Consider the following 60,948-nt stretch of genomic DNA (forward strand, 5'->3'; position numbering starts at 1 on the left):
CTCTGGTCTGGGGGCACCGGACTGTCCGGTGTACACCGGACAGTGTCCGGTGCACCACCGGACATGTCCGGTGCACCAGAGGACTCCAACTCCGAACTGCTCACCTTCGGGAAATTTCAGGGGCGACTCCGCTATAATTCACCGGACTGTCCGGTGTACACCGGACATGTCCGGTGCTCCGAGGAAGGGCGGCCTCCGGAACTCGCCAGCCTCGGGTTTTCACTTCTGCTGCTCCGCTAAAATTCACCGGACTGTCCGGTGCAACCTCGGGGCAACGGCTACTTCGCGCCAACGGTCACCTGCAGGCGCATTTAATGCGCGACAGAAGCGCGCAGTCGTCAGGCACGCGGGAGCAGGCGCACCGGACACTCTACAGTGCATGTCCGGTGCGCCACCGGACATCAAGTCGGGCCCAGAAGTCAGAACTCCAATGGTCAATTTCCAACGGCACTGATGACGTGGCGGGGGCACCGGACTGTCCGGTGTGCACCGGACTGTCCGGTGCGCCATCAAACAGACAGCCTCCCAACGGCCACTTTTGGTGGTTGGGGCTATAAATACCCCAACCACCCCACCATTCATTGCATCCAAGTTTTCCAGCTTCCAACCACTATACAAGAGCTAGCATTCATTGCAAAGCACACCAAAAGAGATCAAATCCTCTCCCAATCCCACACAAAGCACTAGTGATTAGAGAGAGTGATTTGTAGTGTTCATTTAAGCTCTTGCGCTTGGATCGCTTCTTTTCTTTCGCATTCTTTCTTGTGATCAAACACTCACTTGTAATTGAGGCAAGAGACACCAATTGTGTGGTGGTCCTTGCGGGAAGTTTGATTCCCAAGTGATTTGAGAAGAGAAGCTCATTCGGTCCGAGGGACCGTTTGAGAGAGGGAAGGGTTGAAAGAGACCCGGCCTTTGTGGCCTCCTCAACGGGGAGTAGGTTTGAGAGAACCGAACCTCGGTAAAACAAATCCGCGTGTCTTACCTCATTATTCGCTTGCGATTTGTTTTGCGCCCTCTTTCGCGGACTCGATTATTTTTCTAACGCTAACCCGGCTTGTAGTTGTGATTGTTTTTGAGAATTTCAGTTTCGCCCTATTCACCCCCCCTCTAGGCGACTATCAGGTCCTCAAAGATATATTTGACTGAGGATCAATATCGTGAGGTTAGTATTCAATTTGTTTTACCCTTTATATTTATTGTTGTGATTGATATAATATGTAACATTGTGTGTGTGCAGGTGATGGTTCCATGGATGGCGCCCGTGCCTGATGCGTACTATGCTTGGTGTCGATATTGGGCTTCCGAAGGCTTCCAGAAAGCGTCAGCGCATCACAGACAATGTCGAGGAACCAATCCTAACCACAAGTTTGGCGGTGATGACATGATACAAAAAGCTAAAAGAATGGTAAGTTTGATCTTTCTATGTCGATCAACAAATAATACGATTGCTTATGAATGTTTTTTGTTTATACAGGAAGCTACGAGTGGCCAAAAGCCTAGTGACATTGAGGTGTACCAGGAGGGCCACAAAGGACCAGACCCGAACAACCCTGACCAGCTCTGCAGCCAGACAGCCACGGATCGCTTGGTGAGTTTTGGCTCAAAAGTTCAAACGTTCAAAGTATATAAATTCCTGCATTTGTAAGGTTGTGAATGATGTATAGGCGGCATATGGGGAGGAGATGGTTCGTCGCCATGGCCCTGACTACGACTGGCGCCATGAACCGGTGGATCCCTCGGTGGTGTACGCAAGTGGTGGTGGCAAAGCGCATGGACGGTAAGCTCTAACTTATGAAATTATATGGTTGACACTAAATTGATTATGCAGTAATAACATTTTTTGAATCACTTATAGATACGCACTCTTCGACGGATTCATTGACTCGTCGTCGGTGAGATCTCAGAGGACGGGTTCATCTTCCCGTAGCTCATGCTCTCGTCGACCGAACGAGCAGGAGTTGGAGATTATGAGGATGCGTGAAGAGATGAGACAACAACGCGAATTTATGGAGGCTTGCAATGCTCATAATCAAGCGATGTATCAAGTGAGTACACATAATCCGAACTCTAAATTATTATATTTCAATACAACATCTTCAGTAGTAACACATATGTGTTTAACAGTTAATGCAGCAACAGGGCATGACATCAAATTTTCCACCACCACCACAATGGAGCCAATTTGCAAACACACCAGTTCCACCACCACAGTTCACCACCCCTCCGACACATATACCTGCACCTGGAGATAGGGTACGTTTGATAACTCTCTATTAATTTATACACTTGTATACTTTTTTATATTTGCATTTAACGTGTTGATATTTGCTAACTTGCATAGGTTACACCTGAAGCGGGTGGCAGTGGATCTGATCCAGCAGTAGGGACTGGATTTGTTGACTCGCTCTTCGCGTTCCCTCCTCCTGGTGGTGAAGGCGGCAGCGGTCAAAGCTCTAACCAGCCAAGTGGTGGTTATCTCTAAACACTTAAACTTATGTTTGAAATGTCGTACTCGTTGGTGGATGTTATGTTTCAATACTATGTCGTACTCGTTGTTTGATGTTGGTGGATGCTATGTTTGAATACTATGTCGTACACGTTGGTGGATGTTTTAATTATAAATGCAAGTGTTTATGTCTAAATGCATGTGTTTGTGGATGTCGTATCTCTATATGTGTTTGTAATGTGGCTGTTATATGTGATTTATATTATGTTTGATATATGTTATGTGTGCAGAAATAGTGACATAATTTAGTGCTGTTTTTCTAGCAGTATAGAGTAATTCCCGTCGGCCCAGTTAATTCCCGTCGGCTATGGTCGAACAGACGGGAATTAATTACTAACTCCCGTCGGCCCAGTTAATTCCCGTCGGCCACGCAGGGCCGACGGGAATTAATTAATAACTCCCATCGGCCTAGGGAACCGACGGGAATTAATATGTGACGCCGGTCGGCCAGCAAAACCGACGGGAATTAATTATTCCTGTCATCCGCCAACGGGGATAACCTTATCCCCGACAAGGGACGCCTGTCGGCCTGAAACCGACGGGAATAAGCACTAAACCGACGGGAATTACTTATTCCCGTCGGTTTAGGGCTTATTCCTGTCGGTTTCAGGCCGACGGGAATTAAGTGAATTCCTGTAGTGCTCGGCTCCGGCAGCGGCTCTAGTATCTCCGTCAACCTCCCGCCGTGCAGGCCCGGACGTGGGCGGCGGAATTGGTTTTCTGGGACAGAACCTTGTGTTCGCTGAGCTGGTCTTCCCACGTAGACAATCTACGTGATGTGAGTTATTCGTTGTCTCACTTTATTTACTGTTTAATTTTGTGCAATCTGCTAGTATTAAATACTTTGGTGTGATTGCACTGTTGTGGGCGGATTTGTGTGCTCGATGATGATAGTGGTGTAGTGAGACAACGTGACAGTCTGGGTTTTAGTGTATTATCATTTTCAGCATTGATATTATTTGTGCCTAATTAAATCTCTCTTTGTTGAGGCTGTTTACCTGTGTTAAATTCTGTTATTTTATTTAGTACACAGCTCCTTACTATTAGTATTTAGATTTGATTATTAGGCTTATTACATCTGATCTAAAACCCTGATTTGGTAAGATAGGGCTGTCACGTTAGTCGAGGATCTCTGATCACCTATTAGCGTTGGAGGGCTGTTTATTACAGCAACCCACTATTTTGAGAGCAATACTTTAAGAAAAACAACCATGTTTATTTGTTTAATCTGCCTACTTCATCTGCAAGCCATGTTTAATTATAAAATGGACCTGAGATGCTATTTTACATGTTTACATGTTCTAGAATTGCTACTGTTCATTGCTGCAATAATTATATATGGCATTTTGTCTGAGTTATATGCTTGTTTTATTCGGAATTAGAATATTTAATTTATTTAAATATGAAGGAAGCATGTCACTTATTTCTCTAATATTACAACAATCCAGAAAACCAATACGTATAATGGTCTACAGTTCTGATGTCATTAAGCCTGAAGCGTTCGACGGCGCAAGCTTTAAGCGCTGGCAGATTAAGACTCGCATGTGGCTCACTGACCTAAAATTATTTTGGGTAGTGACGTCGGCTATTCCACAGGCTGCATCAGATGATTCTGATGATGCAGCGAAGGCCGCCGCACTAGCGGAGAAGGCCAAGTGGGATGAAGCCAATGAGGCATGCTTGTCTCGTCTACTGAACGTCTTGTCGAACCGCTTATTTGACGTGTACTCTGGTTTTACCTCCGCTAAGGGTCTATGGACTGAACTTGAGAACGAGTTCTCTGAAGTTGACAATGGCAATGAGTCTTTCACAACGGAAAACTACCTCAACTATAAAATGGTTGAGGGAAGGTCTGTTATGGAGCAGCTACAGGAGATTCAACTCCTTGTTAGGGACTTGGTCCAATATGGCTGCGTCCTACCAGACAGTTTTCAGGTGAATGCAATACTGGCAAAGCTCCCGCCTTCTTGGCGAGACTTTGTGACTTCACGCCGCCACATGAAGAAGCAAATGACTCTCACTGAGTTGTCAGCTGCGATTAATGTGGAAGAGCGTGCAAGGTCCAGTAACAAGCCATCTCAGCAACTCTAGGCTCACGTTGTTGAGAAGGGTGGAGATAGAAAATTCCAGAAGAAGAAGAAGAACTCTCCACAGAAGAATATGAACCAACCTAAGTCCAAAAAGATGAAGAAGAAAAAGGAGGACTTTATGTGCTACGTTTGTGGTGTCTCCGGGCATACAGCTCGGAGGTGCAAACTTAGGAAGGGAAAAGGTCCTCCACCTCAACGCAAAGAAGGGAACGTGGTGGTTAACTCCACCCTAGGGTATGCACTTCAGGCCTTTATGGCAAGTCCATCAGATGATTGGTGGATGGATTCCGGTGCTACTGTTCATATTTGTGCTGATCGATCCATGTTCTCTTCATTCCAGGGATACAACAGCGCATCAGTCTTGATGGGAAATGGTGTTCCGGCAACAGTTCGAGGTACTGGACAGGTCTACCTGAAGTTAACTTCAGGAAAGACGCTCGTTCTGAAGGACGTACTCTATGTGCCATCGATGAGCCGGAACCTCATATCAGTGTCGCTGCTATGTCGACAGGGTCTCAAATTAGTGTTTGAGTCTAATAAAGTGGTCCTGTCTAAGTTTGGTACTTTTGTTGGAAAGTCATATGAGTCAGGTGGTTTGTTCCGTCTTTCTGTTTTGAATAATCATTCTTCTTACCATGTTAATGTGGTCTGTAATAACGATTCCATTAATAATATATGGCATTCCCGTTTGTGTCATGTGAATTTTGAGGCCATTAAGAGATTAAGTGACATGTCTTTAATTCCTGAATATAAACATGTTAAAGGTGTAAAATGTGGTATTTGTGTGCAAGCTAAGCAGCCTAGAAAACTGTTTCATACGGTTGAAGGCAGAAGTACCACTCCTTTAGAACTAATTCACTCAGATATCTGTGAGATGAATGGTATAATCACAAAAGGCGGTAAAAGATACTTTCTTACCTTGATAGATGATGCTACCAGGTTCTGTTATATTTACTTACTCAGAACTAAAGATGAGGCACTAGAACACTTTAAGATCTATAAGACTGAAGTTGAAAACCAGCTAGACAAGAAAATTAAAAGGTTACGGTCTGATAGAGGAGGTGAATACCTTTCCAACCTTTTTTATGAGTACTGCAAAGAGTGTGGAATCATTCATGAAACCACTGCTCCATATTCACCTCAGTCAAATGGGGTAGCTGAAAGGAAGAACCGAACAATGTGTGACTTAGCAAATGCTTTGTTGCAAAGGTTCGGGGATGCCTGACATCTGGTGGGGCGAGGCAGTACTCACGGTGTGCTATGTCCTGAACAGGGTGCCGCCTCGCAACCGTGAGGCCACGCCCTATGAAGGATTTAAAGGAAGGAAGCCAGATCTTTCGCATCTTCGAACTTGGGGCTGCCTTGCAAAGGTGAATGTCCCATTGCCGAAGAAGAGAAAGCTAGGCCCTAAGACCATAGACTGTGTCTTCCTGGGTTATGCACATAACAGTGCAGCTTATAGATTTCTAGTGGTCCACTCCGAGACAAGCGAAATCGTTGTAAATGTAGTAATGGAGTCTCGGGATGTGACATTCTTTGAGAGCATCTTCCCTATGCGGGATAAGGAAGTAGTAGCCCCAGATGGTCCATCTCGGACATATTCTCTGCCCTCGAGTGTCCATGACCAGACTCCAGATTTGGAGTTAAGGAGGAGTAAGAGACAAAGGACTGAAAAGTCTCTGGGTGATGATTATATTATCTATCTAGTGGATGAAGAATCACGCTCCCTCACAGAGGCATATACATCTCTGGATGCAGAGTACTGGAGGGAGGCTGTCCGTAGCGAGATGGATTCAATCATCTCGAACGGAACTTGGGAGATAACTGATCTCCCAGTTGGTTGCAAGCCTGTGGGCTGTAAATGGATCTTTAGGAGGAAGAGGAGACCCGATGGTACTATTGAAAAGTACAAGGCCTGTCTTGTGGCTAAGGGTTTTACTCAAAAGAAAGAGGAGGATTATTTTGATACTTATTCTCTGGTGGCTCGATTGCCCACAATCTGTGTGCTTTTAGCGCTGGCAGCTGCTTATAAACTTCTTGTTCATCAAATGGACGTAAAGACAACATTCCTAAATGGAGAGCTGGAAGAGGAAATTTATATGCAGCAACCAGAAGGATTTGTGGTTAAAGGACAAGAGAGCAAAGTGTGTCGCTTGATTAAATCCTTATATGGTCTGAAGCAAGCTCCCAGACAATGGCATGAGAAGTTTAATAATACTCTGACCACTGCCGGGTTTTGTGTAAACGAAGCCGACAAGTGTGTGTATTATCGCTTCTCTGGGGGCAAAGGTGTCATCATGTGTTTATACGTTGATGACATATTGATATTTGGGACCGATTTGGAGACTATCATGGAGACAAAATTATTCCTCTCCAAGAACTTTGATATGAAGGACTTGGGTGAAGCTGATGTTATACTGAACATCAAGCTGATAAAGGGTGAGGATGGGATTACTTTGTCACAATCACATTATGTAGAAAAGGTCCTGACTCGCTTTGGACATATGGACTGTAAACCAGTCACCACGCCCTATGATCCATCCTACACGCTCAGTAAATATGAAGGCGAGCCTGTGAACCAGCTACTATATTCGCAGATCATCGGATCTCTCATGTACCTGAGCAGTGCAACTAGACCAGATATCTCATATGCAGTATGCAGACTGGCTCGTTATTCGGCCAATCCAAGAGATAGACACTGGGTAGCCTTGTACAGAGTGCTTCGGTATTTGAAGGAAGCGATGAATCTTGGTATTAAATATACCGGATTTCCGTCAGTGCTTCAAGGATTCAGTGATGCAAACTGGATCTCTGACTCGGATCAAATGAAGTCTACAAGTGGCTATGTGTTCACTTTAGCTGGTGGGGCCGTGTCATGGAGATCGTCTAAACAATCAGTGTCGACACGTTCCACCAAGGAGGCTGAATTAGTTGCACTTGATTCAACAGCATTGGAGGCTGAATGGTTGAGAGACCTGCTGTCAGACCTTCCAATGCTAGCAAAGCCGATATCGGCTGTCCTAGTATACTGTGACAACACTTCTTTGTTGCTAAAAGTGAACAGTAGAAAGGACAACAAAAAATCCTCGAGGCATATCAGAAGACGACTTGATTCATGTCGGCATGCTAGAGAGACGGGTGTAATAACCGTAGATTACATCAAGTCTGAAAGGAACCTTGCTGATCCTTTCACCAAAGGACTGGCTCAAAAGCCAATCCAAGCAGCGTGCATTGGAATGGGACTCGTACCCTGTTAGCGGTTTCAACTGCGGATAACTGTCGTGTGTGACCGGAGATCCCGAGATCCAGGCTCCAGGAAACGAAGCACTGTGAAACCAAGAGCACAAACGATAAAGAGTCTCATGAGCTGCTGTGCTCTGTCTGTATGGCAGGTTGAGCGATATGCTCTTAATGAAGTCAACGCTACAAGCAGGGAAATTGTCCTACAGAATTTCCTTAACGATTTCACCTATATGAGCTGACTGTGGGGTCGCAGTCCAGGAGAGAATGGGGTTTTCTCTCTAGTGAGCTCATGAATAGATATTAAAGGGCATGACCGTAACGCCCTGCCCCGTAAGAGAATCAGATAATCTGCCTAGTACTATGTGCCTTTTGTGCAAAGATTCTCACACTAGGGTTTGTGGATCAAGGCGTAGTCCTCCGCTTACTCGTGCAGGGTTGGAGTACACTAGGATAGGCTTTGGTTCAAACCTAACAAGTACCTCTGCCAAAAAGTAGTATATAAACAGTACGGGAGCTCAATGACATTGATCAGAAAATAAGAGTGAAAATGGTGGGGATTGCTGTTGAATTTGGGGTTTTCCCCTTATATAAAAAAAGTGTGGCCAGCCAACCGGGCCACTACAAGGCCCGGAGGCCGAGCGGCCCAGCCAGCGGACAGCACGGCCTGGGCACTAGTTGCCTCGGTAAGAAACCGCAGAGACGGAAAGGAGCAGATGGCTGAGCGGAGGTGGGCGGCGGCGGCAACTGTAGCTCCGTTTTCTTCGCTTCCTCGTTGAACGACCGCAGCTCTCTACCCTCTTCTCGGTAACGGACTTTCCCTCGGCTCCTTAAGTGGATCCCCTTCCTCTGTTCTCTGTCTCTTAAGGAAACGCAGAGACAGAGGGCTCTACGGTTCCATCCTATCCACTGTTCCGGCGAGAAATCTTTCGATCTGCTCGATTCCGGGTGTCCTGGTCTCGTCCGTATCGTCGGTTGTGTGTTGTTCTCGGTGGTGGTGGTGTGGTGTTGTTGACGCCGTGCCTTGGTGCTGCTCGTTGATTCTCTGGTCTCTGTCCACCGTGGCCTGGTCTCTGGGCTCCCTGCTGCGCGGTGTTCGTCTTCTCGGGTTGGTGCCGTGGACGTCTCCCTCGGCTCCGGCAGCGGCTCTAGTATCTCCGTCAACCTCCCGCCGTGCAGGCCCGGACGTGGGCGGCGGAATTGGTTTTCTGGGACAGAACCTTGTGTTCGCTGAGCTGGTCTTCCCACGTAGACAGTCTATGTGATGTGAGTTATTCGTTGTCTCACTTTATTTACTGTTTAATTTTGTGCAATCTGCTAGTATTAAATACTTGGGTGTGATTGCACTGTTGTGGGCGGATTTGTGTGCTCGATGATGATAGCGGTGTAGTGAGACAACGTGACAGTCTGGGTTTTAGTGTATTATCATTTTCAGCATTGATATTATTTGTGCCTAATTAAATCTCTCTTTGTTGAGGTTGTTTACCTGTGTTAAATTCTGTTATTTTATTTAGTACACAGCTCCTTACTATTAGTATTTAGATTTGATTATTAGGCTTATTACATCTGATCTAAAACCCTGATTTGGTAAGATAGGGCTGTCACGTTAGTCGAGGATCTCTGATCACCTATTAGCGTTGGAGGGCTGTTTATTACAACAACCTGCTATTTTGAGAGCAATACTTTAAGAAAAACAATCATGTTTATTTGTTTAATCTGCTTACTTCATGTGCAAGCCATGTTTAATTATAAAATGGACCTGAGATGCTATTTTACATGTTTACATGTTCTAGAATTGCTACTGTTCATTGCTGCAATAATTATATATGGCATTTGTCTTGAGTTATATGCTTGTTTTATTCGGAATTAGAATATTTAATTTATTTAAATATGAAGAAAGCATGTCACTTATTTCTCTAATATTACAATTAGAATATTTAATTTATTTAAATATGAAGGAAGCATGTCACTTATTTCTCTAATATTACAACACGTATGAGTGGTCGTGACTATATCCATAACTTTGAGGTCTAGCTCTATGGGTGTAGGGCCCTTGCAACCCATCATCGATAATACGATGTACCGCCCCCTCACTATGAATGGAATGGTCTGTTGTCGAGCCAGCTCATCCGGAAGGCTAAGGTAATGCCCCACCTACCACGACACCATACTTTTACAGAATTTATGATTAACAGTTGTTTTACAGAATTTCCTCACGTCCGTTAGCTCGATTCAGCTTCGTAAAAAAATAATTTGACTCCTGAAAGAAACACACATGGCATTGGCAGGATGTTGACATCTGTAATTGTTTCTTCTCGTGCTACAAAAGAAACAGAGCGACCAGAGAATTTGACGCACATGCTGTATATTTTTATTTACAAGAAGAGCCTACACTGTGCAGGCTGTAGAGCATACAGCCGTGACTTTGCTAAGCTATTTGGATGCAGTCGTTCAAGACATGCACGCCGTTCTCGCTCATCTGCTGTACTTCCGAAGGTGATAAGATCCGGATGCATCTCACACAGTTGATGAACTCCCTGCCAAGAGGTACAAAGAAGACAGTGAGGTTACTCCGTGCAGGGAGCAATTCAGAAACCGACGCATGCACTACTACTACTATTTCGAAAACAAACAAAAAAAAAGTGCAGAGAAGGCTAATAGAGTACTTACTCCCATGGATCGTCTCCAACGAGAAGAACATCGTTCTCGTAGTCGACATAAACAAGCTTCCAATCTGAACTGCCAGGATGTTCCAGCTTCCCCTGGAGTCCAAACATGCACGCAATGGCTGACCTCAACTCATGGTAATCTCTGAACCGTGTAACGTCAATACATCTTCCAACTGATCCTAACTTCTGAACCTGCCATCAAGGAGAGCAAGACAGCATAAGCAAAAAAAATAAACACAAGGTTTCATTTCAAGAATCTTTAGTTTTAGCGTACCTTTGTATAGGTCCGGACCGGTGGTTTCATTTGCTTCGCACTTCTATCCGTGCCGTACTCTGCCGCCGCGTCCATACTGCATGAAGGTGTTCCCATGGAACTGGTGTGGATCTCTTGCAGAGGCAAGGGTTGGCATTCTCTTATGTTTGACAGTTTCGGGAACGCCCCTGCATCGAAGCTCCCCGTCGCCAGTGGCTGAGAGCATGACGAGCTGTTTATATGGATGGCTTCCATGTGAAGGCCACTCAAGGATGCGCTGTGGCTCTCCTCCGAGAAACTCATCTGCACATAGGAGTTGGATGTGCTCGGCAAGTTGCTGCCGGCATCCAATTGTTGCATCTCAGGCGACATAAATGCCAGTGTGTTTATATCCGGACTGCCGATGAACTCTTGAATGGAGCTAGGAAAGCACTCAGAAAGGCAAGATGTTTGAAACGCATCCAAGGCATCAGCGTTCATGGTGGAAGGTATACCTTCAGATGGATTAAAAATGTTATCCGACGCGGTAACTGATTGGATGCCATTGGAGTCTTGGTAATAGGAAGGTGGAATCATCCAGTCCAGACCCTCAAAGAACTGTGGGATACACCCTTGGTTTGGGAACGAACTGACGGACTTCCCTCCATCAGGTGACTTTGATGATTCTATCTTTGGTGGCGCAAGTAGTTCATGCTGTTCAACCTGCTGCTGAACTTGGAGCTCTCCAGCAAAATCACCATGTGTAAGTGCTCCAGATGATTCTTCGTTATTCCCACAGGTAGCTTGTTCGGCTTCACAGTCAGCCAGTCTTGGCTCTGAACCATGCTTCTTGTCGTCACAAATCTGAGAAGGTACTGAACAAAGCTCAGATTTATCTGAAATGGTTTTCTGATACGAGCTCTTCTTGCTCCTTCGAGTTTTTGTTCTAGGCTCACCCTTGCTGTTTTGATCCGAAATGCTTTGGCTTGAGTGTGAATCTGTGCTTCTTGGTGCTCTTGGTTTAACACTCATCTCCTGTGCAGGATTTGAATCACTAGCTGTCTGAACTTCACAGCTTACTCGATCACTTCTCTGAATACCAAGAGCATTCAACTGTGGCTGGGCTTCAGTCGAAGGCATGCTTTCTTGCTTCATTGAAGCAGTGGAAGCACCAAACGTCTTTGGAGGGAAATAGCTGTGCTTAGCATTTTGAATAATGCTGGAAAATGATGATTGTTGACAAGCGATTGGACTTCCGATGTTCTGGCCAGATTGATTGAGAAGCAGTAGAGCCAATTCTGAGCCCATCCCTGGCATGTGCTGCAAGTTACCGATAGGATTTCCTTGTGCCCTTGGAATTGATGACATATTTACAGATCCAATTTGTAGGCCCGGAACTGCAAGTGGAAAAGGCAGAACTTGTTTCAGCTTGCTGCTTGATGTTAAAGAAACCTACGGAATGGTAGAGAAGTACCTCCATAGCTAGGAAGACATTGCCGCTTCGAATTCAAAGGAGAAGAGAAAACCATGTTCTCTGGAGTTTCGATATCCCATATGCTAACTCTTTCAGGTCTTTCTCCATACCCATGTTCATCCCATTCTACCTGCAAGTTGCGCCACTTTGAGTTTGGCCATCGCATCGGGTCATAGTCGCTAATTCCCACAATAGCACCTGTGCATCTGCGATATAAAGCAGTTTGGTTTGGAATGGTTATGGCGCAGAAGTACTCATCATATGCTAAGCTCAAACACAAATTCTAACTTAAATGTTACAGTTTGCATTCAATTCAGAAACACTCTAGGCATGAAAATATCTGATTCTGATTTATTCTTTATGCAAAGCTTAGGACGAAGACACCCTCCAGTAATATTTTGTTTTTGAACCTTGAAAGCATGCTCATTTATATTAACACTAACATTAATTAGAGATGGTGCAGTAAAATTCAGAACATAGAACCAGAAATAGAAAATGCTGCCTACATACAAAGACCAAGTGCAGAGAATACAAACCTGCGCTTGCTTGACTCCTCCGTCTCAAACATCATCGCGAACCTCATTCCAACAGATGGTTGCAGATACGTGGCCTTATTGTACCTCGCAAGAGGAATCACAAATGGCGACGGGCTTGTCCTATAGTGATTTCAATAACAAATGTATGTAAATATGCCTACCAGAAAAGCACGCCAAATAATGGTTAGATAAATTACATACCGAGGATTGTAGTAAATAGTAAATGAGCCACCACTTGATGCTGCATGAGCTGCTGCAGCAAGAACGCCTATGTGCATACTGTCAGTAGACAGGACGGATGAAGACAAAGCCGGTTGTTGTCGGGTGGCCCTCCTAACACCGACAAGGAGCTGTGACTTCTCATCCCTGCACCAACATTTTTCTGTCATTGGTCGCTTTGCAGTGCAGAAAGTTTATTGTGTGGCAGATTATAACATTAACATGCTAATCTAATTTTAGACAAACTATAGTTATGGTGTCGCTGGAGTAGGCATCAGTCGTTGCTTTCACAATAGCATTGGGAAGTATTAGCACAGATTGGTTCATAGCTTGTAACAGCAGCATAGACATTGAAAAGAATGAAGTTTAAATTTAAATTGGTGACCAACTATTAAGAAAAGGCAGCAAGTAACATACAAAAATTTTATGGTAACCAGTTTTGCTTCATTACAACAAACATATCATGAAGTCAAGGAAAGATTCTATATGGTACAACCAGATTTTGCAACCCCTTGATATGACATCATTTGATAAACGTTATATAAAATAAAACAGATTTAGTTTCTCAGCAATGCCATATACCTTTGCTTAAGACAAAGGATAGACTGATATGTTTCTAAGTTCAAATGCTGACCTGATAAATAAGACAGAGTCTCCAGCTTTAAGCCGTTTCGCCCCAACAAAAAGGCTCCATCCAGTTGTTAGAAGATGTCGCTTTGGCTGGCCTGCAAGGAGCATCAAGGCAAGAGAGTCTTAGACAGTGGGACCAAAGGTATCCTGCAACTTCTTTATGCAATAACAAAGAAGAACAAAGTCAGACAGTGTCCGACCCTACCACGATAAATGTGACGGAACGTCCACATGTTATCATGCAAATCTCGGACGATAAGCTCCTGATTAGGAGGCTGCATTGAGTAATCCTGGGGGTTGAAAACACGGGTCTGAGCTGAAGCTGAAAAAAGAAGATAAATCAATTATGCAAAAGAGTAAAGACAAGAACCTCGTACCAGTTGCGGAAACAGCTTCTCGGCAGCTCTCCGCGGCACTGAGAAGCCGCCATGCGTACTTGTATCGCTCGCGGTTAGATTTTTGCAGAAGTATTCGGTGGGGTGCTTGCTTTTGGTATAGGCACCAAGAGTTGGAATTGGGAAGACGTCTGTTTCCTGGAATGGGCAGCAGGATTAAAAAGTTCATCAGCTTCTTCTGGATTCCTCCCCAATGCCATCTCTTACCGTTACTGGTGCTTCCTAAAGGCAGTGCACGTTACACTACAGCACTTTCTGTTGGTGCCTACTAGAGACAAAATTGGTGTGCACCAGTTGTATGAGACGTCTCAAAATTACATAGTACTTATTTTTTTCCAAGCAAAACTCTTAGACTTATACGCAATGCATCACTGCACTGCAGCACAGTTCACGTACCGAGTGTAACGGTTGCAGGGTCATCTGGCAGTAAATCTCATCAGTTTCTTTGTCGGCCTGTACAAGTCAAGCATTAGCTATTAGGATTGTCCAATGGAACTGAGCTAGTAGTACCATTTACACTTACATGCAAAGTGATGTTGTGGACTTGGCATAGCAGCTGCGGCGGGAGACTCGGGTAGTTTGGGATGCGAGAATTCGGTATCTTTTTAGTGGTAGCAGCAACCTGCAAAAGAACGGCTTCAGCACCGAAGAGCGGGCACTTCACAAGTTGTGGAGTTAAGCTGGTCAGCGGGCATTCCATGGATAAGGTAAATGGATTCAACAGCAAAGACAGAATGGTTCACCGCAGCAGTAAAAAAAAGACAGCTAAATAATACTGCGTCGATCGCAGTGTATTCAGAATCCCCGCTTCGGAAGAGAAAAAAAAAAGAATATTCAGAACCCATTCGAACTAACCTGCTCGCTGTGGCCCTGCGGGAAGTAGTAGACGAGGCTCCCGCGCTGCGGCAAGCACACTAGCGGCCCCGCGCACGCGTGCCACAGCTCGGAGTTGATCACCTTCTTCGCACCTGACGCCGGAAAGCGAGCACCGGGAAGAAAGAAAGAAAGAAAGGAAGAGCTCGCATCACGCCAAAACGGGGACGGGGCAATGCAGAATTCTGCAAGACCCAAGCAAAAGCTGCATGTACTACTACTCCTCACCCTGCGTTTCTCCCATGAGCTGCATTTCGTCGAGCAGCGCCGCCGCGTTCCTCAGGACACCCGACGTGGCCTTCTCCTGCGAGGAGGCCATCATCTCCGGGAGGCGCCGCGCCGCACGCACCAGACCGAAGCTGAAAAAGGGAAAACTCGAGCTTTTGTTGGTGCCAAGCTCCCGACGGATGCAATATCGGCTCCCAGCAGCTTATGCGCACTTTAGCATTGGTGGCTGAGGGGAAGTGAGAGCTCTACCACGCCTGCATGCCACTGTGAGAGAGGACGAGCGTGTTAAATGGCAAGCAAGCTGTTTCTGTTTGCGAGCAGCAGGCAAAGAGGAGGTTGGGAGGGGAGTAAAGGCCAGGTGAAGAAGACGGAACCCAAGCCCCCAACCCAAACGCATTTCCTAGTGGTATAGCGGTGGTAGTAGCTGCTAGTGGCTACTGCCTACTGCTGCTAGCAATGCATTCCAAGCGATGGTGTTGGGTGGGTTGGGGGTTTGGGTCCCCATGGCGACCAGTCGACCACGACCCCGCCTTTTTTCCCCCAAGAAAGCAGGCGGCTTTTGTGTCCTCCTCACGCCACGCGCAGTCGCAGGCAGAGCATGCCATGCCCTCCTACGGCTACGAGGCAGTAGGAGTAAAGCCCAACAGGGGCACAGGGACAGGGGGGCTACGAACGCGCAGAGTAGAACGCAAAGAATCTCGGTCGTCAGCTAGTAGGTCTAGCTGGTATGTGCGTGCTCGAATGAACTCCACGGGACGGGCGTGCACGCCACTTGGCGCCCGGCTCCTGATGCGCCGAGCTGCAATGCAAAGCCCCGTCGTTGCGACTTGCGAACCTGCAACGGCGACAGGCTCTTCTCTTTCCCCATGCGGTGAATGGCAGCGTGCGTGCATGCATGGTCTCTCATGAACGGCGGCAACGCTAGGCAGGCAAGTGGCAGAGGTTTGGGGCTTTGGATTACACGAGAGGCCGTGACTGACGCGTCACGAACCCGCTTTCTTCATTGTCGTCCGTGCCGTCGAATTCAAAACCAACAGATAAAAGGATGAGAAAGATAGGGAGACGACGAAAGTCAAGAAGCAACAAAGCAAGAGAGAGGGAGGGGGGGGGGGAGATTGAGCAATGCCAAGAACGGAAACCACACGTCGGCTTGTCTCCTCTCCAGGGACCGCCGCCACACGCAGGGCAGAACGATGCCAAGGCTTGGTGGTTGAAGGATGAAGAGCGAAGGCAACCACCAACCAGCGTCCAGCGGAGACGAGCAAGTGAAGCCAGCTCCACCAGAGTCCAGGCACCCCGATAAATAAAGCCAAGCGGCAAGTGCCAAGCGCTCTGCCGCTGGTAAAAGGCGACGTGGAAAGCGTGCAGAGAGGCGATCGAGCCCGTGGCAGCGGCGCACCGCACGCCAGGGCTGGCTGGCTGGGGAGCATGCACGCGGGACATGGATAGGAGACGCCGTGGTGTGGACCGTGGACTGACTGATGGTGGCGGCGTCTTGTGAACAGTGGACTCAGCAGCAGCAGCAGCAGCACCATGTCCGGTGCGTATGGCGTGGCGTAGCTAGACGGAGCGGGTGGGCAATGATACCCATGCACGCGCGCCCGGGGCGGGGGCGGGGCGGCCGTGCTCCGACTCCGAGTCCGAGCTCGACTTTCCTTTTGTCCGGTGCCTTTTTTTTTCTGCTTGGAGTTGTGTTCATCTTCATCATCGCGATCTCCCTCAGCAGTCTCTCTCCTCTGCGACCTTTGGGCGGGCTAAAGATGCCGGCCTTTCGAGGGGAGGCGATGCCATGATGCCTCATTTGCGCAGGCATATGCTTCGCTGCCGGCCGGCCAGCCGAGCGATCGTGTCTCGCTTTCTCGCCCTTCGTTCGGGCCGCTGCTTTGCGTCTCTGTCCCGTCTTGACCCATCTCCCACATGGCAGTCAGCTAGGCGCGGAGCAGCAGACCGGGGGAGAGAGAGCAGTGCGCGCGCGTACGTACGGCGGCGTGTCTACGCGTGCTGGCAAGCGCGACGCGCCACGCCACCGCCATCCCCCTCGCGTCGCCGTGCGGTGTGGATGGGATGGGACTAGTCTTGTATGGGGACGGAGAGGGAGGGAGTCGTCAGTTGGTCAGTGGCCAGGCAGGCGTGGGTGGATGTGGATCTGCTCGGGTAGGACGACGTCGATCCATCCATTCCTTCCGGGGGCCGACGTCGATCCATCACGTACGGGGGGTACGGGGTACCGGCAGGGATTCGGATTCGAACCTGGCGAACATGTGGTAGTCGTGGGCCCGTGGCCGTCTGCTGCACTAGTATCCCGTCCAACAGGCCGGACGTACGACGCCGACGCGTGCACTACCGTAGGAGTACGTACGTACATACTCCACGCCCATACATTACACTCCTGCTTGCTACGTACGTGTTTGGCCTCCAAAGTCTAGACCGCGCGAAACGGACCGGACCGGACCAGACCAATGAATGCCCCATTTGGATGATGGATCATAATGAGATTCGCGAGCTCAGCTCCTCTTTTTTGGCAGCGAGAGCTAGGGATAAAAAGTGGCTCACTTCCCATCTCCCAGTACAGGATCAGTATGAGACATGAGGAATCATCATCGCTGTACGTAATGCCGATGCCAAGACTCCAAGGCGCCTTTTACTTGACCTGGGCGTGCATCCTATACGGAGTCGGACCTCGAGTGCATGCGTTTTCAACGATGCCACGCCTTCCATTACGCGCGGGTGAAGAATACTCAAAAAAAAAAAAAAAAAAAAAGAGGAGACCCTTGTCCTGAACCATCTTTGGCCTCTGTTCGACCCTTGGACGAGTACGTAGTGTAAGTAGTGCACTGTTTGGCTGCCCTTGTCCTGCACGATGGCAAGACAATACAAGAAGATAAAAACACGGCCAGAGACAGAGACAGTCTCCTGATGTGTAGTCCAGCCGTGACGAGTCCGGCAGCAGGCAGCAGGCCACCTCGGGGCAGACCGAATCCCATTACGATCCCGTCTCGCTGCTCACGGCGCCATGTCTCGGGTCAGGCACGAGGAAGAAGGTCCACGGTCCTCCCCGTCCGTCCGTCCTGCGAGACCGCGAGAGCTGAGCGCGAGTACCACTCCTCCTCTGCCTTCCCTGTCCTCCCTGCACGGACGGCAGCACGCGACGACGCGCACGTACCAGTACCAGACCGCCGCCCGGTCGTCGCGTTGCGCGTCACCCGCGGCCGCGCCACGCCACGCCAAGGCGTGACGAGACGGCTCCTCCGCCCGCCCGTGCCCGTCCTCACTCGCGCTCGCGGGCAGGTGCACTGCAGGGGGTGCACTGGACACTGGCCAGTGGCCACTGGGACAGGGCAGAGCTCTCCTCGGACGCTGCCGCAAATGGGGCCAGCGCCCAGCGCGTTCTGGGTCGGCGGCTCGGCGCCCAGGACGATGGACATGGACGGCAGTGCTCCGGTCACGGTCAGGACTCAGAAGGGCCTGGTGGCCCGGGCTGAGTTGAGCTGAGCTGACGTGCCCCTGCCGGAGCGCAAGCAGCCAGGGTCCAGGGCAGGGCAGCCACAGGAGCGCGGGCTCCTCCAGATGGCAGTTCTTCGCCCCGGCGACGCTGCCTGGGCCCCCCGCTGCACGTCATGCCACGGCACGGACCACGGCCAGGGGAGGCGAGACGAGACGGGACGGGACGACGAGCCGGGGTGGGAGTGGGACCAGGTGGAGGGCGCAGCGGGCGGGTCAGAATCCCCGGAATGTCGAGACGAGACGGGGGGACAGGACGTCTCGCATGACGTCACCGGCCAGAGCCCAAGGCCCAAGGGGAGGGGGGACAAAAAAACGAGATTGTCCGTTTTATTACTACTACACTACTCCTATGGTTTTCTAGTACATTTTATTAACCAGCTGATCTGTCTCGTCTCGAAAGAATCGCGAGCCTGAAACTAGCACTTTGTTCATGGAGAAAATTCCTGGTATGCCATCAGATTTTATACTCATCCCTTGTGTGCCACTGAGTGGCATATAAGTATAATTTTTGGTGTCTATGACATGTGGGGCCAGTGGCATACAAGGGATGAGTATATCTTTATGGAGAAACCCCCGTGTACATTTTTTTTACTGTGAGCTTTTTTATCATTATGCGAGTAGAAGCCGTGTGGCACTGGTATGGCATGCAAGCTCGATGTGTACTGTGGATGGAGGCATCAGGCATGCATGGTTCGAGCTACACAGCGATTCTCCGTCTAGCACGCACGCTAGGTCGTCGTGCACTCATGCCGTGATGTGCGGTGCAGACTGGAGATGGAGCTGTGCATGCATGCGTAGTGCTGGGAATTGGGTCGGGTCAGGCTAGCCTGGCCCAAGTCTATCGTGCTTTGTGTCCAACGGGTTCAGGGCAGCAAAGTCCAAAAGATTTTTGGGTCGTATCGTGCTAGCCCGAAATGTAAAAACAGTGTTCCAGTCCGACCTTAAACCACGTCGTGCCTTCTTCGCATCATTTGACCCGTATATTTGATCAAATAAAATCAAAATATTACGACCATATAAAATTCATAGCTTACTAAATTAAAGATATTAAACAATTCTAGCATCATTTGACTACATAAACTCCAAATATAAAAAAATAAAGTCGATATCTTACTAAATTAAAGAAATTAAACAGATTGTGCTTAATTGGCCGTACGGCCCAAGCCCGGTCCATCTATGCAGGCCGTGTCGGGGGCACGACGGGCCGTAAATTGAGGCCCGGCCCAAGCCTGACCCATATTATTTCGTGCTGGGCCGTGTTTTGTGCTCCTATTTTCGTGCCGTGCTCGTGCTGGCCCGAAAAGTCTAGCCTATATTTCAAGCACTATGCATGCGTGCTCGATCATGGTGGTGGAGATGGATCACCGTCGCCGCCTTCTTTTTCCTTCGTGTAATACAGTGTGTGCTAGCGCCACACAGTAAGCACCACTTCTCTCTCCTCTATCAATTAACCCAAAAAAAAAGACCCGGTGCCACTGTTCCTTTTGTACCGAGCTGGTTGGCTGCCCGAAACGCGACTGTGTACGACGGAGAATCTCTAGCCACCCCTAATAATTGTGGTAATGGTAGAAAGGGAACTTTGGGAGCCGCCGCCGCTAATCATGAGCTTTAAGCGCAAGCCCCTGAGTGAGCTCCGAGTCTCCGACCATTTTGTCACCCCGGAAAGCCGCGCCAGCCAGGGGAATATACGCGTAGACAAGAATCTCGCACATGATTAGCTATACTGCTGCTGCCTTTGCGACGCCCTCTCGATCACTTTCGCTTGGGCCCCGTTTGTTTCGTTAGAATTGAATTCTATTCTAATAATTATAATTTAGACAAAACTAATTGAGTTAATATATTTATTTATGTAATGTATTTGTACGTTATCCTAAATCATATTAGATAGATAGTTATACACTACATTTATGTTATAGAGAAACAAGTAGAAGAGTGTGCTATAAATTGTACATTAGAAAAGTAACATGTAAATCTATAGAATTAATTTCCATCTCTCGCCTCCATGAATTTGAAATAGACTTATATATACACTTTGGAAAGTTGTGGAATGTCACATTCTAAAAAATATCCTATTGCATTAGTTAAATTCCAATTCCTTAAAATGAAGGGAAACAAACGGGCCCTTGGGGAATTTTGACACGGGTGCTGTGCTGTGCTGTACTCCGCGGCCATGCATATGCTGCCTACCATTCTACAGCAGTACGTAGTATAGTAGTAGTGCTCCTATCTACGGTGGAGACTACTACCATACGTCCATACCAGCAGCAGACCGTCGTAGACAGACAGGGGACATTGCAAGGCGTAGGCGCCGCCCGGAGTAGTTGAGCCCCAAATGCAAGGGAGGGGAAGAGCAGCGAGCGAGACGACGGGACGGGAAAGCAAAGCTGCAAAGGGAACGAACGGCATGGGAATTTGGGACGACGGGGGTGCATGGGCCAGGGGGACGGGATGCTGTATTGCTGTGCTGTGCAGTGCGGTGCGGTGCGCGCGCCTGGCGGCCTCGTAGTCCGCGCGCGGCCATGGCGACACCGCGAGAGCAGATCACTAGCAAGAGGCGGGGGACGGATGGGGCGCGCGGGCAGTAGTATACAATACTACTCCAATACATGGCGTCCGGTCCGGGCGCGAGCGCCGAGGAGCACGCGCGCTCCTGCTGCATACGCCGGGGGAAAGTCGAAGGTCGGAGGGACGGCCGCACCATCGATGGATCCATGGCCATCATGCTTGCTTCCGCCATTCCAAAGTCTCCCTCGTCTCGGATTCTCTCTCTCGGTGGCGTGGCGTGGCGTGGCATGGCATGGCAAGCCACGGATGGGACGCCCGCTTTTGGGGGTCCTTTTCTCCCTCGTGACCCGTCTGAACGACCTTCTCATCCTCATTCTCCCTCCGTGTGGTGTGGACCGTGGTTTTGCGGCCCGGCCAACCAGCCACGGGCAGCTCCACCTCCACCAGGGGTCAGGGAATGCCTCCTACGGGCTACGGGCCGGCCGCCCTCTCATTCCATGCATGGTCACTGGCTCACCGCTACGTGCTGTAGGTAACTTGGTACAGTTCTATACAGCTGATGTACTATTCTCTCCTCCTTTTGCCTTCCGGATGAATGAAAAAGTCTGAACCAAGACCTGCGTGCGCTCGTACCTGTCTGTCACCGTCACCTGTGTCTTTGCTGCCGGCTCGTGGAGCGTCACACTAGCGTAGCGGGCTTTGCAATGGGCCGCTCATGCCATGGCGGACCGTCAGAGCTTGGGTTTCATCTCTTAGTTCGCCAGCCAGCCCATTAGGCCTTATGGGTTCCAACTGTAGTCTGTAGACTGGCTCACTTCCAGTCTCCAGCTTTTCCTCCTACCCTTCCACTCTCAGACTGACTACAGCGGTTGACACTACCGCGCCCCCTCCCCTTGCATGTCGGCTGTAGGGGGCACCCTATGGCCGCAGCGGTGCCCCCTACAGCGCCCCCTACGTGTCGGTCCCCTTCTCTCTCCCCCCAGATCTAGCGTGTCACTGTTCATCACCCTAAACACTGTGCTGTGGGTCCACGAGTAATTGTTAGTAAATAAAAAATTGAAAGTTGGTATAGAAAAATGATATTTTATAGTGGTAGTAGGGTATAGGGGGAGTATTTAGGGGGAACCGCTGCGGGAGATGAAAAAATAGGGGAGAAAATAGGGGGGAAAAGTGATATAGGGGAAAAAAAATTAGAGGTAACGGTTGCGGATAGCCTCAGCCGCCCGCCGGAAACTGGATTCGTATTCGTCTCTCCACAGGATCACCTCTCCCTACGCCTCCTGCGTCAACTGCCAGCAGCCACCACTCACCTCTCCATCATTGCCTCCCTCCTCTTTGGTAGAAGATGGCCTAATCCCTATCCTCCAGCTCCGTTAATCCCTGTTAGGCATCAATCTTGCGGGAAAAAAGGGCAGACTCAGGGTCGAAGGCTCCCATGAGTAGGGTCTAGGCCTCTAGAGAAGGGACCGAGGCAAACAAAGGGTTCAAAGAAGCATAAACAAAAATGATGAGATGAACTATAGAGGCTAGTTTGGGAGCCACAAACCCGAAGATGATTGGAGAGGCTAAAATCCTCTTCTTATTTAATTTTGAATAAGAAGAGGATTAAATGAGAAGGAGATTTTAGTCTCTCTAATCTTCTTTGGTTTTTGGACTACTAAACTAACCCTATATGATGCTATATTTCACTTTCCACCTACCGTTTTATATAGGATCAACAATATAATGTGGCTGGTTGTCATTGTTACTACTACAAACTAATGCCTCCATCATGCAAAAAAAGTCTACAGGCAAGTATCTGAGGCCCTCTTCACTCCTGAAACCCTCAAAGCTGAATGGATAGGTGACAACACCAACAGTAATTAAAGATAACCAGCATCCTTTGATATCTGGGCAATAAATGGAGCAACACCGGATCCAGTACCCTCTCCCCTCCCAGCTCTGAATGGTGTCTTTTCTCGACTCCTCATATTTACTGTGCGTGTGTTATGTAGCCGACCTCTAACTTTGTCAATGGAACTTTATAGTTAGCTGAAGATCCACTTTTGCATAAAAACATTGGAGGCATATAATATTATCTAGTCCACGAATCAACTGCTCTCTAATTTGTAGAAGATAATGCGTCTGTGAACTGATTAAGACTTGGGAATCCATGTTTATAGCATAAAATTCGATACCCTAAAACCGTATAATTCAATTATCAGGCCTTGAGGACACAACGAAAAAACATACAATAATTGCCACAGTTAAATCTATTGGACTCGTACCGTTGGGTAGGTATTCGAAAAATTACAGAACTAAGCATACCAGCATCGACCCGGGGGGGCGAAAATAAGCCCAGTTTTCAAAATGTGAGCATCTCAAAATAGTGCTCAAAAAATAAAATACTACATCCTTTAAATTGTTGAAGATACTAAAAACAAATTAACCTCCAATAGTTAAACCCTAAATCATGTATTTTTATAAAGTAAATTACATTTAGGAAAGAAAATGTTGAGCATGATATAGAGACAATGATATGACACTAATCTAGAGTGTGTAGTATATCTGGGATCACTTCACATTGTGCTCTATATTTTTTGATACAAAAATTATAAAATATAGCACAATTGGAGCTTTTTTATGGGTTAAACCTTATATTTAAAGATAGTACACTGATTTAGGTCACTCTTGGAGATGTTATCGAGCCAATGAGGGTCCGCCAACCTGCCACTGCTAATGGGTGACAATGGGCTCTAAATTTTACACTATAAGATTTAAAGATCGAATCGGATTATGATTGAGCCCTATTTATATTAATTTGTGAGCTAAAATTTATTTAGGGCATACCATTTTGTGAAGAAACGTTTGGATCGTGATCCATTACCACCCCTAGCCACCGCCTAGAGGCCGCTCCAGATCATGCGATTGACGGCGTTGTTGTCACCGTCGCCGCCGCCCACCACCTTTATTCTTGTTGTCTCTAGATGCGCGAACGAGCACCTCATGCTCGTGCGACGGGGCAGCTTGTGGTCTCGCCACCCGCTTTCCAGCAGTGCACACGGTGTCCCAAACCCTAAAGACATACGAGCGTCAAAACTGAGGTGGAGGAGGCAGTAGGTGATGCCATGGCCACTCGCTCGTCTCCTTAGCGAAATGCAGGGACAAGGCAAGGTGGTGCCATGGTGGGTGATAGAGAGGTATAGAAGAGGAGATTTGAAGTGGCATATGGTTTTCAAAAATTGGAGGGTTTGTTCTTTGCTTCTGTACTAGGGTGATTATATTCTCAGGTTAAGGTGTCAAATAATGGAATATATACATAGGTTTTCAAATACCCACTGAAGGCTTGTTTGAGAGCAAGAGAACGGAAGGGGATAAAATCCCTTCTACTCAAAATATACTCAATTTTGAATAGAAACGGGATTTAGCCCATCCAATCCCCTCTATTTCTTTTGCTCCCAAACATTCCTTTACAATTGTTTTGTCAACACTACCCTCAAATTAGGATATTGGTGATGGTATAACCTATTGTAGTGGGATGGAGCAATAAAAGAGTTGAAAGAGGCTAGACAGAAGGTATGTAACATCCTTGTTACTTCGACCACCTACCATGGTGTATGCAGAAATCCCAGGGCATTTCGGTTATAGTTGACGAGGTACGTGGATCATATTTCAGGTTCTATGGTAGTTTGCCAATCATTATAGTTGTGTAAGGCGCTGACTTAGTTGTGCAATCCACACACAAGGTGTCATGCTCCATTATACTGTCCTCATTGCTAGGCCTGTGCAAAATAAACCAAAACCGAACTAATCGTTAGTATTTTCGGTTCCATGTTTTAGAAAACTGAAATAACATGTGTAATTTCTATTTTATACGTCTGAAAACCGAATTAACCAAAAGATCGAGATATACTAGAAGTCCAATAGACCAATAGAATTTTAGGCATGCCTCAATTTAGCCTTCCCAAATCATAAGTATATAAACACACATACCCTCCAAAACAATCCATCCTCAACCATAATCCTTTATCCGGGCTTTTGTGCACTCTTGCTAAACTCTAAATTCGAGTCAGTTCTGTCTGTCCTAGTTGTATATTTTGGTTCTAGTATTTTGGGATCGAAAACTATAAAAACTAAGGAACCGAAAACGCAATCCTACTCGTTGCTTCACGTCTTTGAAGATCTTGTTGATATAGATATGGTAGGCTAATTGTAAGTGTAATCAACCTCTTGGGGTTTTGGTGATCAAATGATAAAACAAATTATGGTGTGCTTGGAAGCAAAGTATTTCAAAACTATGTTTTTGGAATACTATGGTCTTAAGATGTCATGACACAATTGTAGTAAAATTTGCATCACTCTTAGCTACATGTGTTTGGAGACAAAGTATCTCAAATCATGGTATAAAGTATACATGTGCAAGGTTAGTGGACAAAAACTTTGGGTTGGAGTTTCAAATGGTGCACAAATATCATGTTATCTACAAAATCATATCATAGCATTCATAATGTAGTCAAACACCTTTTTTTGTAAAAAAATGCTTTGGTATTCTCCAATACCATGGTTTCATCTAAAAAACTCTAAAATACTTTGCTTCCAAACACGTCTTTAAAAGTTTAACATTTTTGCCTTAAGTATGTGATCAGTTTGGATCACGTCAAAACGATGCAAGAAGCAAGTACTCATATGGAATCGCACAACACTTCAAAGAATTTAGATCCAACACTCAAGATTCCTAGCGACTGTGATTTTAAATTTTATCTTATTAAGAATTAGAAATCTATGTACTATCAGATTTATATCAGGTAATGGTATTTGTTGAAAAACTCAAAACCCAAGTTACAGAACTTCCCTTTTGTCACTACTCGATTGTAGGTGAAGCTTGCAGTTCAAGCTGTAGGTGAAGCTTGAAGTTTGCACTCAAGATTTCATCATAATTGGAACACAGAAAATGCAACCACGAATTAATTATAGAAAAGTATGGATCTAAGACTACAAAGTAAGTTCTATACTAAATTATATAGGAGGACATATCCTGTGCAATCACTCATTTTGGTGCAAGCGCGCAATTAAACTATCCAGAGCATCCAGTCTATATCCAACGGTTTCATATGGAAGTGGTTAAATGTAAAATAGACATTAGGTTTCAGGTGGAAGGGGTTAAATGTAAAATAACAGTTACCATTAGATCTAGATCGGATGCACCAGATCGCTTGATTGCATGCTTGCACCAGGATAAGTGATTGCATATGATATTTTCCCATTATATAGTTTCTTATGTAGATTTACTCGTATAGAGTTTAATAAAATTTTGATGCTCGTTGGATAATATATGACCGAGTTATAGATTTATCTAGATAAGTTATACATGGTCCAATAAATATGAATTTTTATGTATAGTCAAAACATGCAATGATTTGTTCACCATATTTTTACCACATCTGGATCATAAAAACTGCAGCTATAAATTAATTATAGAAAACACATATACAAGCTTATAGATTAAATTTTATAATAAAATATATTATATCATATATTCATTATACATATATATATTCATGTGGAGTTCTATAAAATTGATTCTTTATTTTATGTTTTTACGTGATTTATTTTATTTTATAAAAATTATTTAGTCAAAATAAACATAAAAGAAAAAGAGAACGAAGGAACGTCTAGAGATGTCATGTGTTCGGTTTTTAGCGATGAGAGAGGATATATGTCCGGTTTTATAATTAAAATAGAAAAACTGATTTTTTATGAAAGTTGTGCACGATAAAATAGTTTTTTTAAAAATTAATTTTTATGTACTGTAGTACGTTATTCCGGCGCATCGTATTTTTAGAAGAAAAGTGCAAGAGGAAAGAGGGCCCAAGTGATTCCGTTCCATCCGCATGCATCGCGGCCCATCGCGGCCCAGCCCATGACCTCTCCTCACCTTGGCGCTCGACGCTCGTTAGGCATCCCGGGCCCGGGGCGGGTCTTTTTGCGCAGAAACCCCTTTACAATCGCATAAGAAAACTGTGGGCACTCTCGTCATTGCGCACAGCGCCTGCTGCATCCTCCTGGTCTCGACACGGAGCCCCATTCCCACCCATGCCAATGACACGTGGGCCCATCCTCCCGCAGCCCACGACATCAGAAGCCGCGTAAGAGGATAGGAGGTGTGCTTAGCGACCTGTCCTTTTCCCTCATCTTATTTTCATCGCTCCCGAAGAAATTTGCTCTAAATAACAAAACATAGGGCAAGAGCCTAGACTGAGGGGCCAGGAGAGAGGGAGAGGCCGAGGAGAGAGATAGAGAGACAAAGGGGAGAGACCAAGCGCCAGTGACACAGAGAAGGGGCGGAGGAGAGAGAGAGAGAGAGAGAGAGAGAGAGAGAGAGAGAGAGAGAGAGAGAGAGAGAGGAGAATCGCGGGAGGGAGGCGGGGTTTTTGCGTGATTTGAGTTCTCCGGTTTTCCCCACGCTCCCGCCATGGTGTCCGACCAGGAGATCGCCAGCTGCGTCGAGTCCGTCCTCCGAGGCTCCGCCGGCGGGCCCGGGGAGGTCTCGCTCACCGCCGTGCTGCAGCAGGCGGAGGCCACGCTCGGCGTCGACCTCTCCCACAAGGCGGGCTTTATCCGCGACCAGATGGACCTCTTCTTCGGCCCGCGCCTCCAGCCGCAGCCGCTGACCACGCCACAGCTGGCGCCTCCCCCGCCTCAGGCCGTCGTTGCCCCCGCGGACGCCGTGCCTCAGCCTCAGCCTCAGCATCAGGTTCTGCCGCAGGCACCGCCTTCGGCTCAGCAGATGCAGCCGCAGCAGCTCGCGCCGCTTCAGCCGCAGCTCATGTTCCAGACCATTCACCAGCTCCCCGCCATCTCTCCCGTCCCTGTGGTCTCCGCGCCGCCGGCCATGGCGTTCTACCCGCCGCCGCCGCTCGCCTTCCGCTACACCACCGGCCTCGCTGGGGCCGCCACGGGTGGGACCGTCTCCTTCCAGCAGCCAGCCCCTGGGGCTGGGGGCACTGCTTCCCCCACCGCTGCACCGCAGGTCGCCGGCGACAACAAGGAAAGGTGAGTTGTCGATGGAATTAGGGTTTGCGTTCCGCGGATTTTGGTGATTTGTATGTACTCTGTCGATTGGTGCGGAAATCTAGTCCGTCGATTCGCATGGTTAGGGTTGTTAATATTGAGGATTCGAGTTCTATATTGTGATGAAATGGTTTTGTTCTGCTTCTGGCTAAGCTAAGGTTAGGGTTTCGGGTTCTGATTTCTGACCTTCTTATTGGTTGTGTCAGGTTCAGTTCAACTGGTTCCTATGTACTGTAGTGTTCAGGATATGTTAACTTAGGACGACATTTTCTGCCCCTTTAACTTTAAGTAATGGATCAGTAACTGTTTAAATTGTAGTTTTGTTGTCAACATCTTTCAACTCAACGGTATTGGTCAAAGAGAAGAATTCAGACGTCATTCTGTTGACAGCCTGTAGCCTATTACCATGCATATTTTGTGCTTCCAAAAATATTTTTTGGAAAACAGAAAAAGGCCAATTTTCTCTATACACTTATAAGCTACAAAAATTGCAGATTAGTAGTTTACTAAAAAGGTACAATCAGCCAAGCACAGGAAGCATGTTGTGTTTCATGAATTTGTTTGGATTTATAACACCTCTTTCCGCTTCCTGAGAACAATTATAATTGACCATTTTCTTGTTTGTTTGAATCTTATTTGTGGCTTGTCTCTGCATGAAATGGTCCCAGTAGACAGCTCAAGTCATCTGCAGACATTTATAGTGCCCCCGTGCAAAAAATAAACTAAAATAAAAAACAAAATGTAACTGTTAAGTACTCTACTTCAGTTTTCATATGTATTATTTGCAACTGACATCTTCATCCTTAACACTTAATTTTTTTAGTAAGAGTCATTTTCTTCTCTGATTTGATGTGGTTGCATGCACCTTTTGCACCAATGTTCTTTGAGATGTATTGGCTAAGGTTGTGCAACCTGTCGCACAGTACTACGGGAACAGGACAGCAGGTCCTGAAATTAGTCTGTTTTGTGTGGAGAGTAAAGAAGGTTAGGCTTGACACAGTGTTGAGAAACTTCTCCACTTAGCCAAAGGTCCTGGGTTTGATGTAGCCTCACTGCAAAAATGCAGGGGTAATGTTTGCCTCGGTTATTCCTTCTCCAGACTCCACTCATATAGGAGCCGCCAACACTGGGTCTGTTCTTTGGAGTATGTTGAGGACTATTGTATTTGACCAACATTCCTTTATTGGTTGTTCTGTTTCGCTGGTCACGATTGCTCATCTGTTTCTGAAACCTAACTCACTACTCAGCATGTCAACTGATTTGTATTCTACTATAGTATCTTGGTTCGTTTCCTTTTATGAAACTGACTGATTAGTGATTTGTGTGTGATTTCTTCTAGTTCTTCTAAGCGAAAAAGAGGTGGACCTGGTGGTTTAAATAAAGTTTGCGCAATTTCACCTGAACTTCAGACCATTGTTGGTGAGACTGCCATGTCAAGAACTCAGGTACTAAATTTCATTGTGATAGAAATTTACACACTCTGTACTCTTCTGGTACTCTTTGAATGATTGACTCTATAGAGTCTAGAAAATAAATATTAGTCTTTATTCAGATTGTGAAGCAGCTCTGGGCATATATCAGGCAGAACAATCTTCAAGATCCTGATGACAAAAGGAAGATTATTTGCAATGACGAACTTCGTGTGGTTTTTGAAACTGACAACACCGACATGTTTAAAATGAATAAATTATTGGCTAAGCACATAACCCCACTTGACCCAAGTACAGACTTCTATTTCTTTTGATCAACATATGCTACTTTATGTTTGCATTACTAAAGTTCAGTCCTGGAATTTGCTCAAGTGCTTCCTAATGACATTGCAGAAGGTCAACTTCATGAAGTAAAAAGAATGAAGGCTCCCACCATGTCTCCTCAACCTGGACGTTCCATTGATCAACCCTCCATAGTTATTTCTGACGCACTAGCAAAGTTCATTGGAACAGATGGAACATTTCCTCACGATTTTGCCCTGAAATATCTGTGGGATTACATAAAAGCAAACCAACTTGAGGTATGGTTAGGTTAGGTCCTACCTTTTAGTTTGCAGAATAACCCTGCCATGTGTTCTTGGTTTTGCTGCAAGCCTGTAGCGAATATCAAGAATTGAAGTGCAAATTCACCTTTTGTTTTCTAGAGGTGCATTGAATGCATGCACTGCAGTCCATTCAATTTTTGGTAACAAATTTTCATTAATGTTCAGAAGTAGTATGACAGTAAAAAAGTGAAGAACAACCGGGTAGACTCAATAGTCAGCAACTTCGTGTTAATGCTACAAACTTGGACTTATCCCCTTTTTGGTTAATTGTTTGGCTATACTTTTGTGAACCTATGTCACTGCTGTCTGGCCAAGAGGACTCGGTTGTCAGGATAACTAGGTAGGAATGTTCTTAGTGTGAATATTTTATTGTAGGCTGCAATGGCTGATGCAGAGCGTTGTGGGTGGCATTGTGTAGATATTTGTTTATTGGACTAGGTATTTGTTTGTTGAAACATATTAATTCAGATATCCTGGAATCTGATTGAGGTTAGGACACTAACAGTTAAAAAAGTTCTGCACATATTTGCGCTAACAGTTAAAAAAAGTCATTTTGATTATGAAGTGTGGATTCACTGTGAGCTGTGAAATTTATGGCTTAATACACCACAAATATTAATTGCTCTGTTTGGTAATGCATAGGATGTCATCAACGAATCAATATTATGCGATTCAAAACTTCAAGAGCTCTTTGGCTGTGAGAGCATTCCTATGTCAGGACTATCAGAAATGCTTGGTCACCACTTCATCAAGAAAACATAGCAAATCCTCATTAACTGGTCAGTTTCTGGCTGTATCTCCTCTTTCTAGTGTCACATTTGCTGATTTCTGTCTAGATATTAGGTGTAATAGTATTTTCCCTAAATTACTTTCATGATAGCACATTGTTACACGTCAGTAAACTATTTTCTACCTGCTCATTTGAACCAGAGTTCGGTGCGTAAGGTTTTGTGCTTTGTCTTATTCTGATTTCATACCTTGCGTGCAGATCTAGGATTGCAGTGTGGCAGATAGGCCTAACATTACAACATGGTGTTCTTTACAGAATGGACAGCATAGTTTATGTATTTCTTCAATTTTGTTGATTATGAATTGTGTCCGGCACATATCAGATTATTTGCGGTAAGCCTGTACATTGTTATGCGTGCTGGCTACTGCTGTGTTGTCTGGTGTAAGTGTGTAACCTTCTCTACTGAATTCGTAGTGCTAATTCCTAAATGTCATTGCTGACTATGTAAAGTTAAGCTTTCTATTCGAGTGTCAGATTGTTACTCTTAAGTCTTAAAAGTCATAAGTTTTTCTTTGACTAATATTTTAATGTTGAGGAAATCCGACTAAAGTAGTTCACTTCCGACCAGTCTAAGTGGAGTACAAATGTACAATGGCTGTGGTGGACTGCTGGTGGTCTCTTCTTCCAGAAGAAATTTCCATTGTATTTGTCGTTGTCCTCTTCGCTTTTATGGAAGGTGGTGGTGCGCCTATGGGACTTGATTAACTTTATTACCTGAGGGGTAGCTGAAATGCCAAAGTAAAAAAGAATGTCGGTTGGTTAGATGGTCTAACTAGCACTTTCTTAGATCTGGGTTCGATTTTCTGTGTGAGCGAATTCTAGGCTGAGATTACTGTGTTGCACATGTTCTACAATGTTGATGAGTATGGGTGGAATATAGATTCAGTTTTTTTAACCTGCATCGTAGAAAGTATTTTTTTCAATATAATATTTGGGACTCTTTTAGCCTGATAGGTTGAGTTTTTTTAAAGGAATGGCTGTTGGACACTTATTGCAGCGTTATTCCAGTTTTCAGAGCTCTGTACGTGTACCTTGACAGGCCAAACACGACGTTCATGGAGTCGCCATATGGATCCTGTTGCATTCATGTTCATGGAACCTTGTCCTAAATCACCGTGGGCAAATATGCATGCACCAGTAGTCTGGTTACTTGCCCAATGCGAAATGCGAAGATGAAAAAAGTTTAATGTTTTTTCTTTGTACAACAAAAGTTTCAGCAAACAAGAAATCATTAAGACATAAAGCTCAGTAATTTGCAATTTCCATAAGGACAGTTGGAGCAGCCAAGTGGGACTGTTTGGACCGAAAATCTTTAGGTACACGAAAAAAATGCGTTAAAGGAACGAAAACAGTGGAAAGGGAAAAATGCATGAAAGGAATAGGAGGGGAGGTTTGGAACATAGAAATTTGTAGCACAGGAATTGCAAAGCGTATGATTTATACACGTAAGTGTAGTGACAAAAGCAAGGAGAGAAGAAAGACGGAAATAATAGTGAGAGGTCTTAGTTTAGTTTTAGTAATTAATAACAGTGCTATATAACTAACATAGGTTTTGTAGAGATAAAATAAGTTCGTTCATAATAATGCAGGATAATTGAGCTTCTATTCATGTCCTTGTTGATGTAGATCAACGACCGTTTTTTTTAAAAAAAATGATAAAAAGGTTAAAGATTAGATAGTTCTAAGTATCAATGTAGTTGTTAGACATTTAGACTGTGATAGAACTTTTGTCTTGCTTTTAACTCCTGTCCTACAGTAAGGCAGCCTTTGACGGCGATGCCACAAGGAATGACTGTTGGATCTCAGACGAAAATTACGCTTTCAACTCAAGTTTTTTTTGTCTTTGATATTATATTTAGTTATAATAAATATACATTAATCAGTTCAACCAAAAAGTTAAGATGGTGGATGGTGGAGAGAGTGCATTCTAAGAGCATCTCTAAGAAACTCTTTATTTTTGACTCTTTATTTGTCTCTACATAAATATTAAACTGTATATATAACATCACATTCCAACAGACTTTTTAACATGCAAGTTAGCTTGACTAGCGAGAGTTGCTAGCCAAATTTAGCTAGTGAAGGAGTCAATTTAGAGAGCCGGATAGCTTGACAAGTTAAATGGCTAGTCTGTTGAAGAACTATTTTACTGTTAAGTAACTAAAATTTACCTTGACAAACTATTTAGCTAGTCTCTTAAAGATGCACTAACCGGATTTACGGATTTACTTCACGGCAAAAAACGAGATCCAACCTCTATAAGAGACCTGATGGTTTTTTATTAAAAATAAATAAGCAAAAATAGACACTCACATTCTAAAGTTCAGAGAGAACTTTTAAAACTAAGTGGTTAGGCTAGGTGCACGATCACACCTTCCAATCAACGACATAAGTGGACGACGAGGATCGTCCCTTGCCTGCATCCCCAACAATTTAGTTTCCTTTTTTTCCCTCCAAAACACTCGTCGTCGTCGTCCCAAACATTGTAGGCATCATCTTCCATGGATAGCTACGATGGCATTTGTAGTCAAACCCTACAATTACAATGCCGACAAGCCAGCTGAAGCCTGGAGGCTGGAGGCGACAGGCTAGCTTATCTTCGACTGGAATCCGCCGTCGCGGTAGCCGACGCTGGCGCTGGACACGGCCGCCAGTAGCTGCACGTCGTCGAACGCGTCCTCCACCTCCACCTCCTCCTCCTGCTCGCCGGCGCCGATGAAGGCGACGTCGGCGCCCTGCGGCGGCCCCATCACGGTCCTGCTCGTCTTCATCTGCTCCTCGAACATCTTCTGCAGCTTCTTGCCTTGCGCCTCGATCCTCAGCTGCAGATTCCTCTGGATCTGCAAGACACGTCACCCGGGAAAAAAAAAGCGTCACTACATGCAGCCCACGAACACACGTCAAATCTTGCCTATCTGATCTAAGCTAGGGTTCTTTATCGACGCCAAGTGTTCGATGCGTAGATCGACGGAGCACACCTCGAGCTGCTCGTGGAGGCGCCTCTGCACGTCGAGCTGGACGCGTAGCGCTTCCGTGATCTTCATCCCGCTGCAGATTAAGAAGGAAGAAGGCGCGTGAGCGCTGTTAGCTAGCTGGCGGTGCACATCACATGGCTGCCATGAGGGTTCGTGTGCAGTGTCACAAGGTAGACGACGACAGTTATTACGTACGTGCCGGGGTCGAGATTCTGCACGTCATTGGCGGCAGCAGCTCGTTTCTCTTTCCCTGCAATTCGACAACGGCCGGGATGGGATGGCAGCAAAGACGTGTGTCAGTCAGCATCGCGCATGGCATATAACGGCCATGGGATGGATAAGGCTTGAGTTGACGTGTTCGTAGAATAGCATATTGTACTAGTGTACTGTTCTAAATTCTTGGTGGATTGGACTGAATTAGATTAGATTTGATTTGATTACCTTCGGACGTCGATGACACGGGCATGTACTTGGCTATGCGGTATTTCTGAAATCGAGAGAGGAGGATATTAGATTGTTATTAGGCCGTCCTACAAATTCGCGTCAAAAAGACAGACATCATGTATCCAAATTTGAATTTTTTTTCACTCCTGGCGAGTTAAGAAAAGGTGCCCTTTTTAATTTACAAAAGGAAAAAAAATCTGTGTACCTGAAGGTGGCTCTTGATGTGGTAGATTGTGAGGCCATCAGAGTTCATCAGCTTCAGAATGCCCTTGGGAGTCGCCTCTGCAAGCAAGTGTCACGCAACAACAAGAGAAGACTACATGACTCTATGAGAGAGAGAGAGAGAGATCCGTAGCCTAACATTCGATTAAGCAAAGCAGACAGATAAACCAAGAACTCTTGAAGAGAAAGGAAAAAAAAAAGGAGTTTCGGATCAAGGACGATGCTCACTGTCCGCGCCGCCGAGCTTGTTGACGCAGTCGACGAAGCGCTCGTGGAGGTCCTGCGTCCACCGAATCCGCGTCTTGCTGGGAGCACCTTGCCCCGGCGCGGCGGCGTTACCGCTCCCTGCGTGGGTCGCCGCCGCACCGATGATACTGCAGCTCCTGGACAGCGGGTTGTCCATAAGGCTCTGCATGCCCGGCGGCGCCTCCATCGCGGGGACAAACGTGCTCGCCGGAACCTGCTTCAGGGTCTAGCCAGACAAGAACCGCTATCAAAACACGATCATGGCATGGCATGCTTAGTTAGGAGAACGGCAACTCTATCAGTGAATCATTCCCACGCGTTCGCTTACGTGAGCTGGAAAGGAGTGAGCTTGAGGCTCGCCGCCGCCGAGTAGCCTGCCGGTGGAAGGGTCGCCGAATAGCCCGTGCACTTGTTGCTGCTGCCGCCGCTGGAATGGCAGCTCGAGTGAAGGAGGCGCCTCCGTGGCGCCGTCGCGCTGCTGCGGCCGGACGTAGTACGTCCTCACCGCCGCGCAGTCGCGGAGCGGCAGCGGGTCCACTGGGTACAGCCGCTCGCGCTCGCGCTCGCCCCCCGTCGTGGGCCTCGGCCGGCCAAACGGCGGTCCCTTGGCAAACGCTGTCAGCTCCTGGAGTGCCGTCGTCGTTCCGCCGAGAGGGGAGTCGAACCGCGCCGTGCCCATCATGAGCTCCTCGGCGGCGAAGAACGCGGCGGCGTCGGAGCCGACGACGCAGCCGCCCTGCCCCTGCGCCGCCCTCGGGGTCGTCGCGGTGTGCTCCTCGTGCACCCAGCCGCCGCCGCCGCCGCCATGCCGCTGCGGCAGGGAGCCCACGAGCCCCGGCCCCGGGTGCAAGGAGAGCCCTGCGGTGGTGGCGGCGGCGGCGCGCGGGAACAGCTGTGGGTCACACATCGGCGATCCGTAGCAGTGGTGATAGTCGTGCAGCTTAATCTTCTTGGCGTTCATCGATCATCTAGCGATTACGACGTCTCGGGACTGAAACTGGACAACCAAACAGAGAACGAGACGACCACAAACAGCTTGTCAAACTGCTTCAAGAAGAGCTCGAACGAACGCGTCAAACAGTTCATCGTAGACACACACACACACAACGCGGCTTATTTTCAGCATCCTGTGAGTGAGACCTCAAACAGACGGTTGTAATAGGGAAGCAACTAATCAGTTCCGAACAGGAGAGGAGCAGGATTAGCGCAGTGGATGATGCTTAAATAGGGCCGGCCGGGGATGCACATGCTAGCTCCACTTCCATCCAAATTCCAATCCGGAGGGAATTCTCACGCTGGGTTCTAGTGGCCGAATAAGATCCTGCGCCGGTCCATAGTAGTATCCCTGGCGCACGGCGTGATGAGAATGGGAATAATTCGACGGCGGCGAGTGCCTCCGGACTCCGGAGCGCGTACGCCGCAGCCGCCGGAGGAGGAGGATGCGGCAAGGACACGGCAGCGCGAGCAAGTAGGAGGAGGAAGGAACGGTGCAGACGCGTCGGCAGACGTGGTTAGAGCAACTTACAGCTTGCATTGAAGGCATCGGCCTGATGGAGTGATGGGAGCCCAAGGCCCAAGCCAAGCAGGTGACAGAGAATGATAAGATGCAAAGATGATCCACCTGGTAACAGTATATAAAAGTGCAGGCTTCCATGTCGGACAGGAGGCTAGGGGACAAACGCAGGCTTTGATGCTTTCACCCCCTCTCTTTCTAGCCTGGCAAGTTGCCATTGGTCTCATTCACGGCCTCCATTTGTAGCTGGATTAATTTCGAGCTTGCAAAATCACAGTAGAGATCAGGAGGCTAGGGGACAAACTTGTGCTGGTACATATCCAAGTGATGCAGGTTCCAGGGGGGTCGTCCATATCCTTTTTACGTTGAATCCAATTGCTATACTATTACTATACCAGACCACACACTTGTGTATGGGAACCATTCTCCATTGGGGGGGGGGGGGGGGGGGGGGGGGTCTGACTGTCACTGAGCAGCCGTTAAAAAGAACTGTCTCTTCGGAATCTCCATGGTCAGAAACGAGAACAACGAGAATCTCCATGGAAAACTCATTGGTCGTCGTCTCGTCTGTCTGTGTATCCGAATGTAGAAGGCGACGCAGCAAGTGGACGGTGAAACTTATGCGTATAATGGGATTGCAGATTTGCACACGCGCAAGACAGGCGTGCCAACGTGGAAAGGATTAATTGGTCGACAATCTTATCTGGATGCATGTGTCTGTACAAATATATATAGTATAGGCTTGGTGCCTCGCCTGTTGGTGGTGCTAGCTGCTCCATCGGCCTTTGAATGCCTCAAGAGCCACTCACGCCCGGCGCTCCCAACTCCAATCCTGTTCTTTATCGATTCCTCGTCGGATTCGTCCATGTGTCCAGTGTCAACCAAAGCAAAAGTACAAAACCCACGTCGGAATAAGTCTACCCTAGTAGATACTTTAAGATAGATCAAAAAGACTATGAAGCTATTCATTTGTGGTTAGCATGATCCCTTGTATTTTAAAGGGGGATTGCCTGCATGCAGAATACTCTTCAGGGTTCAGCTAGATCCCTTGTATTTCAGTTATTAATCTTTAAATGCTCAGCTATTCCCTTCAAATCCTTTGCATTTGTATACAATATGAATTTGACAATGTATATACCATACGCTGCTGACAGAAAAACGGAACCAGCATCTCTCTCTCTTGACAGACACGATAGCTGGTTTTCACCAAAACCAAATAGTACTCAGTCTTTAACATTCTCATCAAATAAACCCACTTAATTTGTATACTCTAGTATTAACCTCAATCCATCTGTATTGAGGTGGATTGAGGTGTAACTTAAACTAATTTACATTTCAATCCACCTCAACACGCGTGGATTGAGTTTAATACTAGAGTACGATTCCGGCAGTGTACCCAAACAAAGCCTTACGAGGCCAAAAGCCCTTGATACTTGAAAAAGAAATGAGCTTAAACATTTCCTATAATCGATTTTGGTGTTTAACGTCTATCACAAACCACGTGGACTAACTAGTTTGCATAGTTGTCATTTATCTCAGGTGCGTAAAGTTTAACATAAACTAACAAATAAAATAAGTTGGAGAACTCTACAAAGTTTGGAGCAAAGATAAGCGTTGGTGCTGTCAGTGGCGCACCGGACACTGTCCGGTGCCCAGGCCGAGGAATCTCGCGAACTGGCCGCTCTCGGGTTTTCTGAGAGTCACTCTGCTATGATTTACCGGACTGTCCGGTGTGCACCGGGCGGTGGCCGGTGAACCAACGGAGCAAAGGTCAACTGCGCACAACGATCGACTGCGATGTCAGATGAACAGTGAACAATGCGGAAGTTAGAACTGCAAAGTCAGAACACACCGGACTTTCCGGTGCCGCAAAAGGACAAAGAACTTCAACTGTCAACCGCTCCAAACCCCAACGGTCTGTTGACGTGGCACGCACCGGAGAGTGAACAATGTTATGTCTGGTGCACCACTGGACTGTCCGGTGCTCCCATCGACAGCAACGGCTGGAAAAGTGGTTGGTGCTATAAATACCCTCGAACCAGCACCATCCAAGTTTTATGAACTCCACATTTAATACAAGAGCAAAAGCATACACTCCAAGACACAATCAAAAGATCAAAACCTCTCAAAGCCTCCAAATCAACTCAAATACTTAGTGACTTGAGAGAGGGTGTTTTGTGTTTCTTTTGTTGCTCTTGTTTCTTGGATTGCTCTCTTCTTCTCACACTAATCTTCTTTAGTGCTTTGTAAAGCTAGCAAGAGACACCTAAGTGTGTGTTGATCCTTGCAGGATCTTAGTGACCCAGGTGATTAAAGAGAAGCACTCGACCGATCTATGTGACCGATTGAGAGAGGGAAATGGTTGTAATAGACCCAGTCTTTGTGGCCTCCTCAATGGGGACTAGGTTCTTTGGAACCGACCCTTGATAAACAAATCATCGTGTTCACTTGTGTTAATCTTCACTCGATTTGTTTTCCTCCCTTCCTCTCTCTAAAGTTCCCTTGCTCATATTGATTTGAGTTTGCTCCCAGAGTTATCCGCATTGATTGAGCAACTCATAGCAAGAAGCAAGGAGAACTATCTTCCACACTTCGAATTATTTCTAACACTAACCCCAGACATAATAAGTGTTCAAAGTTTATAATTTTCAGGTTTCGTCTATTCACCCCCTTTAGACGACTTTCAATACCTTTTCTTTTAAAATAACTACTAAATATATCCGTGTGTTATAGTAAAATATAAAATATTTATGGGTAACAACAGAATGAATAATTTATTTATTTACGCTTGATCCTTTCTATAAAATTTAAAAGCAATATTTTTTTGATGGTCGTGACTTTCATAATGTAAATTAATGTTAACAATATGATAATTATTCTTTAAACTTGTCTTAAACTAAAATACAATCTTGATATGCTTTTTCTGTGGCTTTCTCTGAAAATTCATAACTATATATTGAACTTAAAAATGTTAGTACTATTATATATTTCCGTTGCATTTTGTACGTGTAAATAAAGATAATCAAAAAAATGTTGAATGATTAATTATTTTATTAGGGTGCGTTTGGTTTAGCTATGAGCTATGAAAATACCGTTATGAGTTGACTGCAGTGAAAAAGTTGTCGTGAGAAAAAAAGTTGAAAGTCGTTTGATTCGGTTGCCCATTGTAAACAATTTGTATACTCCCTCCATCCTAAAATATTAGTCGTTTTAGCATTTTAATAGATTCATACAATATTTAATGTACGTGTTATATCTATATGGCTAGATTTATTATCATCAATTTGAATATGGACTTAAATTCTAAAACGACCAATATTTTAAAACGGATAGAGTATTATTTATATACACTTTGTTTAACTATATCACCTAATCAATATATATCTAATTAAAAATCGTTTCACATTTGTGTTCCCAAAATTTTCAAATAAATAATGTTTTTATCAAAAAGTTTTTAGTTTATTTATTATACTTCATTATTTTTAATTCTATTTTAGTTTCTATTTGTGGTATATATTTATTAATATAACGAATTTGATAAGCAGTAAAAGAATGGTCAAGACTTCCTACAAATTTATACTAAAAATACTATTTTCCTAAGCAATTGTAAAACAGCTAAGGCCATGTTTGGTTTCTTTAGTCTAAGGACTAAAGTTTAGTTAGGAAACTAAAGTTTAGTCTCTAACATGTTTGGTTTTAGAGACTAAAATTAGTAAAATATACTAAATGAGTCACAAGAAGACTAAAATGGCCTTTAACATTCTCCTACTATTAGTACAATTGAACTAAATAAGGGGTAAATGTGGAATTAATATGGTTTACTCCTTTTTAGCCACATCTTGAGGAACTAGGGACTAAAACAGTTTAGTTCCTGTTTTAGTCCTACCGTTTGACAATTTAGATATTAAATGAGACTAAAATGCTTTAGTCCCTCAAACCAAATGGGTCCTAAATCCGTTTAGTTTCAGCTCCTACAATTTCAAAAAGTTGAACCAAACACTTTTCTTTTGAACACGAAGTCCCTCGAGCGAGGCCCAAGGCCCAACAATCTCGCAGTCCTTTCTTCCTCCGACCTCCGCAGCGAATCGGACCAGGGGATAGGGTTCCGCCGCGCCTCTCCAACCAGGCGCCACTCGCCAGGGTCTAGGCTGATCATGGAAGGAAACGTCGCAGCCGGGAAGAGGTCCCGGACGGAGACGGCGAACGGGGCTGCCGGCGGCGGGAAGCGCTCCAAAGGTGAGGCGTAGCTATACCACCAGTCCCGTCTGCCGTTCGCCTAGATTTTTCGGTTCTACTAGATGTCGGTTGTCCTCGGTCCATGCGAGAAGTGCTTCGGCAACTGGATCTGCGCGTGTCCTGCGAGAGCGAAGCGAGAGTGTTCTGGTTTGTCGTTTGATCATGCTTATTATGCGTGCCGTGTGCGCAATGAGATGCGCACCCGTGGTGTTGGTGACAGGGGATTGTTGGGGAGGGGCCCTGGCTGGTTAGAGATTTTGCTTTCGTTCAATCACAAGCTTTGCTTGCTTCAAGTAATGCGTGGATTGGTGGAAGACATTGCCTCCAAAACTGAACTACAAATCAAGAGCTTTCCCCTCTATGCTTACGATGTTACTCTCTTACCACTTTATTAACTTCGAAAATCGACGACTAAATTGGACCTTGAAGGCTAGCGTTGTACTTGACTTTCCGAGGTAATGTATGTGAGGATGAATCAAAAGAATACAATCAAATCCGAAGAAATCAGACAGGGTTGCAGACTGTAAATTTCTATATAAATGTATCACAGCTAGATCTGCTTCATATGCAAATGCAAAAAGTATAAACATTTTTGCCCAGCTACTGATAGAAAACGTTGTCAGTGCTAACTGGTAAGCAGCAGACTAAGGTCCTGTTTGGAAGCCAGCCAGTTTTTAATAAACCGGTTTTTATCTTTTAGCTAGGAGAGGCCAGCTTGTTGGTTTTTAAGAATCTGAGAATCTAATTTCTATAAACAGAGGCATAAACTGATATGTTTGTAACCACCTCAATTTCCATAAACTAGTTTCTTAAAAACTGGGTGCTTCCAAACAGCCCCTAAGTTTATCTCCAGCAGTTACCTATCCCCATACCCATTTTTAAACTCCATTCCGAGAAAAGTGCAGTCTATAGTGCAAAACAGTGTTTTTGGTGACCATATGAGTGAACTGATGTACACGGTCTAACATGTTCTTATTTGAGCAACTTACCCCCAATTAGTAACTTCTAGTACTAAGTAATTACACAATGGTGAGAAAGCCTGTGTGTTCCCAAATCTAGTTAGGACTTAGGACTATGTGCCTCACGGCAATAGTAATACAGACATACAATAAAAATAGTTTAGAAGTCTGGAAAGGTTCTTTAAGAGTTTAGATAGTGTAATAGTATGAGACTCATCTAGATGTATTTTGTTGAAAAGTGGAATAGTTTTTTTAGTGAAGGGAATCAGGGATAGTAATTTGAAGCATATTTGGAAACCAAAGCAACTTTTGCCTCTTGAATCTTGAACAATATAATTGGACAATTCACCTGTTCAACCGACAAGAAGAAACATGCTAACCTGTATGTTACCAGATCTAGTTAGGACTATGTGCCTCATGGCAATATTGTTACAGTAAAAATAGTTTTAGAACTGAAAGTCTGGAAACATCATTTGAGTTCAGATACTGTAATAGTACAAGCCTGTTCTAGATGTATAGAGGAATAGTTTTTAGAGAAGGAATAGTAATGTGAAGCATATATGGGAACAGAGGCACCTTGTGTCTCTTGAATATTGATCAAAATGCAATTCAACAGCTCGTCAGTTCAATGAACATGAAGAAACATGCAGACACATGGTTTTTGTTAGTGTAGAAACCCTACTGTTCTTTGTCTCAACTGTATAATAACTATCTTCTGCAGGATGGCTACAATGGAATCTTTTAGCATATAAAATCTTGTTCATTCATCACATACATTGGAGATAAATTCTACATACGTACTTGAGTAGAAGATCAATAATGCAAACTTCTAACACATGAGAAAATGTAATTAATTTTATGCAACAGACATGGAGTCATTTCAAACTGGTCTATCAAGCAAATCGAAGCCTTGCAACAAGTTTTTCAGGTTATAATCTTAACCTATCAGAAATAACATCAGAATGTTAACCTGTATCTTTTTCACTTCTCTTACAGCAAATCAATTCCATTGTATAAGCCAAAGATATATGGAATACTTGAATTATAACAGTAAATCATGATACGTGAGCTGCTCTGTTTCAATACATCCCACTAGTTGAGCTTGCTTTTTTCCTCTGGTACTTAAGATGTTAGATGAGTACGATACATATCAAAGTTCAATCCACTCTTGCACAGGGTACAAGGTATTGATGTTTTGATTAAATGAAAATTCCTTTTTAGTGATGGAAGTATTTGTCAGAGTAGATTCAAATTTCATTTTATTATATGGTATTATGCTTTCTTCATATTGTTATTGTTACTTCAACATGCCTGAATATATGGTTTAGATGTTTGGGTGTTTCATCTCATTTATTAAAAGATCATTCCTGCATACTTAAGATCGTTAGATAAGCCTTCATAAATAATACATGTCTGCTTTGAATGTTGCAGTACGATTGGGTGCCCGTTTGGTGAGGGATGTCGTTTTCTGCACTTTGTCCCTGGCGGTTACCCGGCAGTTGCAAAAATGCTCAATCTAGGTAGCCCTGCTGTATCTGCGCCATCAAGAACTCATGTGGATCACGCCGCTCTTACTGGCACCTCTCATTCAGCTTCGTCAGGCAAGACACGCATGTGCACCAAGTACAATACTACAGAAGGCTGCAGATTTGGTGATAAGTGCCACTTTGCTCATAGCGAAAGAGAACTTGGGAAACCAGCGTACATGCCTTATGGAGAACCTCCTATGGGCGGTCGATTTGGAGGCCGACCTGAACCTGTGCAGCCAGCTGCCATGGGCCCTCCAGCAGGAAACTTTGGTGCCTCGGCGACTGCCAAGATCAGTGTGGATGCGTCTCTTGCCGGTGGCATAATTGGTAAGGGCGGGGTCAACACTAAGCAGATAAGCAGAGTCACAGGCGTCAAGCTCTGTATCCGCGACCACGAGTCTAGCCCCAACCTGAAGAACATTGAGCTGGAAGGCAATTTTGACCAGATCAAGCAAGCCGGCGAAATGGTGAGGGACCTCATCGCGACCATCAGCACGAGCATGCCGGCGAAAAACTCATCTGCTGCCGTGGCTCCAGCAGGAGGCCGAGGCGGTGGTCTGGGTAGCAAGAGCAACTACAAGACGAAGCTATGCGAGAACTTCGCGAAGGGTGCCTGTACTTTCGGCGAGCGGTGCCACTTTGCCCATGGCGAGAACGAGCAGCGGAGTGGTGCTGTTTGAGAGTTGAGGTGCCAACTCTAGGCATGACATGTCCTGTGCTCTCCATTTGCTTCTCTGAATTCCCTCCTTGTAGCGTTAGACGGTTAGACTGTCGTATTGCGATTTCAATGGATTCAACTGAGTTCAGCTTTAAGAAAACGTTAATCTGTTGTTCCCCTGAATGTTGTGACTTGTCAGTAAGTTAGCAGCTGCTAGCCAATCTTGTTTGGACGGTCATACATTCATCTTAAATCTTTATGCATTCATCTTAATTTATGTACCTTGGAGTGATTTGATATTTAACCTAAACTAAATTCTATACGTACTAAATTATTTTAATACGTATATATAGAGAGAGGTGTAGTGAGAGAAGTCCTGAGAGGTGGGCGGACAATAGAAGTAGATGGAGGCAAAATATCAGTCAAATTTTCTCTGCTACCACCACCACGGCACCGCACCACCGGCGGCTGTAGACTGTAGCACGAGAGAGAAATCTGTAGCCCAGCAGCTCGTCAGGCATGGCAGCCTCCGTGGCGCTGACTCCGGCCTATCCAGCGTTCCTCCCTGTCCCCTTCCGCGTCCGCCGCGACGGCCGGGTGCGCCTCTCGCCCCGCCGCCCCCGCTACTCCGCGGGGCGCTGCAGAGCCATGGCCCAGACCTTCCAGGGGGGCGCCGCTGCCAGCTACGCCCGCGAGATGGAGCGCCTCTCCGCCAAGGAGTCCCTGCTCCTCGCCGTGAGGGCTCTTGCTCTTCCTCTGCTTCCTCTTCTCGGTCTCTCGCCTAGTACTAGTTGCTGACCTTCCCGTGATGGTGCCTGCGGGAGGCTCCTGTTCCTCCAGCCTACCAGAAAGGAACTAGTGTCAAGTTCTAAACCTTCAATTTTCATCCAAATTTCACTACGTTTTTTTATCCACAACCTCAGCAACTAAGATAGCTTTCAATGTTTTTGTGTCCGAGTTGTGAAATGACAGTTTGAACCAGCTAGTTGATACTGAACTTTCGAGGTATTTATCGACTAAGGTATCTGATTCTTTTTTACTTAATTTCAGTTTAAAGATGCTGGGGGTTTCGAGGCCTTAGTCAGCGGGAAGACCACTGAGATGCAGAGGATCGATGTCAATGAGCGAATTGTTGGACTTGAGCGCTTGAATCCGACACCACGCCCCACAACGTAAGTGTTATTATGGCTAACAAAACGTATTATGTGCTGTACCTTACTTTGAGTTACTTCTCATAGCAACCCTAAGATTTATATAACCACAACATCTGTTTACTTTGCAGATCGCCGTTTCTGGAGGGTCGATGGAATTTTGAATGGTTTGGTGATAGCAGTCCTGGAGCATTTGCGGCCCGCCTTTTGTTTGAGTATGTCCCTGTCGCTGCTTGCTTCATTTGACTTGAATTCAGTTTAAGTCAAGCTTCTCCTGATAGCAAATGTGTTCTATTTTGAAGGAGGTCGCCTACATCGGTTGCACACTTTATGGGACTTGATGTGTTGATCAAGGATGGATACTCCAAGCTCTCATCTAACCTCAAGTTTCTAAACACGGTAATGTCAGAAGATTTTAGCAGGGTACCTACTATTTTGCATAGTTTAGGGGATCCATCTTTGATTCTCAACATTATGCTTTTATATGACATTTATGTGTCGTGCTAGCCAGTATGGCTTATAAGATGCAGGATTCACCTTCTGTAATCAAGCTATTCTTCTGTGTCTATATCTGCTAGTATAATAGATCGTGCGCAAAAGCTCCATACACTGAGAATACTTCATAATTATAATGAAGTCATTTATTAGCACACTGTTAGTGACCTATATCATCTGCAAGCTGATTATTTCTGTATGATTGGGGATTGTTTTATTGTTGTACTCTCATTCTCACAATTTAGCAAGTTTATTTTTTCTGTTTCCAGATACAAAGCAAATTCCTACTGACTACTCAATTGTCCGTTGAGGGCCCCATCAGGATGAAAGAGGAATACGTTGAGGGCCTTATAGCGATTCCCAGAATCAATGAAGAATCATTGCCTGAACAGTTGAAGGGCTTGCTTGGCCAAACTGCAGGAGCTCTACAACAACTTCCTAGCCCTATAAGGGAAGCTGTTTCGGAGGGGCTTAAATTGCCACTCGGTAAGTCTGCAGGGCATCACACTCTTGTAGCAATATGCTAGTTTGGAATACTCTCATTGCTGGAACTATATACGCTAGGTACACACGCTCCTAGTTTCTGAGGACGTACTGCCTGCTCAGTTAAAGCAACTACCGATTTTGTTAATCGAGTTCTTTTTGCCAAGGAATTTTTGCCACTTTATTTGCCAAAATATTAAGGAGCATGTTAAATATTGAGAGCTGAGGAATGTTTCTGTGGCTTAAGCTTAGGTTTAGGAAACAGAACCGGCTCTAATACTGGAGAGGGAGCCACCAATTGGTTATAGGGTCCTAAAAAGACCCTTTTATGTTTTGCATGTAAATTTAACAGTCATTTCATTGACATTTTGATTTGCTTGGCTTTGTCGGATTGGAGCTGGACTATATATTCGGTCGATATAGTTATGCTACTTTTTATGCCATCATTGCACGAGTGCATAATAGCTGCATTCCATGACTGTAGTTACATTATATTTATTTATTATATATAGGTGGGGCATTTCAACGATTATTCATGATCTCTTACTTGGATGAAGAAATATTGGTATGTTTCTTTACTTCTTCAATAGTTGCAGGGTTACAGAAGCCATATGCACTGATGATATACTGTTATCTCTGCACAATCACAACATAAGACAGCTTTTCCAGTGTTTGGTTAATGTGCTTCTTTTTTAAAGAAAACAGGAGCCAACAAACGGAACAGAGACAACAAATAGGTTGTCATGCTCTTGCACTTATTGAATTTCTTGTTCTGCCTTCGTTAGACCCCAATTTTTAAGCTCGTTGAGTTGAGGCCTGATGACCAACTGAGAACGCCACAAAAGTTTATTATCGTTCATTGTGCACAGTTCAATATGGCCCTTAATTGAGTTGAGTAAGTATCCAGCATGCCTTTTAGGCGAATGCTATACACAATAGCTAACAGAAGGAGAAATGGTTTGAGCACAGGCGAGTCAATGTTTTTCACCCACAGATAAGATGCTAGTAATCATCTCCCTTCCAGTTTTTTTTTTAACAGAAAGGGGTTCCCCCATTTCATTAAGAAATAGGTAGCAGCTCGTGTTAGAATATAATATAAGTGAATTGCACATCTCTTCTCATCAGTTTAAGCTTTTGAGTTGAACTGATTGGTGCATGCAACTTAATATGGTATCAGAGCCAGAGATCTCGAGTTCGAATCCTGGTTAATACAATTAAATAAAATAATTGTTGTTTGCTCCTATATTCCACGTCAGAGACCTAAAAGAGGCTCGACGCGAGGGAGAGTGTTAGAATATAATATAAGTGATTTGCACACATCTTTGAACTGGTTGGTGCATGCAACTTAATAGTTCAGAACACTGACAACAACTGAACAACCCAAGAACATTACAAGACTTAGCGACTGCACTGCAATAACTGGCTAGCTTTATCCTAATCAGAAAGCGAACTTGATAAGGAAAAAAAAGACCGGGAATGTTAGAATATAATATAAGTGAATTGCATACCTCTTCTTATCAGTTTAAGCTTTTGGTCCGAACTGGTTGGTGCATGCAACTTAACAGTTCGGAACACTGACAACAACCCAAGAACATTACAAGACTTAGTGACTTAGTGACTGCACTGCAATAACTGGCTAGGTTTATCCTAATCAGAAAGCGAACCTGATAAGGAAAAAAAGACCGGCAACACAAGCAAAAGATTGTTCGGCTAATTCTGAAGGTTTTTTCAGCCGACGACCTCGCCGGGTTACAAACAACCACGCACCAAAGACAACAAACCACACACAACATTCAGCAGCAGCATTCAACCATGCAGGGTATGGAGCCTCCAAAAGCCCAAACCAGCTTCAGCGTTTTTCGCGTTATTATTTACATAATGTGACGATCAACTGGTGCCCAGCCAAAAGAGCGATTGAAGACTTGATCATCAATTCTTCGGATTAGCCTGCTTCTCGTCCTCCAGCATCCTTCTTGGCATCTCTTTCTGGAGCAGCGCCCACGAGTTCAACGAAAAACAACATTGAATGAAGATATTAGCGACATTGATGACATTCTTTCCATTAAAACAATTATCATTTCTGATTTTCCAGATTGTCCATAAAACTGCACTACAGCCAGATGTCAAACATCTCTTTAGCATTTCTTGGAAAGGATGGAGAGTTCTTCGGATTAACTGATTTTTTTTGAGGCCACACAATCAGTTTAATTCTTCGGATTAACTGATTTTCCAGATTAACTGTTGACTCTTCTCTCAAGTCTCATCGCTTTGACGTGGCTCTCCCTGTCACTGTCATTGTCCACCTGATTGCCAGGAATGACTCTTTCGGTCTTCCCTGAAGCCTTCGACTTTGATTGTTTATTTGCCCATGCTGCATGAATGCAAATGAACAGTTCAAACCTCATGTTACTTTACCTAAAATTAATTCTGTAGTATGGAGGAAAATTTCACAATTTGTCACGGTTTTGTTGTCATCCTTTTCAGATTGTCAGGGACGCTGCTGGAGCACCAGATGTCTTAACCAGACTAGAGGGGCCACAACCGAGTCCAGGTGATGGCACAGCAGATGCAGTGATATCAGAATATGAAAGCTAATGGCTGATTACTAACTGTAACTCCACACCTAGTTCCTGTTTACGGCTCCTTTCTCCTTTGGTCGTTTTTCTCAGGCCTGCGCATGTATAAAGGCTGTAGTGTTGTCAACGATAACGACCACTTGAGTGATTTTTACTTGCATCCCTTTCGGCGGCTATTCTGATTTTTTCTGAATGCGAGCAATAATATCAGATGACCATCATCATTCTTTATATGAATCAATGTAAAAAAAAGGCTCTGCTTGTTCAAAGCTAACTGATACTTCCACCGTTTTTATTTATTTATCGTGTTTTAGTTTAAAAATAAACTAGCGATCGACAAATATTTAAGAACGGAGATAGTAATTTTTAAGATACAGCCTCGTAATCACTCAATGCCTGTTTGGTTCAGTTTTTTTCTGACCAGCTTTTCTGAGAATCTAGCTGCGGAGAGAATCTAGTTGTGAGAAGAATTGTGATCGTAGGATTACGTGAGGAGGAAGATGGAGTGGTCTAAATGATTTATGATCTAGAAAATGATGTATTTCTATTATCGCGACGACTCGACTGATTCTGTGTTAATGTTGATTTTAGACGTTTTTTATTAAAACAATTTTTATAGAAGCGAGCTAAAAGACTGAAGTTTGATAGTCCGTATCAGTTTTTGATGACCATAAGCTGAAAAAAGTCCAAACAAACGGGGCAATCATGTGCTCCATGTCCAATGATGGTGTGCTACTGTGAAGGCCGTTCTGCTCTCATCAGCAGGGCAGCTGTGCAGCACCCGTTGCAACAGCAGCAACTGCTCCCTCTCTAGAAAGAAGCTGAATGCTAGACAGTGGTAACCTCGTGTAAAACAATCAAAAGAAGCTTGCTCGGTTGATCAAGAAGAATGTTGTAGTAGACGCAAATCTGTGATTTTATTTTCTTGTGATCACGCCTATTTCGCCCTGCGAACGTGCGGCACAAGTTCTGGTTCTAAACGAGTAAATAATACTGGATTCTGACAGATGAAGAGCAACTGTAAGTCTGTAAGACACTAGGAATATATTTTTTGGTAGAAAATAATATTCTACAACAGCTTCGTTAAATCTCTACTATACTCGTTTAGAATGTGCAGGTATTGACTATGCTGCTTTGTCGCAGCTAGTGGGCATTATAAATGTCTCAGTTTAGTGGGCATTACTGACAGCTAGTGAGTATTAAAAAAGTCTCAGTTTTTTAGTGCGTCGTCCACAGTATTTCCCTTCGCTCGCGGAAAAAAATTTAGTGCGGCCGGCTGCAAACCAATATATTTACAGCCTCTAAAACAAAAAAAAGATTGACCCTACCTGCAGCAGCAATAACATAACTAAAACGTTATCTGGTGTACCTGCCGGTGAGGTCAATCTTCTTTTTATGAGGGACTACAAAAATTTTAGTTTGCAGCACCAAAATTTTTTTCCTTCGCCCGCTCCGCTGCGCATGCAAACCGGGCCTCGGCGCAGTGCATGCAGGCATGCAGCGTTGCAGCCCCCTCCTCCCCGCACATGCGCAGCTCAAATTAGCAAATGTCATGATTGGATTGGTCTAGTATATCGTGATTAGCTCGTTGCAGTGTCGTAGTTTCATTGAACAGGTCATAAGGCTACCAAGAAAAATTTAGAGCAGTCAAACACAAAAAATGAATCAAATGAAAGACTTTATATTGCCTTTTCACCTCATATGGTGATGAATCAAAAGACTACCTAAATGCTCGAAGTGCGTGGTTTAACCTGAAGCAACCAAGTATCCTGATATATTTCGGATATGTCAGGATAGGGAACTCTTGTTGAGAAGAATATATCCAAATAGCATGAAATTTCATTCGATCCATTTCTTTCAATTGAAAGTCAGACAGCCATGAACTAATGCTACAGAACTGAAGCTGGCTTGAGGTGGCAGCTGACCAGCTGCACAATCCACATAGGTTCCATAATCAAACGCCTACTTAAGAACAAACCGTGTAGGTATTGACATATATGTAAAAATGTGTAGGTATTGACTATGCTGCTTTGTCGCAGCTAGTGGGCATTAGTCACAAAGTTTCTGAGTTTAAGGGAAACATCACTTACAGATGGCGCACTCTTCGAGTTTGTTAGCTCTAGTCTGGAGTATTTTGACGTTTCAGAAATTGTGGTGCGATTTTCTGTTAGAATTATGTTCTTTGTTCTAAATGCCTAGTCACATTTTTGCATTCAACTGTTTATATATATATATATATATATATATATATATATATATATATATATATATATATATATATATATATATATATATATATATATATATATATATATATATACACGGCGCTGCTAAAATGCACCTGGGTGCATTCTCTATATTGAATGCACCCAGGCGTAAGTCCTGTTTCGCGCGCCTCCCCGCTCCCGCCGCCGCCGCGCGCATCCCTATCCCCGCGCCGCCGCCGTCTCCTCCTTCTTCCTCCGATCCTCTAAACCTAGATCCCACCGCCGTCGAGCGCCTCCCTGTCCTCGCGCCGCCGCGCGCCTCCCTGTCCCCGCGCCGCCGCGCGCCTCTCTGTCTGCGTGCCTCCCTGTCCCCGCATTAGGTGGGATTGCAAGCCCGCATTATGTGTGATTGCAACTGTTGTATAATTTTACTCAAATATCTGTTAAAAAATGTAAACAAAATGATTGCAACCGATGGTGTGTTGTAATTGCAACTGCTGGTGTAGTGTGGATGCAACTGCTGAGTTGCTCTTATGTGATTGCAAGTACTGAATAACTCTGAGAAATTTTGTTAAAAAATATGATTGCAACTGCTGGTCTGGTGTAATTGCAACTACTGGTCTGGTGTGATTGCAACTTCTATATAACTATGTCTAAAAATATGTTAAACAAACAATAATTGCAACTGCTGTCTGGTGTAATTGCAACTTCTGATCTGGTGTGATTGCAACTTCTATATAACTATGTCCAAAAATCTGTTAAACAAACAATGATTGCAACTGCTGTCTGGTGTAATTGCAACTGCTGGTCTGGTGTGATTGCAACTCCTATATAACTATGTCCAAAAATTTGTTAAACAAAACAATGATTGCAACTGTGTCTGGTGTAATTGCAACTGCTGGTCTGGTGTGATTGCAACTTCTATATAACTATGTCCAAAAATCTGTTAAACAAAACAATGATTGCAACTGCTGTTTGGCATAATTGCAACTGTAAGTCTGGTGTGATTGCAACTTATGTGAAGAGGTTGAGCCGTTCGCGGAGGAGCCGTTCACGGAGAAAGAGGGGCGGGGGCGGGAAAATGAAAAGGTTCTGTCCGGAGCGTGCGGGAGGGACGAAACCGGCCTGGGTGGGACGGTTGGCTCGGACCTGGCACATAGGTTCGGCCTGGGTGCATTCTCTATATTGAATGCACCCAGGTGTAATATATAAATACAGTATATATATATATATATAGATTGTATATTAGCAGCCCTGGGCTTCCTTTAGTTATTGGAAGCCCAGACCAGACAGTGCAATCCGGTCGAGCCGGACCAGGTCCAGACGTCTATAAAAGAAAATCCGTAGTGCTAGGGATCAGTTTTTACGCCCCATCTCGATTCATTAGCGACGGTTGCCAGGCCGACGGTGGCGGCCCCCGATCCAGAGGACGAGCGGCGGCGGCAGCGCCCTTATGCGGTGGCGGCGGTTTCCAGGCCGGCGGTGGCGGCCCTCGATCCAGAGGGCGAGCGGCGGCGGCGCCCTTGTGCGGTGGCAGCGATTCCCAGGCCGGTGGCCGTAACTCCATTACCTCGACGCGCGGTGGCGGAGGTTCCTCGATCCGCAGCGAGGCCCTTGTGCAGGCAAGCGGCGGCGTCCCCGAAGCCCCGAGGAGGCGGCACTTCCAAGGCCGGCGAGCAAGCGACGCCCGTCGACGTGCGAGTAGCGACGACGACGCATGAGGCGCGATGTTCGAGCGAGCGATGTCACGGAAGGGGCGAGATGCGCGCAGCGATGATCGCGCGTGACATCCTCTGATCCGGCGCATTTTTCTTTTCGTTTATTGTGTTTTATGCCTACCACATGTATTATTTACGCTAAAAACTGTCTGTTTTTATGCTTTAACACAGAGTTCGTATATCAGTTTACTGCATGCACATTTGAAAGACAATTCCTTGATTTATGTTGTTCTTAATTTGCGCGCATGCAATGGAAACTCCCACGATTTTGCCATAATTTTTGGATCTGTATAAAAATAGAAACCGCATGCATGCGGCTGCCATGTTTTTCGGATCTGTCATAAAAATAGGATCGTAATAACAACCTACTAAAGCTATCAACCTCTAATTGACTCGGTATTTACGCTTATAATTGAGGGATTTTATGCTCAAAACTTAAGGTTTTTACGCTCCACCCGGAGATGCGTCCACCAGTGAACAACATGCCAGATTTTTACGCAGTGTAAGGAATTGCATAAATACCTACACCGTGTAGTATAATTTGTTTCAGTATACATCATAAACTAGTTCTAATGCGTTTAGTTGCATGACTGTTGGAGGGATCCTATATTTATGAAGGAAATAAAACATTAAATGTGATTTTTTGTTTCTATGCATGCAATTCATTTCATTTCATTGCATATTCTTTCCATCATAAATTCGTGTGCATGCAGCCTGTAGCAGATTTTTACGCAGTATACCGAATTGCATAATTATCTACACAGTGTAGCATATTTAGTATCAGTATATAGCATAAAATGGTCATTACGAGTTTTAGTTGCATGTCTGTTTCAGCGATCCTAAATTTATGGAGGTAATAAAGCATTTAAAATAGAAACCGCCACACATATCTTTCCTAAATTTACGCGCATGCAAGGGAACGTGATTGACTCATGCATGCATTTTGCCATAATTTTAGGATCTGTATAACCGCATGCATGCGACTGCCATGTTTTTCGGATCTGCCATAAAAATAGGATCGTGATAACAACCTACTAGAGCTATCAACCTCTCACATTGGCTCGGTATATACGCTTATAATTGAGGGATTTTATGCTCAAAACTTAAGGTTATTACGCTCCAACCCGAAGGTGCGTCCACCAGTGAACAACATGCCAGATTTTTTTACGCAGTGTAACGAATTGTATAAATACCTACACCATGTAGTATAATTTGTATCAGTATATATCATAAACTAGATTTAATGTGTTTTAGCTGCATGGCTGTTGGAGGGATCTTATATTTATGAAGGAAATAAAACATTAAATACGATTTTTTGTTTCTATGCGTGTAATTCATTTCCTTTCATTGCACATTATTTTTATCATAAATTCGTGTGCATGCAGCTGGTAACAGATTTTTACGCAGTATATCGAATTGCATAATTATTAACGCAGTGTAGCATATTTAGTCTCAGTATATATCATAAAATGGTCCTTACGCGTCTAGCTGCATGGCTGTTGCAGCGATCCTAAATTTATGGAGGAAATAAAGGATTTTAAAAACAGAAACTGCCCCACATATCTTTCCTAAATTTATGCGCATGCATTGGATCGTGTTTGACTCATGCATGCATTCCCTTTTTTTGCGCTAACAGACGTGGGACAGGTGGCGCACCCGACAGCCTGTTTGGGCGCGCTGGTTGAACCAGTTTGAAGGGGTGGTCGGCCTGGGCTTCCTTTAACTATTGGAAGCCCGGGGCTCCCGTTATACCTACCCTATATATATATATATATATATATATATATATATATATATATATATATATATATATATATAAGGTGATCAATTGTTGTGCTTGATTATTAAAAGCTCAAACTACACACGAGCTGATCAACTGAGAAGAGCCTATTGTTCAATGACCTTGGTTCTGATGCTTCTGCTTCATGTTTAGAGCCAATGGCTTGTGTGTCCGTTAACTCTAGCTCCCAACTACTATGGAATTAGATCTCAATGCATTCTACTAAACTATAATGGAGTTCTAGCTAAGTTTTGGCTTGGCGATGGGGCTCCAGCCTCTGGGTCCTCATCAGTGAGTCCTCTTCCTGTTCGTTAGTCCGTCTCGGAGTCTTCACGTCTAGGGTCCGTCTGTGCGTGTGTGCATCCATTCGTCTGAGGGCCAACGGTGGCTTCCTCAGGAAGGAGCCACTAGGCAAAGTTAAAACCAAACGTTCTATCTGGGGTGAAGCCATGCGTGTTCATGGGCCTCGGGGTCGCCTGGCTGTCTCGTATTCTTTATGGTGATTGGCGCGAGCAGTGTGGGGCCTGAGCGTCATCATTTAGACTATATTGACCCCTGGCCTTCGTAGCCTGAAACTTGGTACAGCTTGTCGTGTTGCGCCCTAACAACAGTCTGTGCACTCAGGCCTAGTCCGATAGATCATGAGTGCGTCGTAGGCCGAGGGTGTGTCAGCCATAAATGTGCCGCAATCCGAGAGGTTCATAGGTCATGAGTGCACTGCGGCCTGAGAGGTTTGTAGGTGAGTGGGAGATGGATCATCGCCTCCATCCACTACTACAAATCGTGTCATATGAGATGGTTAATTTTTAGCTATTAAGACGCTTATGAAGTGTCCAAATTTGATGGAGTCGCAAAAGATGTTCCACATCTGAGATGGTTATAAACTGTCTTAAAAGATATTATATAAGACAGTTTTTAATTTACAACCGTCTAAAAAAGTCATTTGTTTAAGTCACTTTGTCCAATAAACCGTCTCAAATTAGTTTTTTGTTTAAGACACTTTTTCTAAAGAACCATCCCAAATACGAACATGATAAGTCACAAAGTATTTATTAAACTGACTAGAATATCCTATAATAATAGACACTCGCAACAGAAAAACCATCTTATTTAAGAGACTCGTATTGGACGTTTTAGAAACTGTCTTTTATTTAGGAGACTGATATTAGACGTTTTTGAAAGTGTCTTATTAAGATTTAAACGAATGACTTACATGGCAGTACATTCTTCAATTTATACTCATTTTTAGATACCACGTTATAATAATTTGAAAGAGAAATATACATACGCATATATTTAATAACATTGTAACTAATATAATATAGATAAGTACCATTCAATATCTCATAAATAAATATTGTCAAATAACTCATACATAAGTGTACTCTAAAGCCAAAACTAAATACTAATTGAAAAACTTGGTTATCAACTGTTTGCACTAATATTGAGCCTAACTAAGTATATATGAATTCAAGTCTCCACACTTGTGCGGCCACCAAAATTTGAGTTACATTCCATCTTTTCCTGTAAAACAAATAGGAGAAGACAATAATTAGTAGTTAGACACATTTGAACACCTCATATTGTGACATATCACAAAGGTCATATAGATGTGTATAAAATGATAGAATTATGCTAGATTTTGCATCTATCAAAATAACTTACCTTCTCTGAAACTTTGCTGGAAGCAGGCGCGCTAACAATCGATGAGACAATTATTTTTGCCACATTTGAGCAAAACTTGCATTTGGGTCAAGCAGATTTGACGGACCAAGAAATAGTATATGAAGAAGCATCCGACACTCTCCCATCCTATTGAAAATAACCAAGGAATTAGTAAGTAATTATGTATGAAATGGAGAATATAGGTCACACGACTTTAGAACTGTGGGATCCGACACTCTCCATTATGTCTCCAAGTTTCTGTGAAAAAAAGATGTAATGGTTGCACTTACTTGTGATCAAGATGTGCGATAACTTCACCACCAGGAAATGCTGCCTTTGTTGCTTCATAAGAAACTTTGATGGAGTGCTTCCACATTCCAGCAACCTCTTCAGAACTCTTTACATTTACTTGCGACGGCATGTCCATTGGCAAGGAGTAACCAGAGAGTAAATGACCGACCCATACACCACCTTTGCTGAAATATTTGAAAAAATGAGGCAGTTAGAATATATGTATTCCTTGTGTACATCAAAATACTAATTTCTGCTCTTTAGTAGAACAAGCATGCATTAACTGAGAAAATTGCGAATGAAAAGTCAGTTGGGCAGACCCTGTGCCGGAGACTCCCACATGAGTGGATTTGGGGAAGGTATAGAACGAGACAAGCCTTTTCCTCATAAAGGTAGACAGGTTGTTTTGAACCCGCGGCCTAGTGACTCAGCTGAGACAGCTCTCACCATTTTCCAGGGAATGAAAAATCAATTAACAATGAAAATGTTCCCACTGACAACAGATCCACCACAGGACAGATTCTGCATCAGTCCAGAGGAATTAAATAGGAAACTAGGATTGACCACACCCACATCAGCATCAATCAACACTCTTAACTAGGCAGGTACATGGTTCGGTTCCAACCCACTCAACCTGTCAAACTGCACCATACCACAGCAGTTAAATTGAATTTGCATGTTTAACTAGTTCGTTGTTCAAACAGTGTTTGTTTGCAACTAGTCAGACCAGATCCCACACATAGCCCATGACTCTATATATCAAGTCATATCTGGTAATACCGATTTTATCTTGTCACATCCCCAAGGTTAATAAGACAACACCTTGTTGTGGTGTCGTATAAATTTGTTGTTTCACCAAAAGAGTTGGAAGAAGCTATAAGTAATATTTCATCAGAATTTGTTTCTTCCCTTCACTTCTAGAAAGCAAAGTATGACGATCTTTTAAGATTAGAAGTGCTAACATACAAAAAAATATAGAGGGGAGACAACATATAATTAGAAATTGCTTTCAAGAATAACTTTTATCTCAATGCTTACATGACAATATCCATGTAACTTTTATCTGCAAAGGTCCACGTGGTTCTTCAAATTATCCTCTACTCTCTTCTCTCCAAATGCCCGTACAATTTTATTGTTTGCCTACAAGTAGTAGTTTTTTCAGTTCATCTGAAATTTATAACAATTGGGTCAAAATTCAGAGGGACCACTTGCAATTTCAATACGGGACCAGAATAAGAATGCAATATTTTTCTGTATCTTCACATAAAACCCCAAAGCACAATTAGAATTCCAACAATCAAATTGTGAGTGTGAGAATCAGGATTGGAGTTGACAGTGCAGCTAATATTTAGGATGTCACACTACAATCTAACAGTTACTTCAGTGGAAAGCAAATAGCCAGAACAAACACCAACTAAATTTCCAGGTCACCTCGTCGTTGCTGACTGGCACGGACTCATGCACGATGTTGCCAATCGTCGTGACCTTGGCGTCGAGGGTGCTCTTGGCCTCCTACACCTCAACTTCTTTGCCTGTCAACCTTTTCTTAATTTCGTCTGTGCTCTCCATGAGCTTCTTCGCTTCCTCTTCTTGCTTGCTCTGTAAAAAAACACGCCACAGTCACTCACATGAAACCCAGAACCCCGAGAAGAAAAAGTGATGACGAGCGCTTCGCAATTCTAGACGGAACGTACGGCTTTGAGCTTGCCGATCTTCTTGCTGGTAGCGTTAAGCTCCTGCCGGATCTTATCCAGCTCGAACTGCCCTGCAGCATGAGGACGCCTCAGAGTCAGAGACCAGCCTGTGAGGAAGGAGATGGGGGCAGGGTAACGAGGAGAGTGGACACTTACTTTCGCGCCATGCCTTGTCGAGGGCGATGACCTCGTCGACGAGCTCGACGGAGGCGAACCGACTACGCTGGGACTCGCGAATAAGGTCTGGGTTGTCGCCCTTGTCAGTGCGGAACAAGTTGATGTTGAGCATCATCGCTTGCGACGGCGACGGCGGTGGCGGCGGCGGCGACGAGGGGTGAAGGCGAGCAAGTGAAACAAGCGGGCACGACTGCATGAGGTTAGGGCAGTCCTTTCGTTTGACGTCGCAGGTGGGCTTGGCAGGATACTTGGGCCGACTACTAAAGTCTATGCTGAAATATGGGCCGGACTTTTTGGCAGCAAGAGCAGAAACAAAAATAGAAGCTCAAAGCACGATCTAGCACAAAATAATATAGAATATGTTAATATAGTCTGAAGGTAGATCTGGACCGGGTCTTAAATTCCGGTCCTTTAAGACCAGCACGGCCTGCACAGCTGGTTCATCGACTCTCAAAAAAACATTAGTGGCTACGCATGTTATCTAAACTTGTTCTACCGTATGAATCAAAATTGTTGGTCCTAGTCTTCTACGAGAGCTAATGTTATTGCCACTGCATTGTCCTCTCTTTGTGGCCCTCCTCGGAGCGGGGGCGGTGGAGGCAGCAATGGGTTAAATTAACATGATTTAGATTTCTAGACTTTTAGTGATAGATGGGCCATCCCTACAAACATATAATTAGAATTTTCTTTTCAAAAATAAAAAGCTAATCGAAAAAAATCAAATAATTACAGGGACTTCTACAGGATATATTAACATGATTTAAACATGTTTTGCGCTTTAGAAACACTATGGAACATATTTAGGTCAATCTAAGCAGAATTTACTATTTACTATGTTTTTTCACAATATATCTTATCAGAAATATCATACAAAGACGATTTTATGCTTACAAGTTTCTAGTATACTCACTAACATCTAAGACAGTTTGTATAGTCTAGATGACTCTAATAATATCTTTATTTGAGATGGTTTCATATACAGAAGTGTCTAATATACTAATCAAAATATAAGACAATTCTTGTAAATTAATGCCTCAAAAGGTATATTTATTTGAGACGGTTTTCAAAATCATTATGTATTAAATCAATATAAGACATTTCCTACCATATATCTGTCTCAAAAACCTTCTTCATTAAAGACGGATCTCCAACAAACTGTCTTACCTTACTCATCACCATATGATAAAAGACGCTTCTATAAAATGCACTGATATTTGTCTTAAGATGTATGTCTTAAATAAGCATATTTCTAGTAGTGATCGTGGCTCGTTGCCAGACGGGGTTCGTCCAGGGGCGGGTGCCTCCATAGTAGACGTTATCTATCTCCTCCAGCTGACCTGCGGGCCCTAATTGCCAGTGGTCTTTCCCTAATGTGTATTCGCTGACCGATGGGCCCTAGGGACCGGGGAATGTATCCCTGACACCAGCCAAAAGTTCGGATGGTTGCCTGATTTGCCTGGCTCCTGTTGGAGTCAGTCTAATGAGTGCATACTACAGTACAAAATAGTGTTTTGCACGACCATATACACGATCTGCAAGCCATAGCCTCACAAGGTACATATTTAACATATAAGGTTTGTTTGGTATGACTCGCTCTAGGGCGTTTGCCATGACTCCAAAGTCTAAATTGATTTCTCATAACCAATGCAATTCCTATATCTAAGTTGCTTTAAAAAGATTTTTAGAGCAGCCAAAGAGGTTCTCCAGAAAACATTGCACTACAGCTCTTAAAACTCCAAAAAGTTTGCAACTCTGGAGTTGTGATGTTTGGCTGGCTCTAACCAACTCCTCCTTAGAATTTTGTTCTGAAGCCATCCCAAACACTTCTTAAAATAGAGTACCTATGTAGTTTTTTAGGATTTCGGAGCACTATAAAAGAGGTACTCTAAAAGTTTATTATAGCTCCTAAAAACTCAATAATATATGTTTACAACTCTAGAGCTGAGGCCGTTGGTTGGCTCTGACGAGCTCTTCATTAGAATTTTGCTCTAGAGCCAAGCTAGACACCCTCTATAGTTCCCAGCGAGAAACATTTTTCTCATCGAGACTGCTAACTATAGAAAATGTTTTATACTTTAGTCACGGTTCAGTCAATGAGATTAAGGGTGATAATACCAATGGATACTAAAGGCCATTTCTTTTCTTTTATATTTTTATTCAATTATTTTTTATTTTAAATAATTTTCAGTATGCATATTCTATGTAGGCAACGACTGCTATGCAAACAGTCCTTCTGTGCAAGCGTGCAAACAAACCATCTGATTCATTAGATACGATCCAACCGTAAGTCACATTTAACATTTAAACCCTTCCACCACCAGCTCAATAATATTTATAAAATAACCTCTAACAAACCATGGTTGTATTTGCGGTTGGATCGTAATCTAATAGATCAGATGGTTTACTTGCACGCTTCCACAGAAGGACTGATTGCATATGAGTCGTTGCCTTCTATGTACGCTACTACTCCTACTATTGTATGTCATATGTATAAGTTATATGAAACTATATATAAACTATATAGACATTTCAAAGTAAGAATAGAAATATATATTTCAAAACAAGAATAAAATAAATTAACAAGAGCTTGTATATTAGGATAATATCGTCATTATTGTCATTCATCTATTTCATTAAAGCATATATATATATGATGTATGTGTCTATCATAGATATATTCTCTCTTGTAGCCTTTAAACTTGTAAACCAAGATAATGGTGATCAGGGGCGGACCCATGTTAGTCTCAGCGAGGGCATAGGCCCCGGCTCAAAATTTGTTAACTATAGTTAGTAGACAAATTTTCACCATTAGTGTCCCATCTCAAAAAATTAGAAGCCCTCACTTATGTACATGTTCAGCTAAACTTCATATGTGGCTAGAAGTAGGGATGAAAACGGTTTCGGAATTTTTCGGAATTCCGGAAACCGATTTCGAAATTTTTCGATCGGATTC

The 60,948-nt window shown here is 44.5% G+C and overlaps 5 protein-coding genes and 1 pseudogene across 17 annotated transcripts; 3 read left to right on the plus strand and 3 right to left on the minus strand.

Moving 5' to 3' along the window:
* Positions 1-10,101: 10,101 nt before the first annotated feature.
* On the minus strand, positions 10,102-16,374 carry LOC103642166 (auxin response factor 11). Of its 4 annotated transcripts, none has more exons than XM_020546014.1 (14): positions 16,240-16,374; positions 15,096-15,359; positions 14,850-14,962; positions 14,518-14,616; positions 14,391-14,447; positions 13,977-14,132; positions 13,808-13,889; positions 13,604-13,694; positions 12,952-13,116; positions 12,751-12,870; positions 12,215-12,420; positions 10,783-12,137; positions 10,510-10,700; positions 10,102-10,376 (listed from the first exon to the last, which is right to left on the minus strand). In XM_020546014.1, exons 2-14 carry the CDS (start codon positions 15,187-15,189, stop codon positions 10,268-10,270), a joined length of 2,838 nt encoding a protein of 945 aa, XP_020401603.1. In that variant the 5' UTR covers positions 15,190-15,359; positions 16,240-16,374; the 3' UTR covers positions 10,102-10,267. The 4 variants fall into 4 exon arrangements, with proteins under 4 accessions (XP_020401603.1, XP_008663702.1, XP_008663701.1 ...); XM_008665480.3 differs by having other exon boundaries at positions 13,805-13,889; XM_008665479.3 differs by having other exon boundaries at positions 13,805-13,889; positions 15,096-16,368.
* A 10,939-nt stretch (positions 16,375-27,313) lies between these two features.
* Positions 27,314-31,905, plus strand: LOC100193333 (uncharacterized). 3 transcript variants are annotated; one of them, XM_035962895.1, is made up of 7 exons: positions 27,317-27,837; positions 27,931-28,136; positions 29,494-29,599; positions 29,707-29,875; positions 29,978-30,165; positions 30,832-30,968; positions 31,178-31,874. In XM_035962895.1, the coding sequence occupies exons 1-6, from the start codon at positions 27,556-27,558 to the stop codon at positions 30,949-30,951; spliced, it is 1,071 nt and encodes a 356-aa protein (XP_035818788.1). In that variant the 5' UTR covers positions 27,317-27,555; the 3' UTR covers positions 30,952-30,968; positions 31,178-31,874.
* A 1,319-nt stretch (positions 31,906-33,224) lies between these two features.
* Positions 33,225-36,732, minus strand: LOC100281665 (uncharacterized). Of its 5 annotated transcripts, none has more exons than XM_008663678.3 (8): positions 36,389-36,732; positions 35,192-35,860; positions 34,846-35,077; positions 34,601-34,677; positions 34,393-34,438; positions 34,147-34,201; positions 33,955-34,024; positions 33,225-33,816 (listed from the first exon to the last, which is right to left on the minus strand). In XM_008663678.3, the coding sequence occupies exons 2-8, from the start codon at positions 35,822-35,824 to the stop codon at positions 33,565-33,567; spliced, it is 1,365 nt and encodes a 454-aa protein (XP_008661900.1). In that variant the 5' UTR covers positions 35,825-35,860; positions 36,389-36,732; the 3' UTR covers positions 33,225-33,564. The 5 variants fall into 5 exon arrangements, with proteins under 5 accessions (XP_008661900.1, XP_008661898.1, XP_008661899.1 ...); XM_008663676.3 differs by having other exon boundaries at positions 34,846-35,089; positions 36,389-36,731; XM_008663677.2 differs by lacking the exon at positions 36,389-36,732 and adding an exon at positions 36,158-36,382 and having other exon boundaries at positions 34,846-35,089.
* Positions 36,733-40,435: 3,703 nt separating this feature from the next.
* Positions 40,436-44,034, plus strand: LOC100191185 (uncharacterized). The gene is made up of 3 exons (NM_001136620.1): positions 40,436-40,612; positions 42,439-42,499; positions 43,003-44,034. Exons 1-3 carry the CDS (start codon positions 40,531-40,533, stop codon positions 43,778-43,780), a joined length of 921 nt encoding a protein of 306 aa, NP_001130092.1. The 5' UTR covers positions 40,436-40,530; the 3' UTR covers positions 43,781-44,034.
* A 98-nt stretch (positions 44,035-44,132) lies between these two features.
* LOC100304297 (uncharacterized) lies at positions 44,133-48,737 on the plus strand. Of its 3 annotated transcripts, none has more exons than XM_023301146.2 (7): positions 44,133-44,493; positions 44,809-44,930; positions 45,041-45,124; positions 45,212-45,308; positions 45,674-45,890; positions 46,400-46,452; positions 47,620-47,936. In XM_023301146.2, the coding sequence occupies exons 1-7, from the start codon at positions 44,278-44,280 to the stop codon at positions 47,764-47,766; spliced, it is 936 nt and encodes a 311-aa protein (XP_023156914.1). In that variant the 5' UTR covers positions 44,133-44,277; the 3' UTR covers positions 47,767-47,936. The 3 variants fall into 3 exon arrangements, with proteins under 3 accessions (XP_023156914.1, XP_008662082.1, NP_001159211.1); NM_001165739.1 differs by lacking the exon at positions 47,620-47,936 and adding an exon at positions 48,372-48,735 and having other exon boundaries at positions 44,198-44,493; XM_008663860.3 differs by lacking the exons at positions 46,400-46,452; positions 47,620-47,936 and adding an exon at positions 48,372-48,737 and having other exon boundaries at positions 44,135-44,493.
* A 6,753-nt stretch (positions 48,738-55,490) lies between these two features.
* On the minus strand, positions 55,491-58,187 carry LOC103642167 (serine--tRNA ligase - D-aminoacyl-tRNA deacylase pseudogene; annotated as a pseudogene). The gene is made up of 6 exons (NR_163186.1): positions 57,975-58,187; positions 57,819-57,889; positions 57,556-57,723; positions 56,124-56,309; positions 55,834-55,980; positions 55,491-55,692 (listed from the first exon to the last, which is right to left on the minus strand). The product of NR_163186.1 is annotated as a serine--tRNA ligase - D-aminoacyl-tRNA deacylase pseudogene (transcript).
* Between the last annotated feature and the right edge of the window lie 2,761 nt (positions 58,188-60,948).

The sequence above is a fragment of the Zea mays genome, chromosome 10 (assembly GCF_902167145.1).
Source record: "Zea mays cultivar B73 chromosome 10, Zm-B73-REFERENCE-NAM-5.0, whole genome shotgun sequence".
In the NCBI taxonomy this organism is placed as follows: domain Eukaryota; kingdom Viridiplantae; phylum Streptophyta; class Magnoliopsida; order Poales; family Poaceae; genus Zea; species Zea mays.

Excerpts from the sequence above, each read along its gene's own strand:
- LOC103642166 (XM_008665480.3), bottom strand. The coding sequence starts at position 15,189 with ATGATGGCCTCCTCGCAGGAGAAGGCCACGTCGGGTGTCCTGAGGAAC. Across the intron at positions 13,890-13,976 it reads AGAAGCTGTTTCCGCAACTG|GATTACTCAATGCAGCCTCC; the intron begins GTACGAGGTTCT and ends TTCAACCCCCAG. Across the intron at positions 12,421-12,750 it reads GAGGAGTCAAGCAAGCGCAG|ATGCACAGGTGCTATTGTGG; the intron begins GTTTGTATTCTC and ends TTTATATCGCAG.
- LOC100193333 (XM_008663187.4), top strand. The coding sequence starts at position 27,556 with ATGGTGTCCGACCAGGAGATCGCCAGCTGCGTCGAGTCCGTCCTCCGA. Across the intron at positions 29,600-29,706 it reads CTGCCATGTCAAGAACTCAG|ATTGTGAAGCAGCTCTGGGC; the intron begins GTACTAAATTTC and ends GTCTTTATTCAG. Across the intron at positions 29,876-29,977 it reads CATAACCCCACTTGACCCAA|AAGGTCAACTTCATGAAGTA; the intron begins GTACAGACTTCT and ends ATGACATTGCAG.
- LOC100281665 (XM_008663676.3), bottom strand. The coding sequence starts at position 35,824 with ATGAACGCCAAGAAGATTAAGCTGCACGACTATCACCACTGCTACGGA. Across the intron at positions 34,439-34,600 it reads ACATCAAGAGCCACCTTCAG|AAATACCGCATAGCCAAGTA; the intron begins GTACACAGATTT and ends TCTCGATTTCAG. Across the intron at positions 34,025-34,146 it reads CAGAATCTCGACCCCGGCAC|CGGGATGAAGATCACGGAAG; the intron begins GTACGTAATAAC and ends CTTAATCTGCAG.
- LOC100191185 (NM_001136620.1), top strand. The coding sequence starts at position 40,531 with ATGGAAGGAAACGTCGCAGCCGGGAAGAGGTCCCGGACGGAGACGGCG. Across the intron at positions 40,613-42,438 it reads CGGCGGGAAGCGCTCCAAAG|ACATGGAGTCATTTCAAACT; the intron begins GTGAGGCGTAGC and ends TTTATGCAACAG. Across the intron at positions 42,500-43,002 it reads CCTTGCAACAAGTTTTTCAG|TACGATTGGGTGCCCGTTTG; the intron begins GTTATAATCTTA and ends TGAATGTTGCAG.
- LOC100304297 (XM_023301146.2), top strand. The coding sequence starts at position 44,278 with ATGGCAGCCTCCGTGGCGCTGACTCCGGCCTATCCAGCGTTCCTCCCT. Across the intron at positions 44,931-45,040 it reads CCGACACCACGCCCCACAAC|ATCGCCGTTTCTGGAGGGTC; the intron begins GTAAGTGTTATT and ends TTTACTTTGCAG. Across the intron at positions 45,891-46,399 it reads GGGGCTTAAATTGCCACTCG|GTGGGGCATTTCAACGATTA; the intron begins GTAAGTCTGCAG and ends TATTATATATAG.